The sequence below is a fragment of the Zalophus californianus genome, chromosome 16, assembly GCF_009762305.2.
Source record: "Zalophus californianus isolate mZalCal1 chromosome 16, mZalCal1.pri.v2, whole genome shotgun sequence".
In the NCBI taxonomy this organism is placed as follows: Eukaryota; Metazoa; Chordata; class Mammalia; order Carnivora; family Otariidae; genus Zalophus; species Zalophus californianus.
This window is the reverse complement of record NC_045610.1, coordinates 13,871,850-13,933,218: the sequence shown is the minus strand read 5'-3', so window position 1 is coordinate 13,933,218 and position 61,369 is coordinate 13,871,850. Positions and strand designations below refer to the sequence as shown.

Below are 61,369 nucleotides of genomic sequence, written 5' to 3'. Positions count from 1 at the left end.
AATTTCTATTTTTCCTCCTTAACCCTTCTGCTCACCATCCTCTCCCGTCCCTCCCTATATCCTCATGTTCTGTCTTCATTCCTCTACTCTCACTCCTGTCCTACCTCCCACTCTCCTGTGTTTTCTTACCATCCTCATCTCGACCTGGCCTCTGTTCTGTGGCTCCAAGACGAGATTAGAGGGAAGCCAAGCTCCTGCTGTAGCCATAGGACAGATCTAGGAGCGATCCAGTGGAGGGGCGGTGGGATTGCCCGGACAGTGTAAGTAGCCTTCCAAGGGAGCCTGGAGCAAAGGTGCAAATCAGAAATGGATGAGCTGAGGCTGGATAAACATCAAGGTGAAAAAAATTTTCGGGATTGGAGTTGTACTGATGTATCTGTAAAGTTAGAAAGAGGCATCACTCCCAGAAACTTCATTTATGGGCATTTTCTGAGCTGGGAGATTTGGGAGGAAAAAATGAGACTTTGAAGGAAAAGGTTATATTGTACATTCCTCACTGAAAAAATCAAAAGACCTCATTGAAGTATAAATGCTTATTCTTCCAAAGGCTTTATCATATATGTGAACAAGGGGATTTAGCCAATAACAAAGACATGGCCGGGGTAGAGATGGAACATTCTTTTTTTGACATGAAGATATATCATGTATGCATTAATGTAGTTTTAATTTAGTGATCTATTTCTCTCTATAGACCCTGTCTGTCCACTAAACATCCTATTGGGTTCTGGTGTGGTAGTGAAGAGAAGGAATTGATTTTTTTTTTTTTTCTGGATGTGAAAGGTGAAGTGTAGAATAGAATAAACTTGGCACTGGGCCAATGGCTTAAAATGGTTTTCTGCACTCTGATCTAGATGGAATCTTATGTCCCCACCAGAAAAAAACTTCACAGTGATATTCTTTGTTACTTAGGTTAATGGGTTACCTATTAGCCAAATAGCCCTTCCCTGTAGGACATTGCTGTCCAGAACCACCCAGCTTCTAAGGCTTCAACCTTACCCAGAACAATGAGCACGGCCATACATGAGGCAGCAATTTACCCCGGGCACTTGCTCATATCCCCCCTATCTTACTTGTTTTTCTTTACAGCCCTTATCGCTGTGATGCTCATTCGTGTATTTTGTCTTTCTTAATTAGAATGTGATTTGCATAAGTCCAGAGACTTCTGTCTATTTTGTTCACTAGTCCCCTAGGAGGGTGTCTGGATCATAGAAGCAATTTAATAAATGTTTGCTGTATGAATCAATTATGTAGGACTTGTTTGCAGGGTAAATACATCATGCAAGTCTTCAGGCAGTGAGAGATATGGTTATGGACCATTTTCCCAGGTTATTGCCTTCCTGGGAAGTTTTCTTAACCCAGAGAAGGCAGGAAAGAAGGGATACTATTAACCCTTAGGTTAGTGACTGCCTCCCCACAAGTACTCGCCACAGGGCACCCTGGACATCAGGATTTCTAAGGCTGTAGATAAGTGGGTTCAGCATGGGATTGATAACAGTGTTAAAGACCCCAACCCCTTTATCCTTGTCTGAAGACTCCTCAGAACCAAGACGCATGTAGTTGAAGATACCAGTACCATAGAAGAGGCAAACCACAGTGAGGTGGGAGCCACATGTGGAAAAGGCCTTCCTCCTGCCTTCCACTGAACGGATTCGTAGGACTGCAACTGCCACGTGTGCATAGGACACAGTGATGAGGACCAAGGGGGCTACAGCCATGAAGGCTGCTGCGACAAAGAGCAACAGCTCGTTGAGCTGGGTGCTGGAGCAGGAGAGCTGGAAGAGCTGTGGGAGGTCACAGTAGAAGTGATTGACTGCATTGGGGCCACAGAAGTTGAGGGTATTTAGGGCAATGGTGTGATTTAGTGCATTGGTGAAACCTAAAGCCCAGGACACAGCCACCAATATCCTCTGGACTGTCTGGCTCATTCGGGTGCTGTAGGTCAGGGGCTGGCAGATGGCCAGGAATCGGTCATAGGCCATGACTGTCAATAGAAAGCAGTCCATCCCAGCCAGAAGGTGAAAGAAGAAAAGCTGTGTGAGGCAGGCTCCATACGGAACTGTACGCCTGTGGGACAGGAGACGAGCCAACATCGAGGGAACAGTGACGGTGATGCACCCAACATCCAACACTGATAGGTTCCCCAGGAAGAAGTACATGGGGGTGTGGAGTTTGGGCTCCACCAAGATGGCAGCCAGGATGCTGAGGTTGCCTCCGACTGTGACCAGGTAGGCAAAGAGGAAGACTACAAAGACCACAGACTGCAGCTGTTCTGTTTCTACTAGGCCCAGTAGAATGAACTCAGTAACAGATGTCCTGTTGGCTCTAACTTCTGGATCCATGAGTTTCTGTAAGGAAATGTCCCAGGAGGGGAGATATCAGTCCACTCCAATTTATTTATTCAACATAAATGTTTTAACCCACCCATGTTCAGAGCCTAAGGTAAGTTCTCAGCCGTCTAGGGGATAATATTCCCATTCCCCAGGTCACACTTCACTCACTGACCTCTTCCTTCACCTCGATGCCTTTACTCTGCTCTCAACTGAGATGCCCAAAACCATCACCACTTTGTCCCTCCCATCCTCTCCTACTTGAAAGGGAATACGTGGGAAAATGAATTAAGATAAAGCAGACTTCCCCTTTAAATGTAGTGAGATTAAGATGGATTTCTCCATTTTACTTTGTAAGATCGGCCCACACCAATTAGCAGATTTCAAAATAGAAAAATTAATATTTCCAGAGAAACCAGAAAGCATTTGAAAACCTAGGTTTCAAAGTTATTAGAGATATTGAAGACCAAGCAAAGATACAAAACTCAGAGCCATGACTGCAGATATCAGGTAGTTCAGCCAAGTACGTTTCTCCAAGGTGAGGGACATATGCTGAAGTATAAGTTCAAAATCCCTACATCAATAAATTCCTGGTGTTCTTGGTGCTAACTAAGCCTTTACATTAGACTTTGAATAACAGCTTAATCTAAAGTTATTTCTTCTTTTTTAAAGAGATTTTATTTATTTATTTGACAGAGAGAGAGAGAGAGAGAGAGAGAGAGAGCACAAGCAGGGGGAGCGGCAGGCAGAGGGAGAAGCAGGCTCCCTGTTGAGAAAGGAGCCCAATGCGGGACTCGATCCCAGGACACCGGGATCATGACCTGAGCCGAAGGCAGACGCTTAACGACTGAGCCACCCAGGTGTCTCTGAAGTTATTTATTCTTTTTATAGTATCTGCTGCTTGCCTCTGAAAACAAAACTGTAAGCATGACCTGTGGGTAGGCTGCAGCTGGAGGCAGTTGGCTTTCTGCATTGCACAGCCACCACCCTTTCATTGTCCTTAACTCAGGCATAGTAGTTTGGCCAATAGCACTAAGGAGAGATCCTCAAATGAAGCAGGCACATATGTAGAGAGCCAGATTGAGCCATGTTTTCCAGATCTTATAATAAGATCCTGATGAAAAAAATATCAGTGTTTCTCTATTGCCCATATTATAAGCAGAGCTAGAGCTCCCTAAGAGTAATGTTACTCCCTTGCATAGAATACACTGGAATCAGAGGGAAGAAGTTGGAGTCTGGTGACTCTAACAGAAGGGTGATGGGCTCACATGGATGGAAAGTTGGATGCAGTGATCTCTAAAATACCCTTAAAATTCTAGGATCACCTGATTGGTGAGACGGAGGATCATTCTCAGGCATACTCATCATTGATGAAATTGGTTAAGTGCTTTGCAAATGGACAAATAAATGGATGGATAGCAGCTATAATATATACTATATTAATATATTAATATATACTATGTTAAAGAACAATTAACTACTCTCCAGTCCCCTTTTCAGGTCTATTTTAACATAAGCATTAGATTGTGACCCTGTGATTTTCTACCTCCTTGCTCATCCTGTTTTCTCTACCTGCAATGTCTCCCTTCCAGCTCCACCTCCCATGCATTTCAAGAGTTGACTTAAGCTGGTTTCCTGAAAGTTCCCGTATCAAAAGCATCTCTGTCTGTCTGTTTGTCTCTGTCTCATAAGCTCTTACTACATATTATTTCATGGAACTTAATACTGTTTATCTTCTTGCTCAGTCATTTTTCTATAGAGCATATCTCATCTACTTCACTGTAAGTGACATGAGGACCAAAAACAGGTTTCGTTCAATTTTACAATAGAAATACTTGTGATAATGCTTTACACACAGTAAGTACTCAATATTTATTAAATAAATAAGTGAATGGTTCAAGTATTCATAGGATTGCAGAGAAAGAGAGCATCAGTATGACCTAGAGTTGTCATGGAAGACTTTCTGGACAAATTGGAACTCGAGCTAGAGTTCTGTGAATTAGTGTGATTTATGGGGGGTATAGAGGCAAATGCAGGGTGCGACATTGCTGCAGAGACTACTGCTTTCCTTGGTTTTATGGGACAAGCAGGTAATGTAGCTACACACACACTAGCATGTTTCTTTTCAGGTAAACCGCTGAAGAGAATAAGGCCCTTAGAAGGGGCGTACCTTACAGATAAGTAAGTTATGGCCAAGGGATAGAAGAGCAGCAAAACAGCTGCCACCAACCTGCAAATGGTGAGAGATGAAGCTTGCTTGGAATCAGTGGGATTCTGGAAGACCTCTGACCATCCAGAGACATCCAGAATGTCTAAGGGGTCACCGTGACGCCTATCATGAGGAGTGATAGATGTATCATGTGTTATGATTCTCAGAGGTTTGTTATGAGTCCCAGGTTCTCCCTACTGAGGTATTACAGCTCTCTATCCTGGAACTCCAAACAATCCCTCCACACTCCCAGTGACAAAAAGGCTCAACAAGACCTGGGACTGGAGTGAAGTTTCTAGGCTGCCTGATGCAGTGGGTTCCGGGCAGTGAACCAGACTCAATGAATCCCTTCATACTCTCTCCTAAGAGTAACAGAGAACAGGCTTCCAAGAAATGGGGCCTTGGGCAAAGGGGCACAGAAAAAGAGCCAGGACCTTTGGGTTATATCTTCTGATCTTCCCGTAAAACATTTCCTTTTCCCAGGGGCATCAGTTGCACCACATGAAAAGTCAGGTTTGAGCTAATGGCAGCAATGGAGGCTCCATTTCTGTTTTGTAAGGGCAGGGTTAGGACCCCTGAGCATACTCACCTAGGCATGGGCACAGAAGCCAGTGAGGCTCTTCAGGAAGAAGACGAGGAGCTCTGCAGACCCAGTTATCCACCAGAAAGCAAGTTAATGAGGGAAACAAGCTGATATTCTCTCTTTTGTAGGGCTATCTTCTTTACAGTGTTTTCCCTCCCAGAAGGGAGGAGACAGATGGGAGACAGAGAGACAAGTTGTTTTGTAAACAACCCTTCCTAAATATAGCAACCATGCCTTACACCTTCTGGTATTTAGACTTTCTTAAAAAAAAAAAAAAAAAGAAGAAGAAGAAGAAAAAAAAAAAAGGTTTTCTCTCTAGCCCTAGCTTTATAGGAGGTAGTTAGGGAAGGTGATAAAAATTCCACTTAATGGTGGTGTCACTGAGGTCTACAGAACTTGTTCAAATCCTCAGAGCCACCCAGGAAGCTAGTGTAAGTGGGACTAGATACAGGTTTGCTAGGGAGGAGTTTATTTCTCAGATGTCAACCCCAAGCAGAGCCTTTGAGCAGAGACAAATTAATTTCCAGACTTGCCTGGGACCTGGGGACGAGGAGGAGGCCCCAGAAGAGAGGCAAGAGGGAGAAGTTTTCTTCAAACCCAGTTTCTTAATGAGTCTTCAAGAATGTGGTTCTTTCTCCCTCAGGGCCTTGTTAGTTGGGACCCCCTGGGAATGTATCTTGGTTATGTTCAATGACTCTAGACGTGGGGGTAGAAGAGCTATATTGTTCTAGAAGGACTCCTGTGGAGCTGCCTGTCAATATGACTGTCTAGGCCTGGCTCTGAGGGAATCAGAGCCCCAGTGAAGGCTGCACAGATGTGGGAACGTTGAGGGTTGTGTCCTCTAACTCCTATATTCACCACTACCTACTCAACACCCCTCTCCCAAGAGAGGGTGCTCTGTCTTCTCCCACCAGAGAACCCTTCTACAGTAGGAAATGCACTGTAGACAGACCTGTTTTCTTGTTACTAGTGGTTGACCTTGGACAAGCTGCTGTACCCTTTTGAGCCTCAGTTTCCTCATCTGTGAAATGAGCATATCCTCTAACGTAGCGTACTGCTTGCAGATTAAATAAAGTAAGATTCACTCAGATGCTAGTAGAAGTTTGGCAACATGTCAACATACCAACTGATAACATTTACAGGTGTTTGTTAGGTACACGGTAATATGTTAAGCACTTTTACAAGCCTGGAGTCCCTGTGAATCCTCACACTTCTAGGAAGCATGTTGCGGTAGACATTTCAGATGTCTGATTCACATCTCCCTCAGCCTTATTTCTAATTTCAGCCGTGGCTGGGTCGGACAGTTCCCTGCAGGCTTCTGCTTGTAGCTGGCTGACAGAGGGTAACTTCTTCCCTGGGATCCTCTGATGCCATGAATAATGGCGGCGGGGGTGGGGTGCTCAGTAGGTCTGAGCATGTGCACTCAGAGTGCAGGGAACACCTTGACAATATGAGAGGAGAGCCAATGAGTAAACACCCCAACAGCCCTTCTTCAGGCAATTCCAGGAGGCATTCCATATGCTCATGCTCAATCAAGTCTCTGCTGGATGTCCATAGCAGAGATGTTGGTGCTGAACCCCTCAGTCAGGTACACTTCTTCCTTCTTTGTCCCCTCATAACCACAGTCTTCCTCCCAGGGACTCCTGCTCCCTGAGATGACTTCCCAGTTAATGCATGCATCTGGTCTCAGGCTCTGCTTTTGGGGGAGCCCGACTAAGACAGCTGCTCCTCGGAGTAGCCCTAGGAAGCATGTCCTTCAGATGGGATTCTGGAACTGGAGCATTCACCACTGTTTGGGTTAAGTGGGGTTGGCGATAACCATAGTTTCATTACTGAGACTCAGTTGTGGTATGTTGGGATGAGGTACAGGTGAAAGGTGAAACCCTGGGTCATGTGCTAACACTAGCACATTAATATGATGAGAACCATGGTAATTATAAGAACTGTGGAGTTTTGAGAATTAAGGGTAGCTTCTGTTAATTTTCTGGATGCCTGAAGAAACAATGATAGGCCCAGGTCAGGCAACGATCAATTTAGGATATGTTGTAAAAGCCAGAAGACTTCCCTGGCAATGTTTCACGGGGTGTTAATCTTCTGCAGCTACAAGGTAGCATTGAAAATCACTTCTTGTACCTAATTGTAAGGGTCACAGAACTACAAGGGAGGCTGAATGTGCAGCTTAAAGGGAAGGGCACCTCCTGTGCTAAATCCAGGGCCCTGCTGAGGAAGGAATGAGATCCTGAGTCTTGAGATGGGAATATTTGAGAGGTTGAGCATGAGAATTTTGAACCCCCAGTCTCTCTTGGAGCCAAAGGCAAAAGCATCCCTTTCTATTTGCTGGTGGAGATGAACCTCCTTTTGTGTGATGGCCATGCAAAGACCTCATATGAAGCAGATGCCTTACAAGATGATTCTTGTCGTCCTCAAGAACATTTCCCATGTCTCCTCTGTGCCTCCAGAATAATTGGGATTAGGTCTCAGCATATTCTGAGAAAGGCAATCCCACCCATGATGCAAGAGAAATAATTTACTCCCTGAAAGAATCCCATACCTGGCCATGAGAGGCTGAATAATACTCCCCTGGATATCCATATCCTAATCCCTGAAATCAACTTTATATGGAAAAATTAGGACCTTGTAAATGTGATTGCTAGGGCTCTTCATCTGGGGAGATGGCATCCTGGACCCTTCAAGTGGGCCCCAGCCGTCAAGGCTCCGAGGTTTCACTTCTACACAGAAAAGGGAGCATGCAGGGACTGAAATTGTAATTTGTCAAAGGGGCTGGGCTTAGCAGAGTTTAACATGTTTATTGTCTACAAATTGGGCATAGCCTCTTTGGGAAACAAAAACTATTATCCTTAACAAAATATCTTCATGTGCAGGGAGACCGAGGCAATTATGGAACATTTGTCTTAGTTACTGGCTTTAGAGTATTTCTCTTTTAGTTCAGAAAGAGAAAAGGAGCGGGTGACATTCCAGACCTCAAGACCTTGTCAAGCTAGTGACCGCTTCCCCTTGAGCACCTGCCAGAGGGCATCCTGTACATCAGGGTTCCTGAGGCTGTAGATGATTGGATTCAGCATGGGGTTGATAACAGTGTTGAAGACTCCAACCCCTTTATCCTTGTTTGAAAGCTTGGCTGAACCAAGTCGCATGTAATTAAATATACCTGAACCGTAGAATATGCCCACCACAGTGAGGTGAGAGCCACATGTGGAGAAGGCTTTTTTCCTGCCCTCAGCAGAGCGGATTCGTAGAACTGCAGCTGCCACATGGGCATAGGAGGTGATGATGAGAGCCAAGGGAGTACCTGCCATTATGAAACCCACAGCAAAGAGCAGCAGCTCATTGAGCTGGGTGCTAGAGCAGGAGAGCTGGAAGAGCTGTGGGAGGTCACAGTAGAAGTGATTGATCACGTTGGGACCACAGAACTTGAGTGTGGCTATGGCTACTGTGTGAGTCAGTGCATTGGTGAAGGCTAAAGCCCAGGACACAGCCACCAATATCCTCTGGACTGTCTGGCTCATTCGGGTGCTGTAGGTCAGGGGCTGGCAGATGGCCAGGAATCGGTCATAGGCCATGGCTGTCAGCAGGAAGCAGTCTACCCCAACCAAGAGATGGAAGAAGAAAAGTTGTGTGAGGCAGGCTCCATAGGGAATTGTATGCTTGTGGGACAGGAGACGAGCCAACATCGAGGGAACAGTGACGGTGATGCACCCAACATCCAGCACTGATAGGTTCCCCAGGAAGAAGTACATGGGGGTGTGGAGTTTGGGCTCCACCAAGATGGCAGCCAGGATGCTGAGGTTGCCTCCAACTGTGACCAGGTAGGCAAAGAGGAAGACTATAAAGACAACTGGCCACAGCTCTGGTGTCTCCACTAAACCCAACAGGATGAACTCAGTAATGGCTGTTCTGTTGGCCCCAAATTTTGACTGCTTTAGTTCCTGCAAGGAAACAACCAAGGAGAAAAAAAATCATTCCTCTCAGTATATTGATTCAAAAAGAAGAAACCGATTCTGTAGGGCAGCAAAATTTGCCATCTCAAATGGCATGTGGATTATTTTAGACTGATTACTTTTAGAAAAACATAAGTCTCGGGGGGCGGAGCAAGATGGCGGAGGAGTAGGGGAACCTAGATTTCGTCTGGTCTCAGGAATTCAGCTGAATAGGGATCAAACCATTCTGAACACCTACGAACTCAACAGGAGATCGAACAGGAGAGTAGCAACAACTCTCTGAACAGAGAAGCGACCACTTACTGGAAGGTAGGACGTGCGGAGAAGTGAATCCGAGGCGATATTCGGGAGGATAGACGGCGGGGGAGGGGCCTCCGCCGGCCGCTTCTGGCAAGTGCTAGAGCCGCGGAGCACAAAATCGGAACTGTTAGAAGTCGGCTCCGGGGAAGGACGTCGCTGCAGTGGCTAAGCGAGGGGTGGAATCCTCCCGGGACAGTGTGGTCTCAGGACCCTCGAGGTCACAGAAAGACCGGGGGTGCCTGAGTGCGCCAGAGCTCCCAGGTATCGGAGTGGGGAAGCCGGCTGCAGAGACGGAGCCAAGGCGCGGGCTCTCAGCTCGGGGTTGCCATAAACTGTGATCCGCGGCCCAGTCGGGCCACTGCTCCTCCAGCAGGGACCCAACAAGTGGCAGAGCCGGGGAGACTCCCCTTCCTTCCCAGGGAGGAGTGGCGCGGGAACGCACTGCAGGGATCTGCTGGGTTTGGAGACTCCACGTGGGGTCAGGTACCAGAGATAGCAACGCTCTGTCACAGGCCGGGTGAGCACGGAGAGCGGCCGGAGACCGGGGACACGGGAGTGACTGCTTTTCTCTGGGGGCGCACTGAGGAGCGGGGCCCCGAGTTCTCAGCTCCTCCGGGTGGAGATTGGGAGGCCACCATTTTTGCCCTGGTCCTCCAAAGCTGTACCGAGAGCTTGCAGGGAACAAAATCTCCTGTGATCAAACCCGAGCAGCTTGCTTAGCCCAGATCGACAAGGGCGGGGCAATTCAGCCTCCGGCAAAGACATTTGGAAACCACAGCAACAGGCCCCTCCCCCAGAAGATCAGCACAAACAGCCAGCAAGCCAAGACCAAGTTTACCGATCAAGGAGAACGGGAGAACTCCAGCGCTAGGGGAATACTGCACATAGAAATCATGGCTTTTTTTTTTTTACCATGATTCATTAGTTCATCAAAGTTAATTTTTGTTAACTGTTTTTTTTTTATTTTTCTTTTTCCCTTTTTCAACCAACATCTTATCAATCAAAAAAACTTTTTATTTGTCATTTTTAGAGTCATATTTTATCCCTTCATAGTAGTTACCCTTATTTTTGGCATATATATATAAGTTGTTCTCTCTTTAAAATTTTGAGATACAGTTTCTTCTAACAGATCAAAATATACCCTAAATCACTAGTGTATGGCTCTGTTCTAGTCTCCAGCCTGATCACATTCTCTCCCTTTTTTCTTTCTTTTTCTTAAATCTTCTTCTTTCTTTTTTCAAACAACTTCTTATCTTACAAAGTCCTTTTATAAAATCTTTTATAATTTTTATCTTTACAGTCATCTTCCATCCCTTCATTGTATCAACCCTTATTTTGTACATATATGTCTTTCTTCCTTTAAAATTTTAGGAGGCACTTTTTTCTAACAGACCAAGATACGCCCAATATCTAGTGTGTGGCACTGCTCTATGCACTAGCCTGATCATATTTGATCACATTCTGTTTTTTTGTATTGCTCTGTTTTTGTTTTTATCTTTTTTTCTTTTTTTTCCTCTTTCCTTTTTCTTTCTTTCCCTTTCTTTTCCCCTGGTTTCAGGTCTTTTCTGATTTGTATACAGTATATTTGCTGGGGACGTTGTAAACCTGTTAGCATTTTGTTCTCTCATTCATCTATTCTCCTCTGGACAAAATGACAAGACGAAAAAATCACCTCAGCAAAAAGAACAAGAGGTAGTACCGTCAGCCAGGGACCTACTCAATGCGGACATTAGTACGATGTTGGACCTAGAGTTCAGAATCATGACTTTAAAGATACTAGCTGGGCTTGAAAAAAGCGTGGAAGTTAATAGAGAAACCCTTTCTGGAGAAATAAAAGAACTAAAATCTAACCAAGTTGAAATCAAAAAGGCTATTGATGAGGTGCAATCAAAAATGGGGGCACTAACTGCTAGGATAAATGAGGGAGAAGAGAGAATCAGTGATATACAAGACCAAATTATGGAAAATAAAGAGGCTGAGAAAAAGAGGGAGAAACAACTACAGGATCACGAGGGCAGAATTCGAGAGATAAGTGATACGATAAGATGAAACAACATTAGAATAATTGGGATCCCAGAAGAAGAAGAAAGAGAGAGAGGGGCAGAAGGTATATTGGAGCAAATAATAGCAGAGAACTTCCCTAATGTGAGGAAGGAAACAGGCATCAAAATCCAGGAGGCACAGAGAAACCCTCTCAAAATCAATAATAATAGGTCAACACCCTGACATCTAATAGTAAAACTTATGAGTCTCAGAGACAAAGAGAAAATCCTGAAAGCAGCTCGGGAGAAGAGATATGTAACCTACAATGGTAAAAACATTAGATTGGCAACAGACCTATCCACAGAGACCTGGCAGGCCAGAAAGGACTGGCAAGATATCTTCAGAGCACTAAACGAGAAAAATATGCAGCCAAGAATATTATATCCATCTAGGCTGTCATTGAAAATAGAAGGAGAGATAAAAAGCTTCCAGAACAAACAAAAACTAAAGGAATTTGCAAACACGAAACCAGCCCTATAAGAAATATTGAAAGGGGTCCTCTAAGCAAAGAGAGAGCCTAAAAGCAGCAAAGATCAGAAAGGAACACAGACAACATACAGTAACAGTCACCTTACAGGCAATACAATGACACTAAATTCATACCTTTCAATAGTTACCCTGAATGTAAACGGGCTCAATGTCCCAATCAAAAGACACAGGCTATCAGATTGGATTAAAAAACAAGACCCATCCATATGCTGTCTGCAAGAGGCTCATTTTAGACCCAAAGACACCCCCAGATTGAAAGTGAGGGGGTGGAAAACCATTTACCATGCTAATGGACACCAAAAGAAAGCTGGGGTGGCAATCCTTATATCAGACAAACTAGATTTTAAAACAAAGACTGTAATAAGAGATGAGGAAGGACACTATCCTACTTAAAGGGTCTATCCAACAAGAAGATCTAACGATTGGAAATATCTATGCCCCAAACATGGGAGTAGCCAATTCTATAAGGCAATTAATAACAAAAGCAAAGAAACACATTAACAACAATACAATAATAGTGGGGGACTTTAACACCCCCCTGACTGAAATGGACAGATCATCTAAGCAAAAGATCGACAAGGAAATAAAGACTTTAAATGACACACTGGACAAATGGACTTCACAGACATATTCAGAACATTCCATCCCAAAGCAACGGAATACACATTCTTCTCTAGTGCCCATGGAACATTCTCCAGAATTGATCACATCCTAGGTCACAAATCAGGTCTCAACCGGTACCAAAAGATTGGGATGATTCCCTGCATATTTTCAGACCACAATGCTTTGAAACTAGGACTCAATCACAAGAGGAAAGTCGGAAAGAACTCAAATACATGGAGGCTAAAGAGCATCCTACTAAAGAATGAATGGGTCCACCCAGGAAATTAAAGAAGAATTTTAAAAATTCATGAAAACCAATGAAAATGAAAACACAACTGTCCAAAATCTTTGGGATACAGCAAAGGCAGTCCTGAGAGGAAAGTATATAGCAATACAAGCCTTTCTCAAGAAACAAGAAAGCTCTCAAATACACAAGCTAACCCTACACCTAAAGGACCTGGAGAAAGAACAGCAAATATAGCCTAAACCCAGCAGGAGAAGAGAAATCATAAAGATCAGAGCAGAAATCAATGAACTAGAAACCAAAAGAACAGTAGAACAGATCCACGAAACTAGGAGCTGGTTCTTTGAAAGAATTAACAAGATTGATAAACCCCTGGCCAGACTGATCAAAAAGAAAAGAGAAATGACCCAAATCAACAAAATCATGAATGAAAGAGGAGAGATCACAACCCACACCGAAGAAATACAAACAATTATAAGAACATATTATGAGCAACTCTATGCCAGCAAATTAGATAACCTGGAAGAAATGGGTGCATTCCTAGAGATGTATCAACTACCAAAATTGAACCAGGAAGAAATAGAAAACCTGAACAAACCTATAACCACTAAGGAAATTGAAGCAGTCATCAAAAATCTCCCGAGAAACAAAAGCCCACGGCCAGATGGCTTCCCAGGGGAATTCTATCAGACATTTAAAGAAGAATTAATACCTATTCTCCTGAAACTGTTCCAAAAAATAGAAATGGAAGGAAAACTTCCAAATTCATTTTATGAGGCCACCTTTACCTTGATCCCAAAACCAGACAAACACCCCATCAAAAAGGGGAATTACAGACCAATATCCTTGATGAACATGGATGCAAAAATTCTCACCAAAATACTAGCCAATAGGATCCAACAGTACATTAAAAGGATTATCCACCATGACCAAGTGGGATTTATCCTTGGGCTGCAAGGCTGGTTCAACATCCGCAAATCAATCAACGTGACACAATACATTAACAAAAGAAAGAACAAGAATCATAGGATCCTCTCAATAGATGCAGAAAAAGCATTTGACAAAGTATAGCATCCTTTCTTGATCAAAACTCTTCAGAGTATAGGGATAGAGGGTACATACCTCAATATCATAAAAGCCATCTACGAAAAACCTACAGTGAATATCATTCTCCATGGGGAAAGGCTGAGAGCTTATCCCCTATGGTCAGGAAGGAGGCAGGGATGTCCACTCTCACCACTGCTATTCAACATAGTATTAGAAGTCCTAGCCATAGCAATCAGACAACAAAAAGAAATCAAAGGCATCCAAATGGGCAAAGAGGAAGTCAAACTCTCACTCTTTGTAGATGATATGATACTGTATGTGGACAACCCAAAAGACTCCACCCCAAAACTGCTAGAAATCATCCAGGAATTCAGTAAAGTGGCAGGATATAAAATCAATGCACAGAAATCAGTGGCATTCCTATACACCAACAACAAGACAGAAGAGAGACAAATCAAGGAGTCGATCCCATTTACAATTGCACCCAAAACCATAAGATACCTAGGAATAAATTCAACCAAAGAGGCAAAGGATCTGTACTCAGAAAACTATAAAATACTCAGGAAAGAAATTGAGGAAGACACAAAGAAATGAAAAAACCTTCCATTCTCATGGATTGGGAGCACCAACTTTGTGAAGATGTCAATGCTACCTAGAGCAATCTACACATTCAATGCAATCCCCATAAAAATACCATCCACTTTTTTCAAAGAAATGGAACAAATCATCCTAAAATTTGTATGGAACCAGAAGAGACCCCGAATAGCCGGAGGAATATTGAAAAAGAAAAGCAAAGCTGGCGGCATCACAATTCCGGACTTCCAGCTCTATTACAAAGCTGTCATCATCAAGACAGTATGGTACTGGCACAAAAACAGGTACATAGATCAATGGAACAGAATCGAGAGCCCAGAAATGGACCCTCAACTCTATGGTCAACTTATCTTTGACAAAGCAGGAAAGAATGTCCAATGGCAAAAAGACATTCTCTTCAACAAATGGTGTTGGGAAAATTGGACAGCCACATGCAGAAGAATCAAACTGGACCATTTCCTTACACCACACACAAGAATAGACTCCAAATGGTTGAAAGACCTAAACGTGAGACAGGAGTCCATCAAAATCTTAAAGGAGAACACAGGTAGCAACCTCTTCGACCTCAGCCGCAGCAACTTCTTCCTAGAAACATCACCAAAGGCAAGGGAAGCCAGGGCAAAAATGAACTATTGGGATTTCATGAAGATAAAAAGCTTTTGCACAGCAAAAGAAACAGTCCACAAAACCAAAAGACAACCGACAGAATGGGAGAAAATATTTGCAAATGACATATCAGATAAAGGGCTAGTATCCAAAATCTATAAAGAACTTATCAAACTCAACACCCAAAGAACAAATGATCCAATCAAGAAATGGGCAGAAGACATGAACAGACATTTTTCCAAAGAAGACTTCCAAATGGCCAACAGGCACATGAAAAAGTGCTCAACATCACTCAGCATCAGGGAAATCCAAATCAAAACCTCAATGAGATACCACCTCACACCAGTCAGAATGGCTAAAAATAACAAGTCAGGGAACGACAGATTTTGGCGGGGATGCAGAGAAACGGGAACCCTCCTACACTGTTGGTGGGAATGCAAGCTGGGGCAACCACTCTGGAAAACAGTATGGAGGTTCCTCAAAAAGTTGAAATTAGAGCTACCATTCGATCCAGCAACTGCACTACTGGGCATTTACCCCAAAGATAGAAATGTAGGGATCGGAAGGGGTACGTGCACCCCAATGTTTATAGCAGCAATGTCCACAATAGCCAAACTGTGGAAAGAGCCAAGATGTCCATCGACAGGTGAATGGATAAAGAAGTGGTATATATACACAATGGAATATTATGCAGCCATCAAAAGGAAGGAGATCTTGCCATTTGCAACGACGTGGTTGGAACTGGAGGGTGTAATGCTGAGTGAAATAAGTCAATCAGAGAAAGACATGTATCATATTACCTAACTGATATGAGGAATTCTTAATCTCAGGAACAAACTGAGTGTTACTGGAGAGGTTGCGGGTGGGAGGGAGGGGGTGGCTGGGTGATAGACATTGGGGAGGGTATGTGCTATGGTGAGCGCTGTGAATTGTGTAAGACTGTTGAATCACAGATCTGTACTTCTGAAACAACACAACATATTTTAAGAAAAAAGAAAAAGAAGAAGATAGCAGGAGAGGAAGAATGAAGGGGAGTAATTCAGAGGGGGAGACGAACCATGAGAGATGATAGACTCTGAAAAAGAAACTGATGGTTCTAGAGGGGAGGAGGGTAGGGGGATGGGTTAGCCTGGTGATGGGTATTAAAGAGGGCACCTTCTGCATGGAGCACTGGGTGTTATGAACAAACAATGAATCATGGAACACTACATCAAAAACAAATGATGTAATATATGGTGATTAACATAACAATAAAAAATTTTTAAAAAAAGAAAGTTTTATAACGTTAAAGGACTCTAGGCATTTACTTCAATTAATTCCAGGGCACACAGTCAAATTTTATTTACCCACCACTACTTATTTTATAATTAAATTTTTCAACTGAAAAGCATACTAAATATGAATATGAATATGGAAAAAATGTTATGGATACCAATTATTTTACGTTTGTTAATCTCTTAACTGAATAAATGTTAACTGTTTCAATAAAAAAAAAAAGAAAAGAAAAAGCGAAGTCTCAGGAAGAACCTTTGCCTTCCCCCATATGCGTAAATGGGTTTAGATATAGGACTTGCTCCAGGAAGGGGGCTATCAAGATAGATACTTACAGTATCACATAAACTAAGTGTGGTAGACAGGGAGCATTATAGTGGCTTTCATTCCACAATAGGATTAATTTGACAGAATAAAGTAAGGCTGTAAAAGCTCTCAATATAATTATCCAGGAGGTAAAGTTAATTGGTGTATATGCCTTTCCCAAATGCCCATGAAACATTCACCCTCCAGAAAAGAGCATGTTGGGACACCTGGGTGGCTCAGTTGGCTAAGCATGTGACTCTTGATTTCAGCTCAGGTCATGATCACAGGGTCGTAAGACTGAACCCCTCATTGGGCTCTGTGCTCAGCAAGGAGTCTGCTGGAGATTCTCTCTCTCTCTCCCCCTTCCCCTTCTTGCTCCTTCTCTCTCAAATAAATAAATAAATTTTTTAAAAAGAGCGTGTATAAACCTGAAATTCAGAAAATTCCAAAAGAATTAAGAAAACAGGTAATAATATTTAATTGCAATCCAATTTAAGGAAAAATGATTTTTAAAAATAAGTCCTTTTACCCCAAAGATAAAAATGTAAGGATATGAAGGGGTACATGCATCCCAATGTTTATAGCAGCAATGTCCACAGTAGCCAAACTGTGGAAAGAGCCAAGATGTCCATCGACAGATGAATGGATAAAGAAGAAGTGGTATATATACACAATGGAATATTATGCAGCCATCAAGGGGAATGAAATCTTGCCATTTGCAACGACATGGATGGAACTGGAGGGTATTATGCTGAGCAAAATAAGTCAATCAGTGAAAGACATGTATCATATGACCTCACTGATATGAGGAATTCTTTTTTCTTAAATTTTGTATTGTTATGTTAATCACCATACATTACATCATTAGTTTTTGATGTAGTGTTCCATGATTCATTGTTTGTGTATAACACCCAGTGCTCCATGCAGAGCATGCCCTCTTTACGACACATCACCAGGCTAACCCATCTCAATGTTTGAAATAATCTGTAAGAAACAGTTGGACCAGAGGGAATTAAAACTAAAACTAAAGAACATCAGGGAAAGGTGAAAAGGGGAGAGTGAAACCAGCACTCACTGGAACATGTGGATTATCACTAAATCAGTGTTCATAAGCAAAGTTATAGCCCTAAGTAAATACATTAAAAGCAAAAAATAAAGAAAGCGATTAAATAATCAGATCAAGACATTAGAGAAAGAACTGTAAGAAATGGGAAGAGGCTGGTTAAGAGTTACAAACTTTCATGTTGGCGGGGATGTGGAGAAAAGGGAACCCTCCTACACTGTTGGCGGGAATGCAAGCTGGTGCAACCGCTCTGGAAAACAGTATGGAGGTTCCTCAAAAAGTTGAAAATGGAGCTACCATACGATCCAGCAATTGTACTACTGGGTATTTACCACAAAGATACAAATGTAGGGATCCGAAGGGGCACGTGCATCCCAATATTTATAGCAGCAATGTCCACAATAGCCAAACTGTGGAAAGAGCCAAGATGTCCATCGACAGATGAATGGATAAAGAAGAAGTGGTATATATACACAATGGAATATTATGCAGCCATCAAAAGGAAGGAGATCTTCCCATTTGCAACGACGTGGATGGAACTGGAGGGTGTTATGCTGAGTGACATAAGTCAATCAGAGAAAGACATGTATCATATGACCTCACTGATATGAGGAATTCTTAATCTCAGGAAACAAACTGAGGGTTGCTGGAGTGGTGGGGGGTGGGAGAGATGGGGTGGCTGGGTGATAGACATTGGGGAGGGTATGTGCTATGGTGAGCGCTGTGAATTGTGCAAAACTGTTGAATCACAGATCTGTACCTCTGAAACAAATAATGCAATATATCTCAAGAAAAAAAAAAGAAGACAGCAGGAGGGGAAGAATGAAGGGGGTAAATCGGAGGGGGAGACGAACCATGAGAGACGATGGACTCTGAAAAACAAACTGAGGGTTCTAGAGGGGAGGGGGGTGGGGGATGGGTTAGCCTGGTGATGGGTATTAAAGAGGGCACGTTCTGCGTGGAGCACTGGGTGTTATACACAAACAACGAATCATGGAACACTACATCAAAAACTAATGATGTAATGTATGGTGATTAACATAACAATAAAACATTTAAAGAAAAAAAAAGAGTTACAAACTTTCAGCCATAAGAGCCATAAGAATTTGAGGATCTAGTGGCGCCTGGGTGGCTCAGTCGTTAAGCGTCTGCCTTTGGCTCAGGTCATGATCCCAGGGTCCTGGGATCGAGCCCCGCATCGGGCTCCCTGCTCAGCGGGAGGCCTGTTTCTCCCTCTCCCACTCCCCCTGCTTGTGTTCCCTCTCTTGCTGTCCCTCTCTGTCAAATAAATAAATAAAATCTTAAAAAAAAGAGAGAATTTGAGGATCTAATGTTTAACGTGGTGACTATAGTTGATAACACTGTACTGTATAATTGAAATTTTCTGAGAGTGTAGAACTTATATATTTTCACACACAAACGGAAAGGTAAATATGTGAGGTGAGGAATGTGTTAACTTGATTGTGAGAATCCTTTCACAATGTAAACATACATCAAACCATCGTGTTGTATACTTTAAATATATTATAAGTTTATTTGTCAGTTGTCCCTCAATAAGGCTGAGCAAATATAAAATAAAATAACATTTTATGAGCTTTTACAAAAAGAGAAATGAAATGTAGTACAGGTATTTAGTACATGATATAAGTGGCATGTCGGATGAACGGGGAATGTGCTCTGGGGTAAGTACTCTGAGGGCAGGAGTACAGTTCTCTGGGAAAGACTGAAGTTGTACACATGCCTCATATAGTTTGCAAAAATAAACTCTGAACAGATCAAAAATTTAAATATAAAAATTAAACTGGGAAGTTTTAGGGAAAAATTGAAGAATTTTAATAGTGTAAGGATGACTCAAAATGTAGAAAAAAATTTAAAAATAACCAAAATTAATGATTCTATTAAAATTCAAAAATTCTGGCAAATTAGCTAAGCTGGAACTGCATTTCCCCAAATCCCATTCTCTGTATAGGTTTGGCTACAAGGAGAATTTGTAGGATAGTTGTAAGGCAGACATGAAAGTTAAAAAAAGCAATTTGGCATTATATTTCAAAATTACAAATGCGTTTTCTTTTTACCTGGAAATTCCACTTCTGGAAATTTATCCAACAGATATGGTCACAAAGAAGAGGTGACATATGAATGAGGTTATTTGTTGTAACATGGTTTTTAAGAGCCAATAATTGAAAATAACCTGTGTTCACCACAAGAGGGCTGAGTAAATTAATTTGTATATCCTTACAAAGGATATGAAGCTGTAGGAAATGGTTCTATCTGTGCTGACTCAAGAGACATCAAAGCCAAATTATGAAATGTAAAGCACAACTGGTTGAAGGAATATAGTATTCTTTGGTTTTGTTTTAAAAAGAAGGGGAAAAGCCCACTCACACACAAACACACACACACACTCACACACTTGCACACACATATAGTATAATCTTCTAGTTATGGAATGACTGAGTCATGGGAATAAAAGACACAGTATAAGGAATATATCAGGGATACTGTAGTAGCAACATAATGGGACAGATGGTAGCTACACTTTTTTTTTAAAAAGTTTTTTTTATTTATTTGAGAGAGAGGGAGCACAAGCAGAGGGAGCGGCAGGCAGAGGGAGAAGCAGGCTCCCTGCCAAGCAAGGAGCCCAATCCCAGGACCCTGGGATCATTACCTGAGCTGAAGGCAGATGCTTAACCAACTGAGCCACCCAGCTCTCTCGTAGCTACACTTCTGTTAAACATAGCATAATGTATAAACTTGTCAAATTCCTAAGTTGTACATTCAAACTAATGTCACATTGTGTATCAACTATACTCAAATTAAAAAATAATAAGAAAATATAAGTCTATTTAAATAATCAGATAGACTATCATCTGGGCAAGAATAAGTAAGAAGAAAAGGGATGAATACAAACAAGAATAAGGAAGCGTTATTGGGGCACCTGGGTGGTGCTGCTGGTTAAGCATCCAACTCTTGGTTTTTGCTCAGGTCATGATCTTAGGGTCATGAGATCGAGCCCTGCACTGGGCTTTGTGCTCAGGACAGTCTGCTTAAATTTCTCTGTCCCTCTCCCTCTGCTCCTCCACAATGCAAGCTCTCACTCTCTCAAATAAATAACTAAATCTTAAAAAAAAAAAAAAAAGAATTAGAAAGGATGATAACCAGAGATAGAAAAAGAAAAAATTAAATTTAAAGAGAATACTCCCTATAACTCGATATTATTTAAATGGAAAATTTCAATAAAACAGATACAATTGTAGGAACATATAAATTAAAATATATTCCAGAACAGTCTCAATACCCAAGTAAACCAGAAACAGGCAAGAAAGTAAAAAAAATTGTCAAAGAAATAATTACTCTAGTAGCCATCTCTAGCCTCATAAAACTGAGACATTTGATTTAACTTCAATGAAAAGAATATTCTCATGTTATGTAAACTTTCCTGCAGCACCGGAAAAAAATTTAAGCTTCCCAATACCTTTTAAAAAAATTGTAGTTGACAGACAATGTTACATAAGTTTCAGAGGTAGTGATTGGACAAGTCTATATGTTATGCTATGCTCACCAGAAGTGTAGCTGCCATCTGTCACCATACAGTGCTATACAATACCATCGACTATATTTTCTGTGTGTGTACTTTTCATCCCTGTGACTTATTCATTCCATAATTGGAAGCCTGTACCTCCCATTCCCCTTCACCATTTTGCCCATCCCTCTACCTCCCTTTCCTCTGACAACCACCAGTTTGTTCTCTGTATTTATGGGCTCTTTGTTTTGTCTTGATTTTTAGATTCTACATATAAGTAAAATCATATGGTATTTGTCTAACTTGTTTCATTTGGCATCATACTCTCTAGGTCCTATAGACTTTTTATGAAGTTAGCATATATTTGATACTAAAAATATAACATTTTTGGAAGAAATATATGAAATATCACTAAAGAGCAACATTAATTGTGACTACAGAAGCAAAATGCCAAATATAACTACAGGAAATTTGAAATATCAGAATATTTAAAAGAATCTCTCGTGATTAAGAGACCTCTTATAAAAAAATTGAAGATGATTTAATATAAGTAAGTGTATGCATATAATATATCAGATCAATTGCCTAAAAGTTACTTTTTACAGGTTACAATCCTTTCTTGATTTAAAAGAAAAAACATCCAGCTATGGTCATCTAGGAATAGAGGGATACTGCAGGATAATTTCTAATGGAGAAAAACAAACAGAAGTTAGAGAGGGATCCCTACCATTACATCTATTTTTATAATGGTCCTAGAATCATTATGAAATTAATGTCAAGAAATAGAAAAATCAAATTTATGTATTGAAAAGGAAGAGAAAGCAAATTTTTTGATTGTCCACAAAAAATAATGAAGAGTTATTAGAAAAAAAGTAGCAAGATAAAAATCAAATATACAAAATCTATACATTCTTTATATACCATCAGTGCATATTGGTAGGAAACATAAAGCAAAAAACAAATTCAAAAATTAAAATCTTAGGATATGCAAGTGACTAAAGCAGGATGCAAAACTGTACAACATGGTATTATTTCAGTATTAACATAGACAAATACACAGTCATACTCTCGCACTCTCACACACAGAAACAAGGCTGTAAAGAAATACTAAACTTTATTAGTGGTTTGAGTAATAATATGAATGGATTTTATTATTTTCTACTCTTCTCTACTTTCTGGTTTGTCTACAATGAATGCAGATTATTTTTTATAATATTTTATGAAGTACCACCTCCTGGGCATGATCATGAAACGCTTACTAAGTCCCACATCACAATGAACTAACTGCACAAAAGAGAAACCAGAAACCCCTTCCCCTATGATATGTACAGTTCAGGTTGTCCCAATATCTTTGATACTGACAGAATTTCCTCGGGGCAGTCTCTGACAACAGTTGCAGCTAACAGCTGTTAGGAGAATTACCCTGGGTGAGGCACTGTGCACAGTTCCAAGTGCTTTATACGTATTAACTCCTTTATTCCTCACAACCTTCACTATGAGATGGATACCTTTTACAATCCCAATTTATACAAAGAACATGACTCACATAAAGCATGTAGCAGAGGTAGGATTTTAACTCAGGTCATCTGACTCTAGAGCCCCTGCTCTTAACCTTTATACATACCACCACCCGAGGTAACCCAAGGCATCTGAAGGATCATGAAGCCCAGTAGTTCTGAATTCTCTCTGAATCTATTTCTGACTCATGCTTATGACTCAAACACCCACTCCCACTGCAGCTGTGCCCTTGCAGATCCCAAAGTCTTGCCTTGCAGGCTGCAGTTGCTCAGGTTCAAACAGGTGCCTTGGTTGGATCACACCCGCAGTCCCCAGTTGCCCCAATTTCCCTTTTTTATTTTAACCCATGTCATCAGATTGCAAACTCTGACTTCCTACATCCCCACCTTTGCTTTTGTTATTTTCTCTATATAGAATATCTTTCTTCCATTGTCACATGGTCAAAGTTTTCAAGACTCAGCTCAAATACTACTTTTTCTAGAAATGTCTTCCTGATGTATTAAAGTAATATTTGCATCTTCAGTATTCCCAACACACTTTAGTTGTATTCTACGTGGCACTTACCACTGTACCTTCTAGCACAATCATTTAGTGATTTAGTGTAGTTCTCTCAGTCCAACTGAAGCATGAGATTCGTGTCTGAATTTTGGAAATATGCACATAAACTCATTTTAGTTATGCACCATTTCATAAATGAAAACAGCACTCATTGACAAATAGGCTTTCTGACAAAGAGGGCATCATTGTGGGATATAGTAGTGAAGGAAGTGTTTCTGGACAAGGGGGAATTAGTTCTAGACTTTGAAGGATTGGTGTGATTTGGACAACGTAGAATCAAATGAACGGCACAAGTGACAGTTGCAGGAATGACTTATCTAGATGGGGCATGCGGTACATGTAGCTATCTATATGCTGACATACAGATTTTTATATAAACTTCTCACATATTTTCTACAATCAGAAGAAATATTCCTCAAAAACTAGTAAGTCATGAGTCAGAGTAATATGCTCCCCTAGTAGCTTCTGTCTGGCCCTCGGTCAACGAGGGTTGAAGCTTATGTAAGATCTTCTAAATTCTGGGTTGTTCACCCAACTATTGATCTAGGATCAGTCTAGGATTAGTGTGTGGCTAACCAAATCACAAGAGTTATACCTGATGAGGAAGCCCTTCTAGATCACCACTATTGGGGGTCCATATGAGTCCCAGGCTTCCCTCATGCTGTGGGAATTCCCTGCTCTGAAGTCCCTGTGGGTCCTCCATGTAGTAGCGTTGGGCTCAGTGAATTGGTGAGGCCACCCAACAAGGATTGGGTTCTGGGCAGGGAAGTTGAACACCGAATCTCATCCCACTCATCCCTTACAGTCAGAAGAAAAGCTTCCTCTAGAAAAGAGGGCATTGGTAAAGATGCCTGGAAGGGGAACCTCAGTCTCTCAGTAATAGTCCCAGCTCTTCCACTCACCTGATAGGTCATCCTGAGCATGTCTCTTATTTTTGCTTTTGAGACTTTGGTTGCTGCACCTGTAAAACCAGGAGGTTTGACTTAGTAACAAGTAAATGTCCTTCCATTTTACACAAGAGCGGAGGGAGGGCCATGAGAAAACTCACCTGTAACCACATGTAAGCCAGTGAGGCTGCATGGGAAGGGATGTAAGAGGGGGTGAGAATCTGTTCAAACTTGGTCACCTACTCTGGGGGTGGAGGTCAAGAGGGAGTATATATATGGAAATTAGAAAGAGACCATCTCTGTCATGGGACTTCTCCACCACAGGGCATTCCTCTTGTGTCCTTAAAATTGCCCAAGAGCAGGGAGGAGGAGGTGGGGAGAGCTAACTAAATAATACAAGTCCTAATAAATAGCGCAGTAGTAAAACAGTGGTGCCTCATACCTCTGTGGTGATTCACAATTTCTCCAAATCTTTATCTCCATCCCCCATATTGATCTACAAGGATAGATGGGGCAGTCATCCTAATAACTCCATTTAACAGAGGGGGACATAAGGGGGATCTTTGCTTTCCCAATGTCATCCAGGGAACTAGACACGGAGTCACCCCTGAATCTGGGTCCCCAGTCTAGGTCTTGCTCTCCCAGATGCCTGGTCCAAACGGGATTTGGGGGAAGAGACAAGCTGACTCCTAAACTGGGGATGAGGAGGAAACCTGCCTTGGATCTGGGGATGAGGAAGAAACCCAAGAGAAGAGGCAAAAACTTGGAGATGCCCTTTCCAACTTGAAATTCTTAATGAATCCCCGGGATCAAAATACATTCCCCCCTAGGGCCTTGTTAGTGAGGGCCACAGGCACTGTGTCTTGGGAGTCCCAAAATGATCCTGAGAGAGTTGGTTCAAGCATTGTGCTGTGCTGTGCTGTGCTGGGAGGAACCAGGGGACCCCTGGGAAGTTGCCCCCACGATGATTATCTGGGCCAGGCCCTTAGAAAATAAGAATTTAGTGATAGAGATGATGAGAGAGGAAGTTGGAGAGGTTGTATAGTGTAACCCTTGGACTCTTATAAGTCTTCCTCATTAATAACTCACCTAAGTCCATGTGATAGCTTACTCTCTTTGGGAAGCCAGCTGGGCTTTGTAGACAGGTAGACCTGCTCTTCCAGCTATTAGCAACTACTGAACCTCTTTGGAACCCAGTTTCCTTATTTGTGGAATAAAAAGGTTGTTGGGAGGATTAAATGAAATAACACTCGTAGAGCTCCTAGTAGGAGACCACCAATGTTATTAACATAATAATAATTGATAACATGAACATGACCCCACACAATAAGATTTATGTACACTAAATCCCAATCAACGCTTACAACAATTCCGTGAAGTAGGTATCTCACTGTTCCCATTTTAGACATAAATGATTGAGGTTCATAGTGACTAAGTAATTTGCCTAAGGCCACATACTTAGGGTTTTGAGGATTTGGGGCTCAGACTTGCATTTGTCTGATTCCAAGGTACATGATCTCAACAATTATGCTATGTGATTGACTCTTCCACCCCTGTCCAATTAACCCCTGTCCGCCAAACAATATACTTGTTTATACTGTTGTTTGTGACCAATATTGCTTCTGATATGCCATGGACTATGATCCAGGATGAACCTAAGGCATCCTTCTCTCAGTAATAGCAGCCTCTCACTACCCCAGTACCTTAGTCCACAACACTGGGACTGACTTCCAACTGCTGCCTCCAGTGTAACCATCTTGCTCTCCAATTATATCTGCTTATTCTCACTGTAAAGAATTATGACCTTGACTCAGTGCTCTTATGCCCCGGGTCCTGAGTCAGGGTTTTGATCCACCGTCACCAGGACTGTGCTGTTACTAGGGTCCTGAGTCAATTCTCACCCAGCATCACCAGGGCCAAACTGCTACTGCACCCTGTCACTTGGGCCCAAGCCACCATTGCCCCTTGGTATCCCTGGGCTAGCCACTGCAGCCTTTCCCTTCCCTCTCAGAGTCTGAGTCACTGTGAGCCCCAGAAATCCACACCCTAGTTCTATGGGAGACCTGCACATGTTCATATGTCAGACACCAGCACTACCATCATGGCAAGTGCACTTGACCCCAGGACACTGACCCTGTGGCCGCCATGACTGCCAGCCCACCAGACCTAGTGTCAAAAGGGCTAGAGCTTACCCCCATGGGCAAATAGGAAAACAGGAGAATGTCAGTAGCCTTTACCACCAAGGACCCCAATAACCCTAGCTGCCACTGTTTGGGCCACTCAAGACCCCTGTGTTCTTTGCCAATGTTGAACTAAAAAGCATCTGTGCAGCAAAGGAAGCCATTAATAAATTGAAAAGGCAACCTATGACATGGGAGAAAGTATTTGCAAGCCATATATTTGATAAGGGGGGTTAATATAAGAATATATAAAGAACTTATTCAACATAATAAGAAAAACAAATAACCCAATTTTAAAAATGGGCAAAGGATCTTAATCGACATTTTTCCAAAGAGACATCCAAATGGCCAACAGGTACTTGAAAAGGTGCTAAGCATCCCTAATCATCAGCACATTAAAACTATCATGAGATATAACCTCACACCTGTCAGGATGGCTATTATCAAAAAGACAAGAGATAGTGTTGATGAGATGTGGAGGAAAAACAAACCTTGTGCTCCCTTTGTGGCAATGAAAATTGGTAGAGTCACTATGGAAAACAGTATGGGAGTTCCTCAAAAAAATAAAAACAGAACTACTGTATGATCCAGCAATCCTACTTCTGGCTATAGATAGGAAGAAATGAAATCATTATCTCAAAAGGATATCTGTATTTCCATGTTCACTGCAGTGTTATTCCCAATAGCCAAGATATGGAAATAACTTAATGTCCTTTGACGGGTGATTAGATAAAGAAAATGTGATATACAGATAGATACTGATCACACACACACACACACACACACACACACACACACACACACACACACACACAACGGAACTCCTGACACTTCTGACAGTGAGGATGGAGTTTGATAGCATTATGCTAAGTGAAATAAGCCAGAAAGAGAAAGACAAATTTGGTATGGTATCACGTGTATGTGGAATCTTAAAAGCAAAAAAAAAAAAAAAAAAAGCCAGCTTCGTAGAAACAGAGAGTAGAAGGGTGGTTGCCAGGGACTAGGGTAAGGGCAGCGTGGGGAGAGTAGGGCAAAGGGCACAAGCTTCCAGTTATAAGATGAATAAGTTCTGAGGATCTAATGTACAGCGTGGTTACTACAGTTGATAATACAGTATTGTATACTTGAAATTTGAGTAGATATTAAACATTCTCACCACACATATACACACATGAATTAACTATGTGAAGTGAAGGATGTGTTAATTAGCTTGTTCTTGGTAATTTTTTCGTGTGTGTGTGTGTGTGTGTATACATATCATCATGTTTTACACTTTAATATATACAATTATATTTGTCAATTATTCCTCAATAAACTTGGGAAAAATTAATTCCAAGTGAAGAAATACTAATGGATTGTATTAGTTAGCTCAGGCCTCCATAACGAAATACCATAGACTGGGTGTTTTAAATTAAACAACAGAAATTTATTTTTTCACGTTCTCGAGGCTAGAAGTCCAAGGTCAGGCGCCAGCACGGTCAGGTTGTGGTGCGGGCTCTCTTCCTGGCTCGCAGATGGCTGCCTTCCCGCTGTGTCCTCACGTGGCATGTTTCCTACTCTCTTATAGGTCACAGTCCAGCGGGTAAAGGCCACAACCTAATTTAACCTTAATTACGTCCAAAAATACCTCAGTAATACTTCCTAATTAATCTCATTTAGCCTTAATTATTTCCTAAACACCCTCTTCCATTTACAATCACACTGGGGGTTAGGGCTTTGACATATGAATTTTGGTGGGACACAGTTTAGTCCACATCATGGATAATAAACATTTGTAAATATATTCAACCTTATTGGATGTCAAAGAAATGCATACTAAAATAATAATTATTATTTTTCAACCATTATAATGTCAAAAATTAGAAGAACTTTTTTAAAAAAATTTTTTAAAAAGATTTTATTTATTTATTTGACAGAGAGAGAGACAGCGAGAGAGAGAACACAGGCAGGGGGAGTGGGAGAGGGAGAAGCAGGCTTCCCGCGGAGCAGGGAGCCCGATGCGGGGCTCGATCCCAGGATCCTGGGATCATGACCTGAGCCGAAGGCAGTCGCTTAACTGACTGAGCCACCCAGGCGCCCCTAGAAGAACTTATTTATAATAGTTACTGTTTACAAAGCTGTGGGGAGCAAGAAGTTTCACTCACCATTGTAACAATAAAAGAGTGAATTTTTTGTGGGCTCAGGGGAAATATATATATAAAAAAATCTGTCTTTGTTTTTTCCAACTCCGGAATCTTACTAATTAGAACTTATGGAAATGCTTGCAAAATAACAAAAACACATCTTTGAAGAATATTACTTATATTATTGATCATAATTGCAGTAAATCTAGAAACAAGATAAACTATCAGAAGCAATATGGTTAAGTAAATTATGGTTAACTCATAAATTAACACTAGGCAGTTATTAAAATAGATAAAGTAAGTTTTTAAATATTTTGATAGAGACTAAAGTCTACCAAGTAATGTGTAAACAAAAAAGACATGGCATAACATGCCCCTATAGATATGACATACACATAAATATTTTATATTGATATAAAAATATGTAAATGCACTTATGTATGTATAAAAAACTAGAAGGGAAGCACCAAATTCTTAATAGTGGTTTCTTCTGGAAATTGAATTATGAAGGGCTTGGATACAGAGGGTGAAGATTTGACTTTCATTTTCTACTGATAAAATTTTGTTCTGTTTTCATTTTTATAAACATAATTTCTAATGGGAAATTTAAAACCAATGAATGATATTTCCATTTTAGAAAAAAAAAATGAGAAGTCCTGAAGGAAGTATAAACTCTTCACTGATAAATACCCTAGAATCTTGCAATGTAGACAGAGTACTCAATGTCTCAAATTATACTGTACTAGTTCTAGAATCTTGTGTGGGATCCTGGTGTCAAAGCAAGTTGGGGGAGCTGTTTCAGGGGAAGTCAGACAGGGGGATGTACTAATACTTGGTACCAAGCTGTGACTTTCCATATTCCAGTTTGGAGAGAATCTTTGCTGGAGTATTTTTAGGGTCTTCAGCAGAAAATAAACAAAAGGTTCTGCCTGTAGGACCATGAGTCTCCCAGGATACAGAGATTCCTGGGTTCCACTTCCATCTGGAGTGGAAAGGGTAGTGAGCACCAAAAGGCAACTAGCCAAGGATTCTGGTCTACAGAACCTGCACACACATTATCAGGTAAAGCCTCCTTGGAGAACAAGAAGTCTTACTTCCTAACAAAAGTCATTTTGCTCGGGACGCCTGGGTGGCTCAGTTGGTTAAGCGATGGCCTTCGGCTCAGGTCATGATCCTGGAGTCCCGGGATCGAGTCCCGCATCGGACTCCCTGCTCGGCAGGGAGTCTGCTTCTCCCTCTGGCCCTCTTCCCTCTCGTGCTCTCTGTCTCTCATTCTCTCTCTCTCTCTCAAATAAATAAATAAAATCTTTAAAAAAAAAAAGTCATTTTGCTCAAGGATCTAGGATACACTTGCTGTGGTTCTACCCTCCTGATATACTCCTCATACAAGGGCTCGCTTCCCTGTGAGCACCTGCCACAGAGCCTCCTGCATGTCAGGGTTCCGGAGGCTGTAGATGAGTGGGTTCAGCATAGGGCTGATGACCGTGTTGAGGATGCCAATCCCTTTGTCCTTGTCTGAGGCCTCCAGTGAGCCCAGCCTCATGTAGCTGAAGACACCTGTCCCATAGAATATGCCCACCATGGTGAGGTGGGAGCCACATGTAGAGAAAGCTTTCTTTCTGCCCTCAGCAGAGCGGATGCATAGAACTGCAGCTGCCACATGGATGTAGGAGGTGATGAGAATCACAGGTGCACCTGCCATGAGGATACCCGGACCAAAGAGCAACAGCTTGTTGGGCTGGGTGCTAGAGCAGGAGAGCTGGAAGAGCTGTGGGAGGTCACAGTAGAAGTGATTGATCACGTTGGGACCACAGAACTTGAGTGTGGCTATGGCTACTGTGTGAGTCAGTGCATTGGTGAAGGCTAAAGCCCAGGACACAGCCACCAATATCCTCTGGACTGTCTGGCTCATTCGGGTGCTGTAGGTCAGGGGCTGGCAGATGGCCAGGAATCGGTCATAGGCCATGGCTGTCAGCAGGAAGCAGTCCACACCAGCCAACTGATGGAAGAAGAAAAGCTGTGTGAGGCAGGCTCCATAGGGAATTGTACGCTTGTGGGACAGGAGACGAGCCAACATCGAGGGAACAGTGACGGTGATGCACCCAACATCCAGCACTGATAAGTTCCCCAGGAAGAAGTACATGGGGGTGTGGAGTTTGGGCTCCACCAAGATGGCAGCCAGGATGCTGAGGTTGCCTCCAACTGTGACCAGGTAGGCAAAGAGGAAGACTACAAAGACAACGGGTCATAGCCCTGGCATCTCCACCAAGCCCAGCAGGATGAACTCAGTAACAGCTGTTCCATTGGTCCTGGATTCTGGGCCCTTGGGTCCCTAAAAGGGATCAGTGTTCTCAACGTAGTTATTCATGAAAAATATATCAACTCAATCTCAAATGCCAAGCCCCAGGGTAAATTCCCAAGTGTCCCTAGTGGGTATTTTCCCACTCCTTAGGCCATACCTCACTCATTAACCCTCTGTCTTCACCTCATTGTCCTCACCCAAGTTCCAGGTGAGTTACACTACAACTACCTTGGTATTCCCCCTTCTTGTGAAAGATATATAAATCCTTCTTTCCAGTATTCCCTATAATCAAGGAATGAGGTCTTCCTACCAACAAACTGTATGAAGAGTTTTGGGGAAATATGATGCTAAAAGTAAATTGAATAGGTAGTAAAATAGAAACAAAAGAATGTATCATAAGTCCTTGTAAGTATATTACAAAGGAATAATATATGGCAAATAAGTAAGAAAAATGTCAAGATAAACAAAATTAGGAAGTGAAAAGCAGCAGGCCAAAAATAAATCAAATAACTTTGGTATACTATCTGCTCCTAAGTTTAAACAATCAATTCAAGAACAGTCCCCAAACCAAATAAGCCAGCTACAACTGAAATAAAAAGGGGGGCTGGATAGTTAATAATGTACTTCCAGGTGTAGGATCTAGTCTCATATACTTCTTATACAAATTATTTTAAACTGTCAATGTAAATATAATTTTCATGTAATGTAAACTTTCCTTAGCTTAGGAAAAAATTGTGGCTTTCACCTTCCAATTCATTTGAAAATTTTTTTAAACTTCTTTTTTTATTTTATATTATTTTTTTTAAATTTTTTTATTGTTATGATAATCACCATATATTACATAATTTGTTTTGGTGTACTGTTCCATGCTTCATTGTTTGTTCATAACACCCAGTGCTCCATGCAGAATGTGCCCTTCTCAATACCCATCACCAGGCTAACCCATCCCCCCACCCTCCTCCCCTCCAGAAACCTCAGTTTGTTTTTCAGAGTCCATCATCTCTCCTGGTTCGTCTCCCCCTCTGACTTACTCCCCTTCATTCTTCCTCTCCTGCTATCTTCTTCTTTTACTTTTTTCTTAAAATATGTTGCGTTATTTGTTTCAGAAGTACAGATCTGTGATTCAACAGTCTTACACAATTCACAGCGCTCACCGTAGCACATATCTTCCCCAATGTCCATCACCCAGCCACCCCATCCCTCCCACCCCCAACCACTCCAGCAACCCTCAGTTTGTTCCTGAGATTAAGAATTCCTCATATCAGTGAGGTCATATGATACATGTCTTTCTCTGATTGACTTATGTCACTCAGCATAACACCCTCCAGTTCCATCCACGTCGTTGCAAATGGCAAGATCTCCTTCCTTTTGATGGCTGCATAATATTCCATTGTGGATATATACCACTTCTTCTTTATCCATTCATCTGTCGATGGACATCTTGGCTCTTTCCACAGTTTGGCTATGGTGGACATTGCTGCTATAAACATTGGGGTGCACGTACCCCTTCGGGTCCCTACATTTGTATCTTTGGGGTAAACACCCAGAAGTGCAATTGCTGGATTGAATGGTAGCTCTAATTTCAACTGTTTGAGGAACCTCCATACTGTTTTCCAGAGGGGTTGCACCAGCTTGCATTCCCACCAACAGTGTAGGAGGGTTCCCCTTTCTCCACATCCCCGCCAACATCTGTCGTTCCCTGACTTGTTAATTTTAGCCATTCTGACGGGTGTGAGGTGGTATCTCATGGAGGTTTTGATTTGGATTTCCCTGATGCCGAGCGATGTTGAGCACTTTTGCATGTGCCTGTTGGCCATTTGGATGTCTTCTTTGGAAAAATGTCTGTTCATGTCTTCTGCCCATTTCTTGATTGGATTATTTGTTCTTTGGGTGTTGAGTTTGATAAGTTCTTTATAGATTTTGGATACTAGCCCTTTATCTGATATGTCATTTGCAAATATTTTCTCCCATTCTGTCGGTTGTCTTTTGGTTTTGTGGACTGTTTCTTTTGCTGTGCAAAAGCTTTTGATCTTGATGAAATCCCAAGAGTTCATTTTTGCCCTGGCTTCCTGTGCCTTTGGTGATGTTTCTAGGAAGAAGTTGCTGCGGCTGAGGTCGAAGAGGTTGCTACCTGTGTTCTCCTTTAGGATTTGGATGGACTCCTGTCTCACATTTAGGTCTTTCAACCATTTGGAGTCTATCTTTGTGTGTGGTGTAAGGAAATGGTCCAGTTTCATTCTTCTGCATGTGGCTGTCCAATTTTCCCAACCCCATTTGTTGAAGAGACTGTCTTTTTTCCACTGGACATCCTTTCCTGCTTTGTCAAAGATAAGTTGACCATAGAGTTGAGGGTCCATTTCTGGGCTCTCGATTCTGTTCCATTGATCTATGTGTCTGTTTTTGTGCCAGTACCATACTGTCTTGATGATGACAGCTTTGTAATAGAGCTGGAAGTCTATATTATTTTTGAGAGAGAGAGAAAGAGCACAAGCAGAGTGAGAGATAGAGGGAGAGGGAGAGAGAGGAGCAGTGGAAGAGGGAAAGAGAGAATCCTAAATCCATGCCTAGCGTGGAGCCTGATGCAGGGCTCAATCCATGAGATCATGACCTGAGCCAAAATCAAAAGTCAGATGCTTAACCAACTGAGCCACCCAGGCGCCCCTCCAATTCATTTTTTAAAGTTAGCAAATCCTGATACTAAAATGTAATAACGATAGCAAAAAAAGGAATTATTCTACACCACCCCCATTTGATAATACATGGGCAAAAATCCTAAGTACAAAAAATGAAATGCATTAGCTAATAGATTTTATATAGGAGAGGATGATTTAATATTAGTACATCTATTAATATACTTGATATATTTGTTGCCTTAAAATGAGGAAAATTTTCTAAAGGACAATTCATAAATGTCTATATACATGTTTTTTTACATGGCAATTAATTTCTTTTTTTTTATTTATGTTCAATTATCCAACATATGGTACATCATTAGTTTTTGATGTAGTGTTCCCTGGGTGGTATATGCGACTAATCTACATACATTCTTGAGAAAAAGGAAAAAAGAAAAAAGCTGCTTTTAGTCAGTTAAAATGGAAGTACACTACTTTATGTGACAGGTCATACCATTGCAAATCTGTATCATTCATAATGGTGAAGTAGTAGTGATATTTCTATCAAAATCAGGCACAGGAAAAGCCATGGTCTTTGTTACTTCCAAGTATTTCTCATTACTCTAAAAGTTTTAGGCAAAGAGAAACAAAATGCTTAAATAGTAGAAACAAGAAAGAAAAGAATAAATTGAAAACAATAAAATTGAAAACTCAAGAGAGGAGAAAAAACTGGGAAACTCCGAGAATTATTAAGATATTAGCAAATTAGGTAAAAAATAAGCACAAGTCAATAGATTCCTTATATGCCAACAACATCAGCTATAAAACCCAAAAGTCCCAATAGTAAGGTGAAATCTTATAATATAAAATGAAGAATGAAGCAGGAAATGAATTTATACCTGAATCATATATGTAGGCACCTAGAAAAAAGATCCCAAATAAACAACTTTCAGTTCCACTGACTGGTAGGAATATGGGAGAATTTAATCCCTTTTTTTCACTTTTAAATGATCTCCAATGAATCTGATTACTTTTATAATACTAAATATATTTTTTAATGATCTATTTCTTCCAGATTACAGAGATCTCTAAAGGCCAGCAATAGCAGCTCAAGGGCTCCTCCTCTGTCCTTCATTTCCAGAAGTTTCAGGGAGCTGCTTATCCAGCAGATTAAAGGTTAGAATGGTACACCCATCTTGATTTGCCTCACTGCTCCATGAAGTAATGAAATATTTACTCTATTGGACTTCCTTTACAATTACAACCCACTTGTAATCAAACAGCAGACTTGTTTACCAGTTTCTGCCCACATTAATTTATGTGGTATCCATCACCGGAAGTTTATGGCCTCTTTTATTCTTTGTGTGCATGTTTTAGCACAAGATGAATGTTTTAAGACTATATTTATCTTCTACTTATTAAACTACTTCCTTTGACTTTTTTTCTGTCTTTTGATGGATCTTTTAAGATATAATAACCTGGTAACATTGGTACCTGGAAATATTTAGGGTTTTTTAAAATTACAATTAAACACATCATAGATAATAATAACTAAAAGCTGTGATTTCTACAATTGTATTATGATATAGGAATTATGAAGATAAGTTCCTACATACTGAGGGATACTTTAAAATTCAAGACACAATGACAGTTTTCCATCAGTGAGGTAGATCCTGAGTCATGGTGGGAGGCCCACATTCAGAGTAATATTCAGCTCGAATCTACTGGTAGAGATTACCAGTCTGGTACATGTGAAATATTTGACTATAACCCTCACCCGCACTGTGGCCTCATCAGTGCACGTAGTTGTATTCAGTATATGCTGTATATAGTGTCATTGAGTGCAAGAAGTACCAAGTTGGTTGACATCTTGCAGAGTATCTACTTCCTCATTTTACTAAAGAGGAAACTATGGTGGAGGATTGTGGGGTTGGAGTTGTTGGGATTAGAGTGAATACTGAATATACTTACAAACTGTCTGGTTTTCTATTTTTTAAAAAATTACCTAATCCTGGGCCAGGGCATTTATGCTTGCTACCCCAAATAACTCTGAGGCTATCAGAGAAAGGATTTGCATGAGAACACTAGAATTTGTCCACTGGTTTGACCAGCCCAAATTGGCTGCTTCCAACCAAGCCCCCAAGCCCCCAAGGGGCATTTCCTGACACTTACTGAGGGGTGGAATAATCCATGTCTCTAGGGCTGCTATGGGTGCACTCTTCTTCTTTTTTTAATGTTGTATTTATTTATTTGAGAGAGAGTGTGGAAGCAAGAGCAAGGGGGAAGAGTCGGGGAGGGGGTGTGGAGGAGCAGAGGGAGGAGCAGACTCCCCGCTGAGCAGGGAACCTGATATGGGGCTCGATCCCAGGACCCTGGGATTATGACCTGAGCTGAAGGCAAACGCTTAACCGACTGAGCCACCCAGGTGCCCTTGGGTGCACTCTTCTGACTGAGAAGCCTATTCTCTAGCCCAGCTGTGCCTTGTGGACCTCACGCTTTCAGGTTCACACACCTGTCATAAGTAGCTCACCAACAAACAGGTTCTGTGGTCATGGTTACAGTCAGCACCTGCCTCACTTCATTCTGCATCCTACCAACCACAGAGTTCATTCTGGAGCTCTCCTCCCTCACCTGTCCTCTGAGAGCCTTTTCTCTGATGTCTTCCTGACTCAGGTTTTCTAAATCTGTCACCAAATGTAACAGAACCTCAGGTCTCTCATGAGTGCAGGTCTGTGAGGGCATTTCTCAGGCACCAACAGTCTGCCTCCCAGCCCTCTGCTTTCCATTTTATCCAGAGACAGCCCATTTTGCCCAGAGGAAACCCGCCTGCTTTCTATGCCTCTTCAATGCTGTATCTTATGGTCTTCCCTTAGCTGATGGCAGACTACCATTCCCCCCGACCCCACAGCCTCCCCTCTGCCATCATAATCATCACCCGTTATTCCTATTCTCTCAAAATAAGAACTTGGTTCCTTCTCATGTTAAGAGTTTTTCTGATAGTTATAGGTAGTATGTAAAAGCAATGACAAATATAGGAAAATTATAGGAGTTTAGAATGTCTTGCAACATCCTTGTCATGAATGTCCTCTTGCCCTGTCTGAACAGTCCCTGGAAACCACCCTAATGGCCCCTCACTCTCTTTTTCCATCTCATGCTCTCTTGACCCCTTTAGACCCTGCAGAAATCCTCTTTTCTATACAGGTTCATTTTATATGTGCAATTAAGGCAGAGCAGGAGCTGTAGACATGCAAGGAAAGTTGGTGAAACCTCAATGCCAGAATCCAAATTAGATCTCCGTATTGGTGGCTGTCAGTTTTAGGGGATGCTGCATAGAAGATTCCATGTGGGTGAAAAATTTGATGCAGTGTCTCCTAAGTGATGTGGTTTTGGAATATCGGTGAGGTTCGGTGGGGTGAGGTCTGAAGCCTACAACCAAGAAAGAATTCTCGAGACGTCTTTGGTGCAAAATGGTGGTTTATTAAAGCACAGGGACAAGACCTGTGGGCAGAAAGAGCTGCTGTCCTGGGGTTGTGAGTTGTGGCTGATTATATACGATGGGGTTGGGGGAGGTAAGGAAAAGGGAGGTTTCGAGAAAGAACCTATGTGTTAAAGAAGACTTGCAGGATACTGGAGGCCTTGCCATTGCCAAGCTAAAGTTGTTCACCCCTCTAGTAAGGCATTAACAGTAAGATAGTTGGGAGCTTCCTGGAGGAACATTGCACTTTGCCTGCTTCAAGTATCTGTCAATGGGCTGCAGATCAGAAGGACATTTAAATTCATTTACATTCCCTTCTGAAAGCTAGACCATTGATAGAAATGCTTTGTTCTTGTAAATTGCTAAGGCTTTTGTAAACTGAGGGAGATATCCTTCAGGACTGGGATCTTCCTAAGTTAATTATTTGTTTTTCCTTTAGGGCAGCCAGGAGTGGCTGAGGAATGTCACATGTATCACTTGGGTGGGGGGGTATTGTGGGGTGTCAGCTTCTGCCTGTCCTTAGCTAGCCTTCTGCTCCCTCATCACTAAGGTTTTTTGGAAGCTCAGAAATCCATGATTCCTGTTGAGTCACCGTGTGGGTCTAATTATAGACCTAGACTCATTCAATACACACCGTGTGATTTGATGTCAATAAGAGCAAAACAGCTCTGCACACATATTACATAATTAAAGAATAATTAAACTGCCTCCCAATTGTCCTCTTGAATCTACGTGAACTTGTGTTATAAGGTGTCACACTGTTTGTTCTCCTACTTCCCTATTTTTGCTCAAACTGTTTATTTTAGCTGGAATATCCTCTCGCTAACTCCAAGTGCTCAAATCCTTGAAGACTCAACTAAAATGTTTCTCTTCCGTAAAAGTTTTCCTGATCCCCACTGAAGCTCCTCAGCTGACCTGCAGCACTTTAATCATACACTTCACAGCACTGCTCTCTCTGACTTTCTTGCATAGTAATTTCTCTCTAGAGATGCCACCACTTCTCTGCCCACTGTAAGTGGCTTTGGGACAGATTATGCCTGACTCGGCTTTGCATCCTCAATGCCTATCATTGCACTTGCATACAATAGGTGCTCAATATTTCTTGAAAGAAATAAATAAAGAATTTGGCAACTATGACCATAAAATAAAAAACTCTTTGGTAAAAGGAAGCATGAGATTGGGCTGTAGTAGTTGGGAAAGATTTTCTGGATAAGCTGGAATTTATGCAAGACCAGGAACAATGAATAGAACTTGAAAGGGTGTAAGTTTGAGTAAAAGGCCCAGAACTACCGAGAATCTCTGCTTCCTTTAGATGGGGCATTGGGAACAGTTAAGATAGTCGTTAAAACAATCCCTTCACTGACATAATGTCTTTTCTTGAAAACAGCTCCAAAGACTTTGGCAATTGTGGGGGGGTAGACCCTATGAATAAATAAGTCTAGACAAGAAGAGTATACCCCACAGAAATGCCATGTCACCCTCACTCTGTAGAGGTGAAACATCACCCCCAAGATTTTATGACTGTAACAGCACTCCAGCTGGTCTTAAGGGTTAACCTGCTCCCAGATAACACACGCCTTACTCACTGACCTAAGGCCCTTGATCTGTAACAGAACTAATTTACTCTCCGTGAGATATGCCAAGAACTGGCCTTGAGGAGTGAAGGACCAGAACTTTCCCAGGCCACAGAAGCCAGCAAGTCTGTTTGAAGCTGCCTCAGCTTTCTGATTAGCCTAGCAATTTTATTAGCAAAATATTTTCTTTTTCAAATCACACAAATGACTTTATTAAACTCCTTTTATGTATTTGTACACCTGGCCTTCCTTCATAGAAAGAACACAGGACTCCTGCACATCACAAAATAAGAACCCAGTCCCTTGCACAGCCCCCAAGCACTGAGATAACATTGGTAATTGGCACCATGGAGTCTGCACATGATCAAGAAAGACTGCAGGCCACTGCACTCCCCTGGCTGATTAACTACGCTAAACCCCTTTAAAAACTGCTGGGCCAGGCACAAACCTGGGAGTTGGCTTTGGACAAGAGTCTGCCTTCTCCTCAGGTGGCCGGCCTCCTGAGTAAAGCTCAAATTGTTCTCCAATCAAAACTGGTCTTTTGATCTTTCAGGCAACAGGCAGCCTATTTGGGTTCAGTAACATGATGACTACTGGTCTATGCATCTAGGAAGTCCATCTTAAACAAGATCGCCATGGTCACCTCAGCAGAAGAAGTCCTCCTAGATAACCATTCTTGGATGAGCCCCAAGCTATACTTGCTGGGTATTCAGTGCTCCCTGGTCTGATATTCCAGCTAAAAGCTTTATGCACCTGACAATAAAGATACACTCTGACCATCTGATGTAGGGGTCTAGCCCAAGGTTATTTCCTAAGGAATGCATCCAACAGGAGACTGGATTAGATGAATGCCCTCATACTCCAATAAACACAGAAGGCAGGCTTTGTCCAAGAATGACAGGTGTTGGCAAAATGCCTTGGCATAGGAGGGTGCTAACCCTTTCCCTCACTTGATATGTTACCCCAAACAAGACTCTCATTACTGGATCCTCTGTGAAATAGGAGGTTTGACTTGCTTGGTAACAACTCAAGTGTGTTATCTATTATTAGGGAGCAGAAGGAGGACCCTAGAGGATACTCACCTTGTTACAGGTACAGAAACTGGATAAGTTTCTAAAGAAGGGAGTGAAGAGGGTGCAGTGCTATGTGGGCCCCAGCCTGGGAGAGCATGGAAGGGGCCATATATAAGAAAATGAGCGAAAGAGAGATGAGATCATCTCTGTTGTGGGACTCTATCCACTGCAGTGCCATCCCCTGCAGACATCAAAAATTAGTCCTCCTAGGAAGGAGTGGGGCTTTGGGGAGCCACAGACTGATAAATAACCCAAAGCTTTAATGAACCCAATAATGATGCTTCACAATTCTGTGATGCTTTTGATTTTCTCAAAAAGGCTTGACATCTAACTCCTTACTCCACCTCTCATATTGTTCCATGAGGGTGTTAGTAATTTTGTTTATCTGAGAGGACACTGAAGCCCAGAAAGTTTATCTATTCTTTTTCTTTCTTTCTTTTTAATTTAATTTCTTGAATTTAATTTAATTCTTTAATTTAAATTCAAGTTAGTTAACATATAATGCAATATTAGTTTTAGGTGTACAATATACTGATTCAAAACATACAATACCCAGTGCTCATCACAACAAATGCAGTCCTTAATCCCCATCACCTATTTAACCCATCCTCCCACCCATCTCCCCTCTGGTCACCATCAGTTTGTTCTTTATAGTTAAGAGTCTGTTTCTTGGTTTGCCTCTCTCTTTCTTCCCCCTTTGCTCATTTGTTTTGTTTCTTAAATTCCACATATGAGTGAAATCATATGGTATTTGTTTTTCACTGTCTGACTTATTTCACTTAATATGATATTCTTTAGCTCCATGTCATTGCAAATGGCAAGATTTCATTCTTTTTTATGGCTGAGTAATATTCATATATATATTGTTGATTTTAGCCATTCTGGCAAGTGTGTGTTGATATCTCATTGTAGTTTTGATTTGTATTTCCATCATGATCACTAATATTGAGCAACTTTTCATGTGTCTGTTGGCCATCTATATGTCTTCTTTGGAAAAATGTCTATTCATTGGCTAAAATTAACGTTAGGAAACAACAAATGTTGGCAAGGATGTGGAAAAAAAGGAAACGTCTTACACTGTTGCAAACGGGTGCAGCCTCTGTGGAAAACAGTATGGAGTTTCCTCAAAAATTTAAAAATAGAACTACCCTATGATCCAGCAATTGCACTACTAGATGTTTATCCAAAGGATACAAACATAGTGATTTGAAGGGACACATGCACCCCAATGTTTATAGCAGCAATGTCCACAATAACCAATATATGGAAAGAGCCCAGACGTCCATTGCCACATTGACAGATGAATGGATAAAGGATAAAAGACAGATAAATGGATAAAGAAGATGTGATATATATGTATATATATATATATATAGAGAGAGAGAGAGAGAGAGAGAATGTATGTATATGTATATACATATGCACAATGAAATATTACTCAGTCAACAAAAAGAATGAAATTCCATTTGCAATGACATGAATGGAACTAGAGGATATTATGTTAAGCAAAATAAGTCAGTCAGAGCCAAGACAAATACCATATGATTTCACTCATATGTGGAATTTAAGAAACAAAACAGATGAACATATGGGAAGAGAAGAAAAAATAAAAGATGAAAACAGAGGGAGGCAAACCATAAAAGATGGTTAACTCGAGGGGCGGAGCAAGATGGTGGAGGAATAGGAGACCTAAATTTCGTCTGGTCCCAGGAATTCAGGTGGATAGAGATCAAACCATTCTGAACACCTACGAACTCAACAGGAGATTGAAGAAAAGAATAGCAACAATTCTCTGAACAGAAAAGCGACCACTTTCTGGAAGGTAGGATGTGCAGAGCAGTGAATCCAAGGCAATATTCGGGAGGATAGACGGCGGGGGAGGGGGCCTCCGTCAGCCACTTCTGGCAAGTAATAGAGCCGTGGAGCACAAAATCGTAACTTCTAGAAGTCGGCTCTGCTGAGGGACGTCGCTCCAGTGGCTAAGCGGGGGGTGGAAAACTCGCGGGACAGTGTGGTCCCAGGACCCTCAGGGTCACAGAAAGACCGGGGGTGCCTGAGTGTGGCAGAGCTCCCAGGTATCGGAGCAGGGAAGCCAGCTGCAGAGACGGAGCCGAGGCGCGGGCTCTCAGCTCGGGGTTGCCATAAACTGTGATCGGCGACACAGTGGGGACACTGCTCCTCCAGCAGGGACCCAACAAGCGGCAGATCCGGGGAGACTCCCCTTCCTCCCTCGGGAGGAGCGGCGCAGGAGCGCAACGCAGGGATCTGCTGGGTTTGGAGACTCCACACGGGTCGGGTGCCAGAGGTAGAAATGCTCGGTCACAGGCCGGGTGAGCACGCAGTGCGGCCGGAGACCGGGGACACGGGAGTGACTGCTTTTCTCTGGGGTGCACTAAAGAGTGGGGCCCTGAGTTCTCGGCTCCTCTGGGGCAGAGATTGGGAGGCTGCCATTTTCACTCTCGTCCTCCAAAGCTGTACGGAGAGCTTGCAGGGAACAAAAGCTCCTGAGAGCAAACCCGGGCAGATTGCTTAGCCCGGACCGACAAGGGCGGGGCAATTCCGCCTCCGGCAAAGACATTTGGGAACCATGGCAACAGGCCCCTCCCCCAGAAGATCAGCAAGAACAGCCAACCAAGACCAAGTTTACCGATCAAGGAGAACGGCAGAACTCCAGCCCTAGGGAAATACTGCACATAGAATTCATGGCTTTTTTACCATGATTCTTTAGTCTTTCAAGTTAATTTTTTTAACTGTCTTTTTTTTTTAATTTTTCTTTTTCCCTTTTTCAACCAACATCTTATCAATCCCTTTTATAAAAAACATTTTTATTTTTCATTTTTAGATCATATTCTATCCCTTCATACTAGTTACCCTTATCTTTGGCATATACATATAAGTTGTTCTCTCTTTAAAATTTTGAGATACAGTTTCTTCTAACAGACCAAAATATACCCTAAATATCTAGTGTATGGCTTTGTTCTAGTCTCCTGCCTGATCACATTCTCCCCGCCCCACTTTTTTTTTAAATCTTCTTTCTTTTTTCAACCAACTTCTTATCTTATCAATTCCTTTTATGAAATCTTTTTTAATATTCATCTTTACAGTCGTATTCCATCCCTTCATCATATTAACCCTTATTTTTGTACATATATGTTTCTCTTTCTTTAAAATTTTGGGAGGCACTTTCCTCTAACAGACCAAAACACACCCAAAATCTAGTGTGTGGCACTGATCTATGCACCAACCTGATCATATTTGATCATACTCTGTTTTTTTGTTTTGTTTTGTTTGTTTTTGCTTCTTTCTATCTTATTTTTTTTCTCTTTTTTCTTCCTTTCTCTTTCTTTTCCCCAGGTTTTAGGTCTTTTCTGATTTGCTTAGTGTATATTTTCTGGGGACATTGTTACCCTGTTAGCATTTTGTTCTCTCATTCATGTAGTCTCTTCTGGACAAAATGACAAGATAGAAAAAAATCACCTCAACAAAAGGAACAAGAGGCACTAAAGACTGCCAGTGACCTAATCAATACAGACATAAGTAAGATGTCAGGCGTAGAGTTCAGAATGATGATTTTAAAGATACTAGCTGGGCTTGAAAAAAACATGGAAGTTATTAGAGAAACCCTTTCTGGAGAAATAAAAGAACTAAAATCTAACCAAGTCGAAATCAAAAAGGCTATTAAGGTGCAATCAAAAATGGAGGCTCTAACTGCTAGAATAAATGAGGCAGAAGACAGAATCAGTGATATAGTAGACCAAATGATGGAAAATAAAGAAGCTGAGAAAAAGCGAGATAAACAACTACTGGATCACGAGGGCAGAATTTGAGAGCTAAGCGATACGATAAGATGAAACAACATTAGAATAATTGGGATCCCGGAAGAAGAAGAAAGAGAGAGAGGGGCACAAGGTATATTGGAGCAAATTATAGCAGAGAACTTCCCTAATTTAAGGAAGGAAACAGGCATCAAAATCCAGGAGGCACAGAGAACCCCCCCTCAAAATCATTAAAAATAGGTCAACATCCCAACATCTAACAGTAAAACTTATGAGTCTCAGAGACAAAGAGAAAATTCTGAAAGCCCCTCAGGAGGAGAGATGTGTAACCTACAATGGTAGAAACATTAGATTGGCAACAGACCTATCCACAGAGACCTGGCAGGCCAGAAAGGACTTGCATGATATCTTTAGAGCACTAAACAAGAAAAATATGCACCCAAGAATACTATATCCAGCTAGGCTGTCATTGAAAATACAAGGAGAGATAAAAAGCTTCCAGGACAAACAAATACTAAAGGAATTTGCAAACACGAAACCAGCCCTCCAAGAAATCTTGAAAGGGGTCCTCTAAGCAAAGAGAGAGCCTACAAGTGACATAGACCAGAAAGGAACACAGACAATATACAGTAACAGTCACCTTACAGGCAATACAATGGCACTAAATTCATTTCTTTCAATAGTCACCCTGAATGTAAATGGGCTAAATGCCCCAATCAAAAGACACAGGCTATCAGATTGGATAAAAAACCAAGACCCATCGATATGCTGTCTGCAAGAGACTCATTTGAGACCCAAAGACACCCCCACATTGAAAGTGAGGGGGTGGAAAACCATTTACCATGCTAATGGACACCAAAAGAAAGCTGGGGTGGCAATCCTTATATCAGACAAATTAGATTTTAAACCAAAGACTGTAATAAGAGATGAAGAAGGACACTATATCCTACTTAAAGGGTCTATCCAACAAGAAGATGTAACAATTCTAAATATCTATGCCCCTAACATGGGAGCCACTTACATAAGCCAATCAATAGCAAAAGCAAAGAAACACATCAACAAAAATACAATAATAGTGGGGGACATTAACACCTCCCTCACTGAAATGGACAGATCATCTAAGCAAAAGATGAACAAGGAAATAAAGAATTTAAATGACAGACTGGACCAAATAGACTTCACAGATAGATTCAGAACATTCCAGCCCAAGCAACAGAATACACATTCTTCTCTAGTGCCCATGGAACATTCTCCAGAATAGATCACATCCTAGGTCACAAATCAGGTCTCAACTGGTACCAAAAGATTGGGATCATTCCCTGCGTTTTTTTTTTTTCTTTTATTATGTTATGTTAATCACCATACATTACATCATTAGTTTTTGATGTAGAGTTCCATGATTCATTATTTGTGTATAACACCCAGTGCGCCATGCAGAACGTGCCCTCTTTAATACCCATCAGGAGACTAACCCATCCTCCCACCCCGCTCCCCTCTAGATTCCCTGCATATTTTCAGACCACAGTGCTTTGAAACTAGAACTCAGTCACAAGAGGAATGTCGGAAGGAACTCAACTACATGGAGGCTAAAGGGATCCTACTAAAGAATGAATGGGTCAACCAGGAAATTAAAGAAGAATTAATAAAATTCGTGGAAACAAATGAAAATGAAAATACAACTGTTCAAAACTTTGGGATGCAACAAAGACATTCCTAAGAGGAAAGTATATGGCAATACAAGCCTTTCTCAAGAAACAAGAAAGGTCTCAAATACACAACCTAACCCTACACCAAAAGGAGCTAGAGTAAGAACAGCAAATAAAGCCTAAACCCAGCAGGAGAACAGAAATAAGAAATATTAGAGCAGAAATCAATGAACTAGAAACCAAAAGAACAGTAGAACAGATCCACGAAACTAGGAGCTGGTTCTTTGAAAGAATTAACAAGATTGATAAACCCCTGGCCAGACTGATCAAAAAGAAAAGAGAAATGACCCAAATCAACAAAATCATGAATGAAAGAGGAGAGATCACAACCCACAACGAAGAAATACAAACAATTCTAAGAACATATTATGAGCAACTCTATGCCAGCAAATTAGATAACCTGGAAGAAATGGGGGCATTCCTAGAGATGTATCAACTACCAAAATTGAACCAGGAAGAAATAGAAAACCTGAACAGACCTATAACCACCAAGGAAATTGAAGCAGTCATCAAAAATCTCCCAAGAAACAAAAGCCCAGGGCCAGATGGCTTCCCAGGGGAATTCTATCAGACATTTAAAGAAGAATTAATACCTAGTCTCCTGAAACTGTTCCAAAAATTAGAAATGGAAGGAAAACTTCCAAACTCATTTTATGAGGCCACCATTACCTTGATCCCAAAACCAGACAAACACCCCATCAAAAAGGAGAATTACAGACCAATATCCTTGATGAACATCGATGCAAAAATTCTCACCAAAATACTAGCCAATAGGATCCAACAGTACATTAAAAGGATTATTCACCACGACCAAGTGGGATTGATCCCTGGGCTACAAGGCTGGTTCAACATCCGCAAATCAATCAACGTGATACAATACATTAACAAAAGAAAGAACAAGAATCATAGGATCCTCTCAATAGATGCAGAAAAGCATTGGACAAAGTACAGCATCCTTTCTTGATCAAAAGTCTTCAGAGTATAGGGATAGAGGGTACATACCTCAATATCATAAGAGCCATCTATGAAAAACCTACAGCAAATATCATTCTCCATGGGGAAAAGCTGAGAGCTTTTCCCCTAACGTCAGGAACATGGCAGGGATGTCCACTCTCACCACTGCTATTCAACATAGTATTAGAAGTCCTAGCCACAGCAATCAGACAACAAAAAGAAATCAAAGGCATCCAAATCGGCAAAGAGGAAGTCAAACTCTCACTCTTTGCAGATGATATGATACTGTATGTGGAAAACCCAAAAGACTCCACCCCAAAACTGCTAGAACTCATACAGGAATTCAGTCAAGTAGCAGGCTATAAAATCAATGCACAGAAATCAGTGGCATTCCTATACACCAACAACAAGACAGAAGAGAGACAAATCAAGGAGTCGATCCCATTCACAATTGCACCCAAAACCATAAGATACCTAGGAATAAATTTAACCAAAGAGGCAAAGGATCTGTACTCAGAAAACCATAAAATACTCATGAAAGACATTGAAGAAGACACAAAGAAATGGAAAAATGTTCTATGCTCATGGATTGGGGGAACCAACATTGTGAAGATGTCAATGCTACCTAGAGCAATCTACACATTCAGTGCAATCCCCATCAAAATACCATCCACTTTTTTCAAAGAAATGGAACAAAGAATCCTAAAATTTGTATGGAACCAGAAGAGACCCAGAATAGCCAGAGGAATATTGAAAAAGAAAAGCAAAGCTGTCGGCATCACAATTCCGGACTTCCAGCTCTATTACAAAGGTGTCATCATCAAGACAGTATGGTACTGGCACAAAAACAGACACATAGATCAATGGAACAGAATCGAGAGCCCAGAAATGATCCCTCAACTCTATGGTCAACTGATCTTTGACAAAGCAGGAAAGAATGTCCAATGGCAAAAAGACATTCTCTTCAACAAATGATGTTGGGAAAATTGGACAGCCACATGCAGAAGAATGAAACTGGACCATTTCCTTACACCACACACAAAAATAGACTCCAAATGGTTGAAAGACCTAAACGTGAGACAGGAGTCCATCAAAATCCTAAAGGAGAACAGAGGCAGCAACCTCTTCGACCTCAGCCACAGCAACTTCTTCCTAGAAACATCGCCAAAGGCAAGGGAAGCCAGGGCAAAAATGAACTCTTGGGATTTCATCAAAATAAAAAGCTTTTGCACAGCAAAAGAAACAGTCCATAAAACCAAAAGACAACCGACAGAATGGGAGAAAATATTTGCAAATGACATATCAGATAAAGGGCTAGTATCCAAAATCTATAAAGAACTTATCAAATTCAACACCCAAACAACAAATAATACAATCAAGAAATGGGCAGAAGACATGAACAGACATTTTTCCAAAGAAGACATCCAAATGGCCACCAGACACATGCAAAAGTGCTCAACATCGCTCGGCATCAGGGAAATCCAAATCAAAACCTCCATGAGATACCACCTCACACCCGTCAGAATGGCTAAAATTAACAAGTCAGGAAACGACAGCTTTTGGCGGGGATGTGGAGAAAGGGGAACCCTCCTACACTGTTGGTGGGACTGCAAGCTGGTGCAACCCCTCGGGAAAACAGTATGGAGGTTCCTCAAAAAGTTGAAAATAGAGCTACCATATGATCCAGCAATTGCACTACTGGGTAATTACCCCAAAGATGCAAATGTAGGGATCCGATGGGGTACGTGCACCCCAGTGTTTATAGCAGCAATGTCCACAATAGCCAAACTGTGGAAAGGGCCAAGATGTCCATTGACAGATGAATGGATAAAGAAGATGGGGTATATATACACAATGGAATATTATGCAGCCATCAAAAGGAAGGAGATCTTGCCATTTGCAACGACGTGGATGGAACTGGAGGGTGTTATGCTTAGTGAAATAAGTCAATCAGAGAAAGACATGTATCATATGACCTCACTGATATGAGGAATTCTTAATCTCAGGAAACAAACTGAGTGTAACTGGAGTGGTTGCGGGTGGGAGGGATGGGGTGGCTGGGTGATAGACATTGGGGAGGGTATGTGCTATGGTGAGCGCTGTGAATTCTGCTAGACTGTTGAATCACAGATCTGTACTTCTGAAACAAATAATGCAACATGTTAAGAAAAAAGAAAAAGAAGAAGATAGCTGGAGGAGAAGAATGAAGGGGAGTAAGTCACAGGGGGAGAGGAACAATGAGAGATGATGGACTCTGAAAAACAAACTGAGGGTTCTAGAGGGCAGGAGGTTGGGGGGATGGGTTAGCCTGGTGATGGGTATTAAGGAGGGCACATTCTGCATGGAGCACTGGGTATTATGCACAAACAATGAATCATGGAACACTACATCAAAAACTAATGATGTAATATATGGTGATTAACATAACAATAAAAAAATTTAAAAAAATGAAAAATAAAAAGTTTTTTAAAGAAAGGGATTGATGAGATGTTGGTTGAAAAAGGGAAAAAGAGAAATTAAAAAAAAACAGTTAAAAAATTAACTTTGAAAAACCTAATGAATCATGGTAAAAAAGCCATGAATTCTATGAGCAGGATTCCCCTAGCGCTGGAGTTCTCCCGTTCTCCTTGATTGGTAAACTCGGTCTTGGCTTGCTGGCTGTTCCTGCTGATCTTCTGGGGGAGGGGCCTGTTGCCGTAGTTCCCAAATGTCTTTGCTGGAGGCGGAATTCCTCCGCCCTTGCCAGTCCAGGCTAAGCAATCTGATCAGGTTTGCTCTGGGGAGCTTTTGTTCCCTGCAAGCTCTCAGTACAGCTTTGGAGGACCAGGGTGAAAATGACGGCCTCCCAATCTCCACCCAGAGGAGCTGAGAACTCGGGGCCCCTCTCCTCAGTGCGCCCCCAGAGAAAAGCAGTCACTCCCATCTCCCCGGTCTCCGGCCGCACTCTGTGCTCACCCGGCCTGTGACCGAGCGTTTCTATGTCTGGCACCCGACCCCGTGTGGAGTCTCAAAACCCAGCAGCTCCCTGAGGTGCACTCCCGTGCCGCTCCTCCTGGGGGAGGAAGGGGAGTCTCCCTGTACCTGCCGCTTGTTGGGTCCCTGCTGGAGGAGCAGTGGCCTGACTGGGCCGCGGATCACAGTTTATGGCCACCCCGAGCTGAGAGCCCGCGCCTCGGCTCCGTCTCTGCAGCCGGCTTCCCTGCTCCGATACCTGGGAGCTCTGCCGCACTCAGGCACCCCCGGTCTTTCTGTGACCCTGAGGGTCCTGAGACCACACTGTCCCGCGAGGGTTCCACCCCCCGCTTAGCCACTGGAGCAACGTCCATCAGCGAAGCCAAGTTATAAAAGTTCCAATTTTGTGCTCCGCGGCTCTATCACTTGCCAGAAGCGGCCAACGGAGGCCCCCTCCCCCGCCGTCTATCCTCCCGAATATCGCCTCGGATTCACTTCTCCGCACGTCCTACCTTCCAGAAAGTGGAAGCTTTTCTGTTCAGATAGTTGTTGCTATTCTTTTCTTCGATCTCCTGTTGAGTTCGTAGGTGTTCAGAATGGTTTGATCCCCATTTAGCTGAATTCCTGAGACCAGATGAAATCAATCTTGCTCCATCTAAGCCTCTGCCATCTTGCTCCGCCTCCTCTGTTGGGGTATTCTTGATGAGTCCGCCTGCCACCTTTGATCAGACTCCCAGCTCTGCCCCTCACCATCTGCCTAAACATGGACAAATTACCTTACCTCTTTGTGCCTCAGTTTCCTGTCTATAAAATGGGGATTATAATAATATCTACTTCATAGGATTATCTGAGATTAAATGAGGTAATATATGTAAAATACTTAGAACAGTGCTTGACACATAGTAAGAGCTGAGTAAATCTCAGTTGTTATTATTACCTCCCTTATAGATTTTTGTGTGGATTGAATGAAGTAAAACATAAAAGTAACAGGTAGAGAGTGCTTGATAAATGTTACCTGTCACTGGCTGTCACTCCAATTGCAGCACTTCCAGGAAACACTCTCTTGTTACTTGTAAGCTGATTTCAAATGCTACCTACATTTTGCTGGGTCTCCCCAGCACTGGGTGAGAGATTGTATGCATGGGACAAACTCAGAAGAGAAGAAATTTATCTTCTCTAGTCATGGAACAGGAGGAGATGAACCATGAGGAAGGGATTATTGCCCATCTGCTTTTTATGGAATGAAGGCAAGAAGGGTTCAGAGAAACTTTTTGGCTCCTTCATCCAGCAGCAATTGCTGCCTTCAAATCTCTGCACAGCAGACCTCCTTGGTGGCTGAACAAAATGTCCCTAGCCCCAAGAAAACAAACACCTGACCTCAGAGGGAAATGAGATGGGTAGTTATGTGTGGGGAAGAATCTAGCTATGCTTGGTGGTCTTTTTCCTATGCTTTTCAACACAGAGTAGCAGAGATTCTGTCTTTCCTCTCTCATATTTCAGGAAATGGAGAAATTCCCTTGTTGTAAGCAAGCTCTCTTTCATTATTAAGGAAATTTAACTTGCCCTTCTTAAGTGTTGCTGCCTGTCTTGTCGCTTTCATCAGTCTGGGATGCCTCCTGTCCAGGTCCTCTGTTTCCTGAAGCGCAGGCAGCTCAGTCCTCCAAGTTCCCCTGTCTCCTCCCAGCAGTTCAGCTGAAAGCTCTCTTATTCACAGGTCCTTCTGATCCAGGTAGGCAGTCTGTCAACCTCTCTTAGAACTCCACATTCAAGAGTCTTCCTCCCCAACTACGCTGTGATTTCCCTGAAGGCAAGAACACATTTTTCTCCTTACATTGTTGCTTTTACAACACCCTGGCCAGGAAAGCTGTATTTGATGGGGAAACCCCGGTCCCTGCCCTACCTCCAGCATTCCGGAAGGGAATAACCAGGAGACATATATCTCCTGCTTAGGGCAAAGGAGGCATTGTCATTCTGCTCGGTGTCTGAGTGTAACCCTTGGTAGAGCTAAAGTTTGCCCAAGACTAAAGTTGTGATAGAAAACATAACCCAAGTGTACAGTGTCTGAGAGGTCTGTGGCTGGCTTCCCACTGTGGGGATCAGTGGTGGTCCCAGGTGGGAGGTAGATTCTGGAAAGGAAGACATAACCTGTGAGAGGGTAGCAGTCTTCTTTCTCCCGCTGAGGGTCAGCACTGGCCTGACAGAGTTTGAGCCCAACAGACTGCCAACAGTTTTCACAGGAAAGGACAGAATGGAGGTGCCAGGTGTAGTGTAGAATCTTCTGTGGTAGCCTATTATAATAATCTACCTTCTTTGTCTTGTGCTATTGATTTTGAGTGGCCCTCCGGTGTGACTTTGGGCAAGGTACTGCTCGTAATGGTTCAGTTCCCCACCCCTTTCTCCATATGCAAGTGCTAGAATGATCCAGGTTATTAATTGTCTCATCAGAGGAGGGAAGATCAATTAAAAACTGGAGTGCATAAGGAGGACTTCCTTGAGATGATGGGACATTGACCCAGGACAGAGACTTGAAGGATGGAGTTTTGATGTGTGGAAGGCAAGAGTCTTCTAGTTAGAAAGGAGCACCAGCACAGTCATGGACAAAGGGTGGCCTACCAGAGCAAACGTCCAGCAGAAGGGGGCCCCAAAGTTACCTTTCCAGAGCTATTGATGCAGTCACATTGAAGAACTTTTGACATCATGGGTTCATTCCTCAGTTGTCCAGGCACTTGTTGGGTAAACCAAACTGCTACCATGTGCAATTGAGTGGAAACTAGCTAAATGTTCCCTGGGACTTCACCTCCCCTCTCTTCCCTTGGAAAAGCTCCTGATCTCCAACCCTACCCCCTACAAAATCATCAGTCTTTCCCATATCACTTAATAGCAACTCCAGTTGCTCAGGCCAAGAATCTCGGAATCATCCCTGTACCTTCTCTTTCTCTCATACCTCATGCCCAGTCTGTTAGTTCCACCACCAAAATACTTGCAGAATCTTACTACATTTAACAAATAGACAATTATTGAATAGAAGAATGGATGGATGGATGGATGGATCGATGGATGGATGGATGGATGGATGGGATCTTGACTTCTCTGAATAGCTGTGGTGTTGCCAAGACCTGAAGAGTTAGGAATATCTTGCCTCTCTTTGTCACACAGAGTGTCATTTATAAAGCCTCAGTAACAACATGTCCAAGTAAGAGGCTGTACAATGTTAAAGTGTGGATTTGGGGAGTCAGACAGTCCTGGGTTTGAAGGACTGGGCTACTTATTTAACCTTTAAAAACCTCAGTCCTGATTATATAGATATAATAGCAGTCACCCCATAAAGCTCTGTGAAAATTAAATTAAAAAATTAATATGAAGTTCTTAGCACAATACTCATAGTTTACACTTTAAAAATGTGGTCAGTGCTTTCTTAAATTGCTTCCATGCCTTCCATATCTGGCCTCTGAGTATTTCTGTACTCTGGTCTGCTCCTTGCTCCTCTCTTTGCTCACTCTCCCTTGCAGCTCTTTTTGATTTCATGAGTTCTCATCCTCCCACCTTTATGTTGTTGCCACTCTCCTATATTGTGCTTTCTAGAACCTCATACATTCATCTATTCATCGAGCTAGTCAGAACTGCTATGCAGTCGCTATACACTGATACAACCTTAATACTATTAAAATGTTGTGAAATAGCCAGTGTCCTATACCCCAGAGTAGTTTCTTCTGCCCCAGCCCCTTCCCTGACATCCCCTGGATCTCAGCCTGAGACAGCAATTAAAGGGTTCATGTCTGGCATCATGGGGGCCTCCAGGAGACTACTCAAGTGCTAGGCTGCTAGGTGCTCATGCCACATTCCCCAACATCCAGTAACCTCAGATTAGGTGCCTACGATGTGTCTCTCTCCCCTTTTGGCAGGTTCAGGTCTTCTCCCACTACAGAGCTCAGCAGCAGCCTATGGAGCCAGATGCCTGGGGGAACAGGACAACTGTCACTGAGTTCCTCCTTCCTGGCCTGGCAGAAAACATAAGACTGCAACCTATCCTTTCGATTGTCTTCCTCTTTGCCTACCTGGTCACCGTTGGAGGCAACTTCAGCATCCTGGCTGCCATCTTGGTGGAGCCTAAACTCCACATGCCCATGTACTTCTTCCTGGGGAACCTGTCTCTGCTGGACGTCGGATGCATCACTGTCACTGTCCCTCCGATGCTAACATGTCTCCTGGCCCACCAGTGCAGAGTCCCCTTTGCTGCCTGCATTTCACAGCTCTTCTTTTTCCATCTCCTGGCTGGTGTGGACTGTCACCTCCTGACAGCCAGGGCCTATAACCACTAACTGGCCATCTGCCAGCCCTTCACCTACAGCACCTGCATGAGCCGGGAAGCCCAGGGAGCCCTGGTGGGCATTTGCTGCACCATCTCCTTGATCAGTGCTCTGACTCACGTGGTGGCTACACCTGTGCTTGACTTCTGTGGCCCTCATGTGGTCAACGACTTCTACTGTGACATCCCACCCCTTTTCCAGCTCTCCTGCTCCAGCATCCACCTCAATGGGCAGGTGCTTTTTGTGGGGGCCACTTTCGTGGGGGCGTTCCCCTTGATTCTCATCTCAGTGTCCTACGCCCATGTCACAGCTGCAGTGCTACGAATCCGTTCAGCGGGAGGGAGGAAGAAGGCCTTCTCCACGTGTGGCTCCCACCCCCCTGTAGTCTGCATCTTTTATGGAACTGGCTTCTTCAGTTACATGCGTCTGGGCTCGGTGTCAGCCTCAGGGAAGGACGAGGGGATTGGGATGCTCGGTGCTATCCTCAGCCCCGTGCTGAACCCGGTCATCTACAGCCTCCGGAACCCTGATGTGCAGTGGGCCCTGAAAGGGGTGCTGATGGGGAAGCGGCCACCTGAATGAGAAGGCAGGGTATCAACATGCTCCCCCTTCCCAAAGCACCCCCTGACTTTCTCATGTTGAAGGTGTGGATGTGGGCAGCGGGCATCTTCAGGGGTGGGCTGAAGGATAGGGGGAAAGTAGATAGTATGGCCCAGAGTAGACCATGGTTTCCCTTGGACTGGGGAGAAAAGCTAAAGCTGGTAGAAGATGGATGAAAGAGAGGTGGGAGACAATTACAATGTGGGTCGGGAAATGGGACACAAATTAGCTATTTTTTTAATTTAGTGAGTGTTCAATTGAAATATGTTTAAAATGCTAATAAAAGCAAAATGTTTGCACCCTCCATCTGCCTTTGAAGATAAAATATATTTGTACCAGAGTATGGGGTGTGGTTTTCAAAAGATTCTTCTTCAGGAAATAAACCCAGGACTGTGAAACTAAATTGGGGTTTGACATAGCCTAGGAATAGGCTGTTAGGACCTGTCAGAACACCTGCCAGCTCTTCTTCAGAGCAACACTGTCAAATACCTGTTTCTGAAGCCAGTGTCCCCATCCTGAGTAATACCTGGGGGGACACCACATTTTCATGTCTGTGTGTGAGCTGACTCACAGCTCCTGTGCCAAAAGCATGAGGATAGATAGCACATATTTCAGGAGATGAAGCTCTCAGAATAGCAAGGTGTGTGTGTGTGTGTGTGTGTTTTATTATGTTATGTTAATCACCATACATTACATCATTAGTTTTTGATGTAGTGTTCCATGATTCATTGTTTGTGCATAACACCCAGTGCTGCATGCAGAACGTGCCCTCTTTAATACCCATCACCAGGCTAACCCATCCTCCCACCCCGCTCCCCTCTAGAACCCTCAGTTGTTGTTTTTTTTTTAATTGGCAAAATACACTGATATATATAATGGGCATTCCGTTTAATATGTATAGATACTTAGTAAAGGTGAGGAAGGAAAGGAAGAGAGAGGGAGATAGTGTTTGCAGTTTACCAGTGAAAGAGTACTGGAAACCAGGATTTTAACAAAAGGGCAAAGGTAAGGCAGTCCAGAGAAGAACAGTGAATAGAATAATAGCTCATTTCTTGTGCTGTCATGGCTGTTTCTAGAATTTTTTCTGTGAATCATTTCAGACGTTTCCTGGCCTACAAGTTGGAATTCTGAGAAGAGTGACTTTACTTGGCATGCTTTTTAATTGCTTGAGGAAGGCACCATGGAACCCTGAAGAATATTTCCCAATCAAATGGACCTACAGTCATTCTCCAAACCCAGCCACCTGCCAGGGCCCACTAAACGGTCTCTAAGACTCTCTTACACCCGCACTGTTGCCCCCCTGCAGACAGCTGCTTCCTGATTCAGGCCGGTGCCGTCCTGTCCCACTGGGGCTCCCGCAGTGGCCTCTGAGCTGTTCCCCTCCCCACCCACTGCCCCCCACACCTGCCCAGTTAACCCCCTGGAGCTATGTCTGTCCCATGTCATTCCACCCTGAAAGGCCACTGATTTCTTTCTGACCACCACGTCACATCGGGACCCCCGTGGTGTGCACGCCCCCCCCCCATCCGTCATGTCTTCCTGCCTCTCCACTCAGGCTTGGCCTCTTAGCCACCGCCTCTCACTCAGGGAGGGCTTCTCCTTGCTCAAGTGACTCCTCTGGAACACTGTGGCCTGCACAGCAAGACACCATCAGGATCTTTTCTGGATTCCCTGCAGCTTCTTTTACTCTCCCCAGCTACATTATAAGCTCCAGAAAGACAGGACCGATTTTTAATATTATACTGTGTCCTCCAAACACCCTGCATAGTGCTGAATACAGAAGACAATCTTGCAAACTGATTAATTGATAACAGGAAGCAGGACCTACGAAAAGAAATTGGTTTTCTACATGGGAGGTCAGTGAACTGTTAGATGATTTCAAAATGCCAAAGGAGCCTGGTAACCTGCATGGTGTCCTGGTGGTGGCAGTGCACCTCCAGGCCCAGAGCCCCTCTGTCTTCTGTGGCTGCCAGGCCAGGGCCAAAGGAGGAGGCCCAGAGGCTCCGTAGCAGCTCAGGACAAGGCAGTCCAATGCCGGCTGGGTGCATTCAGGGTCACCAGGCCTTCAGGCACAAGGTGTGTTCTCTGCATCTTCCATATCCACGAACCGAATTCATGGTGCTATTTGCAAATGAGGGTAAGATGCTTCTTCGATTTTGGATGCCAGATTAATACAAGCCATGGCAACAATCTGAAAGAACCCCTAATTCAATAAGAAGTTGTTAGATTATAGCACTATCAAATGCAGTTAGGATAAAGTGTCCCTCTCAAAGTTTAACGAACTTAATCTGATGAAGAAATTTTAGGACACACCTGGGACAACTTTTGGTGAAATGAAAGTAATATGCACATTTCTAGACCATCCTCCCCCCCGCCGCAAAAATACCCCAAAGGGCCCAATATTAGAGAGATATAAAGATACAAAAGGAAAAGGAAAAAAAACCCAAAAACCTTTCTTTTGATGAAATAAAGACAATCACTGAGTTTGTTGTAAAAGACAGAAGCTTTCCTGACTGCTTGTGTACCATATCATCTCTCCTCAAAACTAAGAGAAACTGCCTGAAGCTAGAGCCAAAGAAGTGTCTCCTTCCTGCAGAGAATTAGAGAGCATTTAGTTAGCACATTGGACCATCCAGCCAGGGTGTTAAATCTGATAACACTCAGAAACCAGGATCCATTTAACACCGAGCACGTTACAGAGGAGGGTTTATTTATTTATTTATTTATTTTTTCCCATTTTTAATTTTATTATGTTATGTTAGTTACCATACAATACATCATTAGTTTTTGATGTGGTGATCCACGATCCGTTGTTTTCATATAACACCCAGTGCTCCATGCAGAGGACGGTTTATAATAAAGAAGTAATCATATGTTATGACAAAGTGTTTGTCTTTCTTTATGTTCTGAAATGAATAGTTTGTTTTAGGACTACCTTTAGGTATTGTGAATATTGTTATTTACCCAAAGTCGTAATCATGTTTCAGAAAGCTACTTCTCCCCGAGTGAAATCTGAAGTGAATAGCTTTTAACCCTGCTATGAATGCAAATATGAGTAATTCATGTTTCAGGTGAATAGATTTAATAAAAAGTTTATTTTTGTTTAAAAAGAAGTGTGAATGTATTGATATGAAAAGGTATATAGCATCTATTGCTAAATTTAGAAAGTGATGATGATGTGATATGTGTATGTGTATGGGGCAAAAATATCCTGGACAACAAGCCCAGGTTGTAGATGGTGATTCCCTCCGTGGTGGAGGGTAGGACTGGGGAGAGATATGGGAAGTGGAGAAGTAATTTGCTTTTATTCTATGTACTTTTATTTGAAGTTTTTCACAGGGTTCTGTAATTTAAAAAACAAACATGGGGCGCCTGGGTGGCTCAGTAGGTTAAGTGTCTACCTTCAGCTCAGGTCATGATCCCAGGGTCCTGGGATGGAGCCCCACATCGGGCCCCTGCTCAGCGGGGAGCTTCTCCCTCCGGCTTGTGCTCTCTCTTGCTATCTCTCTCTCTCTCAAATAAATAAATAAAATCTTTTTTAAAAATTTAAAACAAACAAAAAAATTTTGTTTGTTTGTTTGTTTGTTTGTTTATTTATTTGAATTAGCCAAGTTATAGTACAGCATTAGTTTTTGGTATAATGTTCAATGATTCATTAGTTACATATAACACCCAGTGCGCATCACATCACATGCACTCCTTAATGCCCATCACCCGTTACTCCATCTCCCCACCCACCTCCCTTTCCTCAACACTGTTTGTTTCCCAGAGTCCAGAGTCTCTCATGGTTTGTTTACCTCTCTGATTTCTTCCCATTCAGTTTTCCCTCCCTTCCCCTGTGGTCCTCAGCACTATTCCTTATGTTCCACATGAATGAAACCATATTATAATTGTGTGTCAATCAGAGAAACACCATTATCAAAAAAAAAAATTTTCAAAAAGTACTAATGGTGACAATGTGGAGTTGGGAGAGCAAGGTGAATAGACATGTTCCCGATGTCATCATTTACTTTGTGAACTTTTGAGGATATCCGGGATCCATCTGTCAAGCACAGCAGATGTCATTTTATACACATTGGGCATCTACATATGAGTACTTGGAGACACTTTCATATACATCCCATGTTGCCTCCTTGCCCACATCTATCCTACCATCCAGAGCCTTAATCATTTGTCCAGCACAGAGAAAGGTACTCTTAGGACTCAAGAGAAATATAACAGTAATTTGTTTCCTCTTATTATTCTATTAGCACATAACAGTATTTACAAAGTGTTTTGAAGTCTGGTCTCATTTGAATGTTGCAACTGCATAGTTGAGTGTCACCCACTCAACCAGGATTGCAGAGTCAGAAGCCCAGTTTCTATTATCCTCACTTTGCAGATAAAAAAAAAAAGCAAAGGTACAAACAGGCTGAGTGATTTTCCAGAGGCCATAGGTTTAGTAGGTAGGGCAGCCTCCAAGTGCCGACTCCTGGCCCAGTATCTTTGCCTCTCTCCCCATCCGCTTCTAGTAAATCACCAAAGAATTCAAAACTAAACAGTGATACTGACTCTAGGTGCAGTGAGTCTGAAAAATGGGAAAGATAGCATAGTTGAGTGAAGAGAGCCTTAGACAGGACATCTGGAGACCTGGGTTCTAATCCAGTCTCTTCTATTTTAGGGTACATGAACTGTCTAAGCATCAATTCCTTTTATCTGTAAAATTAGTCCCTTCCAAATATCTTGGGCTTTTTTCACTCACATACTACATGATAAATACTCAAACCCACATAGGATGCTAAAGGCTGAAAATAAAAGACCATGGGCAATTAAATGGACAGGGGATAAGGTTGAAAACAGCTATACAAACCCAGGAACAATTGATTCATGCACAGTGGACCTGTGATGGGTAAAAGTCGGTTCTTGGTATTCAGCAACTGGAAAGATGCCCAGATTGGAGGTGTAGCAGTGGGCCAGGCAGAGACATGCAGGTCTGAGAGCTAACAATAATTGAAACAGAAAGATTGCTTGGGAAGGAGTCTTGGAACATCAGCCAGAAAATATTTAACCTCATTCTCTGAGTTTATGTTTGCGGGATCTGGGGGGATAATGATATCCAGGCCTAAAAGATTTCAGACCTTTATTTGGTACTGACAGGTAGTTGTCCAGGCCAAGATATGAGGAAAACAAATATGAAGCAAGCGTCTTCTATGTGCCAGGCAGCAAGCTGAGAAGCCCGTGCTCCTAGTTGAATTGAATCAGCTGTGGTCAAGTGGAGACAGCACTGGACTGAGGAGTTGGGAGACCCAGCTTCTGGGTTAATACTGCTACCAGCTAGCTGTGTAACACTGGGCGGGCCAGTTCCTCACTGTAGGCCCTAGTTTTCTCATCAATGAAATGGGAATCGTAACATGCACTTCAAATGATTATTCTGAAGATTAAGTGAATTGCAATACAGAATTATTGAGTTGACAAGTGCAGTGTGAAGGTGATGTTAAAATTCCCCTGGGTTTCCTGTAGAAGGCATTTGCCATATTTCTAGTTTGTGCCCTTCTTCTTCTGTAGACCAAAGCAGGGATTTCCCCCTAAAACTCCAGTTTTCCCAGCCAGTACTATGTCTTTTTACTGCACCAGCCCTCGCCTCCCTCACATTCGCTGATGAAGGACTCAGTCCTATAGAAGCTACTGCCCGGCACCACCTCCCCCCACACCATGGAGACTGGGAGGGAGCATGATTAATCTCCTGGGCCCCCAAACACTTCAGTATCTTTTGCTCTGTTCACAAGAGGCAACTAGTTGATAAACTTTGCTAACTTCCCCAGCTCTGCAGGACCTCAGGGGTCCCACCTACCCAGGAACTGCTCTAACGAAGGTTCCCATGGAGACAGCCAGGGTCAGGATTGGGGAATGCAGTCCTTCCAAGTTCCACAAACAGAATCTTCTAATTAGCTCCCAAATGAGGGTTCAGGATAATACAGCTTAGGGCCTAAGGGAAAGTGGGATTTTCTTGATTGTCTTCTGCATCTCTGCTAATAAGACCAGAGGGAAGGGATGCTCAGAGAAGATTTTCTTTCTTTTTGGTCCTTAAGTCAGAAAGAAACTAGACCTTAGGGAGTATAGTGGAGGAGGCCAGTTAATGATCGGCGGTTGCAATAGCATCATTAGCAAGACTCATTTGTAAAGTTGTGAGTGGAGGGAAGATGTGTTCAAATCGAGAATGCCTGGCTATGCATCTCAGCTTCCTTGTAAACACTGGCCTACCAATTCTTCACTTTCTATCTGCTTTTCAGCATTTTGTTCTGCCACCTGCTTCACACCCAGAACTCTCCTGTTCTTCTTCTCATCCTACCACAGCCTAATCATTTTCAATCCCATATTAATAACTGCATCTGCTTCATGGTAAGGGGGCATCGTTTTATAACTGCACCAGGATTTACTTAATCAAACCCCTGCCTTGACACTTTAGGTTGTTTCCAGTTTTTCACTCTTAAAGGCAGGGCTTTGATACGTCATTGCACAGATATTTCCTTAATGGACCATATGCATTTACATATTTTATTTATTTATTAATTTATGTATTTATTTATTTATTTAGAGAGTGAGAGAGGGAATACAAGCAGGGGGAGTGGGAGAGGGAGAAGCAGGCTTCCCGCTGAGCAGGGAGCCCGACGCAGGGCTCAATCCCACGACCCTGGGATCATGACGTGAGCCGAAGGCAGACACTTAATGACTGAGCCACCCAGGCACCCCACATGTACATATTTTCAACACTTTTATGAATATTGACAAGTTATCAGTAGACAGATTGTACCATTTGACTTTTCTACTGATTCAATGCAACCAGATTCCTTTCCTAGTCCTGACCAACCCTAGGTATTACCATTCTTTTTTTAAATAAATTTTTATTGTTATGTTAATCACCATATATTACATCATTAGTTTTTCATGTAGTGTTCCATGATTCATTGTTTGTGCATAACACCCAGTGCTCCACGCAGAATGTGCCCTCTTTAATACCCATCACCAGGCTAACCTATCCCCCCACCCCCCTCCCCTCTAGAACCCTCAGTTTGTTTTTCAGAGTCCATCGTCTCTAATGGTTCGTCTCTCCCTCCGACTTACTCCCCTTCATTCTTCCCCTCCTGCTATCTTCTTCTTCTTCTTGTTTTTCTTAACATATATTGCATTATTTGTTTCAGAAGTACAGATCGGTGATTCATCAGTCTTGTACAATTCACAGTGCTCAACATAGCACATACCCTCCCCAATGTCTATCACCCAGCCACCCAATCCCTCCCACCCCCCCACCACTCCAGCAACCCTCAGTTTGTTTCCTGAGATTAAGAATTCCGCATATCAGTGAGGTCATATGATACATGTCTTTCTCTGATTGACTTATTTCACTCGGCATAACACCCTCCAGTTCTATCCACGTCGTTGCAAATGGCAAGATCTCATTCCTTTTGATGGCGGCATAATATTCCTTTGTATATATATACCACTCCTCTTTATCCATTCATCTGTTGATGGACATCTTGGCTCTTTCCACAGTTTGGCTATTGTGCACATTGCTGCTATAAACATTAGGGTGCACATACCCCTTTGGGTCCCTACATTTGTATCTT

The 61,369-nt window shown here is 42.3% G+C and overlaps 4 protein-coding genes across 4 annotated transcripts; 1 reads left to right on the top strand and 3 right to left on the bottom strand.

The window, feature by feature from the left end:
- Positions 1-1,391: 1,391 nt before the first annotated feature.
- Positions 1,392-2,351, bottom strand: LOC113907978 (olfactory receptor 3A2). Its single transcript, XM_027567823.1, has one exon. It carries the CDS (start codon positions 2,337-2,339, stop codon positions 1,392-1,394), a length of 948 nt encoding a protein of 315 aa, XP_027423624.1. The 5' UTR covers positions 2,340-2,351.
- A 5,761-nt stretch (positions 2,352-8,112) lies between these two features.
- LOC113907983 (olfactory receptor 3A1) lies at positions 8,113-9,072 on the bottom strand (the record flags this gene model as incomplete). The annotated part of the gene is made up of 1 exon (XM_027567829.2): positions 8,113-9,072. A coding segment is annotated over one exon (960 nt), but the record flags the coding sequence as incomplete, so codon positions are not given.
- Positions 9,073-29,815: 20,743 nt separating this feature from the next.
- On the bottom strand, positions 29,816-36,090 carry LOC113939114 (olfactory receptor 3A1-like). Its single transcript, XM_027624687.1, is given in 2 exon segments — positions 29,816-30,766; positions 35,980-36,090. Coding segments are annotated over 2 exon segments (1,062 nt in total).
- Positions 36,091-52,796: 16,706 nt separating this feature from the next.
- Positions 52,797-53,747, top strand: LOC113908015 (olfactory receptor 139-like). Its single transcript, XM_027567881.1, is given in 1 exon segment — positions 52,797-53,747. A coding segment is annotated over 1 exon segment (948 nt). The 5' UTR covers positions 52,797-52,799.
- Positions 53,748-61,369: the final 7,622 nt, after the last annotated feature.

Excerpts from the sequence above, each read along its gene's own strand:
- LOC113907978 (XM_027567823.1), bottom strand. The coding sequence starts at position 2,339 with ATGGATCCAGAAGTTAGAGCCAACAGGACATCTGTTACTGAGTTCATT.